This window comes from Camellia sinensis, chromosome 5 (genome assembly GCF_055761805.1).
Source record: "Camellia sinensis isolate YWXY chromosome 5, ASM5576180v1, whole genome shotgun sequence".
Classification (NCBI taxonomy): domain Eukaryota; kingdom Viridiplantae; phylum Streptophyta; class Magnoliopsida; order Ericales; family Theaceae; genus Camellia; species Camellia sinensis.
The window spans coordinates 3,224,587-3,296,675 of NC_138965.1; positions in this window are offsets into that span (position 1 = coordinate 3,224,587).

The window sequence follows — 72,089 nt, forward strand, 5'->3', positions numbered from 1 at the left end:
TGCGGAAAACACAGCGATGAGGTGTGCAAGATAGCGCGATAAAATGCATGCAAAATGCAAGTAATGTGCAGAAAACTGTGCAATGACGTGCGCAAGATAGCGCGATAAAATGCGTGCAAAATGCAAGTAATGTGCCGAAAAAAGTGCGATGAGGTGCGCAAGATAGCGCGACAAAATACAAGCAAAATGAAAGTAATGTGCAGAAACAGTGCGATGAGGTGCGCAAGATAGCGCGACAAAATGCAAGCAAAATGCAAGTAATGGTCACAGCGCAAAATTGCGCGATGCGCAAGATAGCGTGATAAAATGCATGCAAAATGCAAGTAATGTGCAGAAAATAGTGCGATGAGGTGCGCAAGATAGAGCGATAAAATGCATGAAAAATTCAAGTAATGTGCCGAAAACAGTGCGATGAGGTGCGCAAGATAGCGCGACAAAATGTTTGCAAAATGCAAGTAATGGTCACAGCACAAAATAGTGCGATGCGCAAGATAGCGCGATAAAATGCATGCAAAATGCAAGTAATGTGCAGAAAACAGTGCGATGAGGGGCGCAAGATAGCGCGGTAAAGTGCATGCAAAATGCAAGTAATGTGCAGAAAACTGTGCGATGAGGTGCGCATGATAGCGTGATAAAATTTTTGCAAAATGCAAGTAATGTGCAGAAAATAGTGCGATGAGGTGCGCAAGATAGCGCGATAAAATGCATGAAAAATGCAAGTAATGTGCCGAAAATAGTGCGATGAGGTGCGCAAGATAGCGCGACAAAATGCTTGCAAAATGCAAGTAATGGTCACAGCAGAAAATTGTGCGATGCGCAAGATAGCACGATAAAGTGCATGCAATATGCAAGTAATGTGCAGAAAACTGTGCGATGTGGTGCGCAAGGTAGTGCGATAAAATGCTTGAAAAATGCAAGTAATGAGCAGAAAAAAGTGCGATGAGGTGCGCAAGATAGCGCGATAAAATGCATGCAAAATGCAAGTAATGTGCAGAAAACAGTGCGATGAGGTGCGCAATGTAGCGCGATAAAATGCATGCAAAATGCAAGTAATGTGCAGAAAACAGTGAGATGAGGTGCGCAAGATAGCGCGACAAAATGCATGCAAAATGCAAGTAATGTGCAGAAAGCAGTGCGATGAGGTCCACATGATAGCGCCATAAAATGCATGGAAAATGCAAGTAATGTGTAGAAAACAGTGCCATGAGGTGCGCAAGATAGCGCGATAAAATACATGGAAAATGCATGTAATGTGCGGAAAACAGTGCGATGAGGTGCGCAAGATAGCGCGATAAAATGCATGCAAAATGCAAGTAATGGTCACCGCGCAAAATAGCTCGATGCGCAAGATAGCGCGATAAAATGCATGCAAAATGCAAGTAATGTGCAGAAAACAGTGCGATGAGGTGCGCAAGATAGCGCGATAAAATGCATGGAAAATGCAAGTAATGTGCAGAAAACAGTGCGACGAGGTGCGCAAGATAGCAAGATAAAATGCATGCAAAATGCAAGTAATGGTCACTGCGCAAAATAGCGCGATGCGAAAGATAGCGCGACAAAAGGCATGCAAAATGCAAGTAATGTGCAGAAAACAGTGCGATGAGGTGCGCAAGATAGCGCGATAAAATGCAAGCAAAATGCAAGTAATGTGCAGAAAACAGTGCGATGAGGTGCGCAAGATAGGGCGATAAAATGCATGCAAAATGTAAGTAATGTGCCGAAAAAAGTGCGATGAGGTGCGCAAGATAGCGCGACAAAATGCATGCCAAATGCAAGTAATGTGCAGAAAACAGTGCGATGAGGTGCGCATGATAGCTCGAGAAGATGCATGCAAAATGCAAGTCATGGTCACAGCGCAAAATGGCGCGATGAGCAAGATAGCGCGATAAAATGCATGCAAAATGCAAGTAATGTGCAGAAAAGAGTGCGATGAGGTGCGCAAGATAGCGCGATAAAATGCATGCAAAATGCAAGTAATGGTCACAGCGCAAAATAGCTCGATGTGCAAGATAGCGCGATAAAATGCATGCAAAATGCAAGTAATGTGCAGAAAACAGTGCGATGAGGTGCGCAAGATTGCGCGATAAAATGCGTGGAAAATGCAAGTAACGTGCAGAAAAAAGTGCGATGAGGTGCGCAAGATAGCAAGATAAAATGCATGCAAAATGCAAGTACTGGTCACTGCGCAAAATAGCGCGACGCGAAAGATAGCGCGACAAAAGGCATGCAAAATGCAAGTAATGTGCAGAAAACAGTGCGATGAGGTGCGCAAGATAGCGCGATAAAATGCATGCAAAATGCAAGTAATGTGCAGAAAACAGTGCGATGAGATGCGCAAGATAGCGCGATAAAATGCATGCAAAATGCAAGTAATGTGCAGAAAACAGTGCGATGAGGTGCGCAAGATAGCGCGATAAAATGCACGCAAAATGCAGGTAATGTGCGGAAAACACTGCGATGAGGTGCGCAAGATAGCGCGATAAAATGCATGCAAAATGCAAGTAATGTGCAGAAAACTGTGCGATGACGTGCGCAAGATAGCGCGATAAAATGCATGCAAAATGCAAGTAATGTGCCGAAAAAAGTGCGATGAGGTGCGCAAGATAGCGCGACAAAATACAAGCAAAATGCAAGTAATGTGCAGAAACAGTGCGATGAGGTGCGCAAGATAGCGCGACAAAATGCAAGCAAAATGCAAGTAATGGTCACAGCGCAAAATTGCGCGATGCGCAAGATAGCGTGATAAAATGCATGCAAAATGCGAGTAATGTTCAGAAAATAGTGCGATGAGGTGCGCAAGATAGGGCGATAAAATGCATGAAAATGCAAGTAATGTGCCGAAAACAGTGCGACGATGTGCGCAAGATAGCGCGACCAAATGCTTGCAAAATGCAAGCAATGGTCACAGCACAAAATAGTGCGATGAGCAAGATAGCGCGATAAAATGCATGCAAAATGCAAGTAATGTGCAGAAAACAGTGCGATGAGGTGCGCAAGATAGCGCGATAAAGTGCATGCAAAATGCAAGTAATGTGCAGAAAACTGTGCGATGAGGTGCGCAAGATAGTGCGATAAAATGCTTGCAAAATGCAAGCAATGAGCAGAAAAAAGTGCGATGAGGTGCGCAAGATAGCGCGATAAAATGCATGCAAAATGCAAGTAATGTGCAGAAAACAGTGCGATGAGGTGCGCAAAATAGCGCGATAAAATGCATGGAAAATGCAAGTAATGTGTAGAAAATAGTGTGATCAGGTGCGCAAGATAGCGCGATAAAATGCATGCAGAATGCAAGTAATGTGCAGAAAACAGTGCGAGGAGGTGCGCAAGATAGCGCGATAAAATGCATGCAAAATGCAAGTAATGTGCAGAAAATAGTGCGACGTGGGGCGCAAGATAGCGCGCTAAAATGCATGCAAAATGCAAGTAATGTGCAGAAAACAGTGCGAAGAGGTGCGCAAAATACCGCGATAAAATGCATGGAAAATGCAAGTAATGTGCAGAAAACAGTGCGTTGAGGTGCGCAAGATAGCGCGATAAAATGCATGCAAAATGCAAGTAATGGTGACAGGCAAAATATCGCGATCCGCAAGATAGCGCGATAAAATGTTTGCAAAATGCAGGTAATGTATGGAAAATAGTGCGATGAGGTGCGCAATATAGCGCGATAAAATGCATGCAAAATGCAAGTAATGTGCAGAAAAAAGTGCGATGAGGTGCGCAAGATAGCGCGACAAAATGCATGGAAAATGCAAGTAATGTACAGAAAACAGTGTGATGAGGTGCGCAAGATAGCGCGACAAAATGCATGCAAAATGTAAGTTATGGTCACAGCGCAAAATAGCGCGATGCGCAAGATAACGCGATAAAATGCATGAAAAACGCAAGTAATGTGCAGAAAATAGTGCGATGAGGTGCGCAAGATAGCGCGATAAAATGCATGCAAAATGCAAGTAATGGTCACAGCGCAAAATAGCTCGATGCGCAAGATAGCGCGATGAAATGCATGCAAAATGCAAGTAATGTGCAGAAAACAGTGCGATGAGGTGCGCAAGATAGCGCGATAAAATGCGTGGAAAATGCAAGTAATGTGCAGAAAACAGTGCGATGAGGTGCGAAAGATAGCGCGATAAAATGCATGCAAAATGCATGTAATGTGCAGAAAACTGTGCGATGAGGTGCGCAAGATAGCGCGATAAAATTCTTGCAAAATGCAAGTAATGTGCAGAAAATAGTGCGATGAGGTGCGCAAGATAGCGCGATAAAATGCATGAAAAATGCAAGTAATGTGCCGAAAACAGTGCGATGAGGTGCGCAAGATAGCGCGACAAAATGCTTGCAAAATGCAAGTAATGGTCACAGCAAAAAATTGTGCGATGCGCAAGATAGCGCGATAAAATGCATGCAAAATACAAGTAATGTGCAGAAAACAGTGCGATGAGGTGCGCAAAATAGCGCGATAAAGTGCATGCAAAATGCAAGTAATGTGCAGAAAACTGTGCGATGAGGTGCGCAAGGTAGTGCGATAAAATGCTTGAAAAATGCAAGTAATGAGCAGAAAAAAGTGCGATGAGGTGCGCAAGATAGCGCGATAAAATGCATGCAAAATGCAAGTAATGTGCAGAAAACAGTGCGATGAGGTGCGCAAAATAGCGCGATAAAGTGCATGCAAAATGCAAGTAATGTGCAGAAAACTGTGCGATGAGGTGCGCAAGGTAGTGCGATAAAATGCTTGAAAAATGCAAGTAATGAGCAGAAAAAAGTGCGATGAGGTGCGCAAGATAGCGCGATAAAATGCATGCAAAATGCAAGTAATGTGCAGAAAACAGTGCGATGAGGTGCGCAAGATAGCGCGATAAAATGTGTGGAAAATGCAAGTAATGTGCAGAAAACAGTGCGATGAGGTGCGCAAAATAGCGCGATAAAATGCATGGAAAATGCAAGTAATGTGCAGAAAACAGTGTGATCAGGTGCGCAAGATAGCGCGATAAAATGCATGCAGAATGCAAGTAATGTGCTGAAAACAGTGCGAGGAGGTGCGCAAGATAGCGCGATAAAATGCATGCAAAATGCAAGTAATGTGCAGAAAACAGTGCGAGCGCTAAAATGAATGCAAAATGCAAGTAATGTGCAGAAAAAAGTGCGAAGTGGTGCGCGAAATACCGCGACAAAATGCATGGAAAATGCAAATAATGTGCAGAAAACAGTGCGATGAGGTGCGCAAGATAGCGCGATAAAGTGCATGCAAAATGCAAGTAACGTGCAGAAAACTGTGCGATGAGGTGCGCAAGATAGCCCGATAAAATGCTTGCAAAATGCAAGTAATGTGCAGAAAATAGTGCGATGAGGTGCGCAAGATAGCGCGATAAAATGCGTGAAAAATGCAAGTAATGTGCAGAAAACAGTGCGATGAGGTGTGCAAGATAGCAAGATAAAATTCATGCAAAATGCAAGCAATGGTCACTGCGTAAAATAGCGCGATGCGAATGATAGCGCGATAAAATGCATGCAAAATGCAAGTAATGTGCAGAAAACAGTGCGATGAGGTGCGCAAGATAGCGTGATAAAATGCATGCAAAATGCAAGTAATGTGCAGAAAACAGTGCGATGAGGTGCGCAAGATAGCGCGATAAAATGCATGCAAAATGCAAGTAATGTGCAGAAAACAGTGCGATGAGGGGCGCAAGATAGCGGGATAAAATGCATGCAAAATGCAAGTAATGTGCAGAAAACAGTGCGATGAGGTGCGCAAGATAGCGCGATAAAATGCATGCAAAATGCAAGTAATGTGCTGAAAACAGTGCGATCAGGTGCACAAGATAGCGCGACAACTTGCATGCAAAATGCAAGTAATGGTCACAATGCAAAATAGCGCGATGCGCAAGATAGCACGATAAAATGCATGCAAAATGCAAGTAATGTACGGAAAACAGTGCGATGAGGTGCGCAAGATAGCGCGATAAAATGCATGCAAAATGCAAGAAATGTGCAGAAAACAGTGTGATGAGGTGCGCAAGATAGCGTGATAAAATGCATGGAAAATGCAAGTACTGTGCAGAAAACAGTGCGATGAGGTGCGCAAGATAGCAAGATAAAATGCATGCAAAATGCAAGTAATGGTCACTGCGCAAAATAGTGCGATGCGAAAGATAGCGCGATAAAAGGCATGCAAAATGCAAGAATGTGCAGAAAACAGTGTGATGAGGTGCGCAAGATAGCGCGATAAAATGCATGCAAAATGCAAGTAATGTGCACAAAACAGTGCGATGAGGTGCGCAAGATAGGGCGATAAAATGCATGCAAAATGCAAGTAATGTGCCGAAAAAAGTGCGATGAGGTGCGCAAGATAGCGCGACAAAATGCATGCCAAATGCAAGTAATGTGCAGAAAACAGTGCGATGAGGTGCGCATGATAGCGCGACAACATGCATGCAAAATGCAAGTCATGGTCACAGCGCAAAATGGCGCGATGCGCAAGATAGCGCGATAAAATGCATGCAAAATGCAAGTAATGTGCAGAAAACAGTGCGATGAGGTGCGCAAGATAGCGCGAAAAAATGCATGCAAAATGCAAGTAATGGTCACAGCGCAAAATAGCTCGATGCGCAAGATAGCGCGATAAAATGCATGCAAAATGCAAGTAATGTGCAGAAAACAGTGCGATGAGGTGCGCAAGATTGCGCGATAAAATGCGTGAAAAATGCAAGTAATGTGCAGAAAACAGTGCGATGAGGTGCGCAAAATAGCAAGATAAAATGCATGCAAAATGCAAGTAATGGTCACTGCGCAAAATAGCGCGACGGGAAAGATCGCGCGATAAAATGCATGCAAAATGCAACTACCGTGCAGAAAACAGTGCGATCAGGTGCGCAAGATAGCACGATACAATGCAGGAAAAGTGCAAGTAACGTGCAGAAAACAGTGCGATGACTTGCGCAAGATAGCGCGATAAAATGCATGCAAAATACAAGTAATGGTCACAGCGCAAAATAGCTCGATGCGAAAGATAGCGCGATAAAATGCATGCAAAATGCAAGTAATGTGCAGAAAACAGTTCGATGAGGTGCGCAAGATAGCGCGATAAAATGCATGCAAAATGCAAGTAATGTGCCGAAAAAAGTGCGATGAGGTGCGCAAGATAGCGCGACAAAATGCATGCCAAATGCAAGTAACGTGCAGAAAATAGTGCGATGAGGTGCGCAAGATAGCGCGACAACATGCATGCAAAATGCAAGTCATGGTCACAGCGCAAAATAGCGCGATGCGCAAGATAACGCGATAAAATGCATGCAAAATGTAAGTAATGTGCAGAAAACAGTGCGATGAGGTGCGCAAGATAGCGCGATAAAATGCATGCAAAATGCAAGTAATGGCCACAGCGCAAAATAGCTCGATGCGCAAGATAGCGCGATAAAATGCATGCAAAATGCAAGTAATGTGCAGAAAACAGTGCGATGAGGTGCGCAAGATAGCGCGATAAAATGTGTGGAAAATGCAAGTAATGTGCAGAAAACAGTGCGATGAGGTGCGCAAGATAGCAAGATAAAATTCATGCAAAATGCAAGTAATGGTCACTGCGCAAAATAGCGCGATGCGAAAGATAGCGCGATAAAATGCATGCAAAATGCAAGTAATGTGCAGAAAACAGTGCCATGAGATGCGCAAGATAGCGCGATAAAATGCATGCAAAATGCAAGTAATGTGCAGAAAACAGTGCGATGAGGTGCGCAAGATAGCGCGATAAAATGCAAACAAAATGCAGGTAATGTGCGGAAAACACTGCGATGAGGTGCGCAAGATAGCGCGATAAAATGCATGCAAAATGCAAGTAATGTGCAGAAAACTGTGCGATGACGTGCGCAAGATAGCGCGATAAAATGCTTGCAAAATGCAAGTAATGAGCAGAAAAAAGTGCGATGAGTTGTGCAAGAAAGCGCGATAAAATGCATGCAAAATGCAAGTAATGTGCAGAAAACAGTGCGATGAGGTGCGCAAAATAGCGCCATAAAATGCATGTAAATTGCAAGTAATGTGTAGAAAACAGTGTGATGACTTGCGCAAGATAGCGCGACAAAATGCATGCAAAATGCAAGTAATGGTCACAGCGCAAAATTGCGCGATGCGCAAGATAGCGCGATAAAATGCATGCAAAATGCAAGTAATGTGCAGAAAACAGTGCGATGAGGTGCGCAAGATAGCGCGATAAAATGCATGAAAAATGCAAGTAATGTGCAGAAAACAGTGCGATGAGGTGCGCAAGATAGCACGATAAAGTGCATGCAAAATGCAAGCAATGTGCAGAAATCTGTGCGATGAGGTGCGCAAGATAGCGCGATAAAATGTTTGCAAAATGCAAGTAATGTGCAGAAAATAGTGCGATGAGGTGCGCAAAATAGCGCGATAAAATGCATGAAAAATGCAAGTAATGTGCCGAAAACAGTGCGATGAGGTGCGGAAGATAGCGCGACAAAATGCTTGCAAAATGCAAGTAATGGTCACAGCAGAAAATTGTGCGATGCGCAAGATAGCGCGATAAAATGCATGCAAAATGCAAGTAATGTGCAAAAAACAGTGCGATGAGGTGCGCAAGATAGCGCGATAAAGTGCATGCAAAATGCAAGTAATGTGCAGAAAACTGTGCGATGTGGTGCGCAAGATAGTGCGATAAAATGCTTGCAAAATGCAAGTAATGAACAGAAAAAAGTGCGATGAGTTGTGCAAGAAAGCGCGATAAAATGCATGCAAAATGCAAGTAATGTGCAAAAAATAGTGCGATGAGGTGCGCAAAATAGCGCCATAAAATGCATGGAAATTGCAAGTAATGTGTAGAAAACAGTGTGATCAGGTGCGCAAGATAGCGCGACAAAATGCTTGCAAAATGCAAGTAATGGTCACAGCAGAAAATTGTGCGATGCGCAAGATAGCGCGATAAAATGCATGCAAAATGCAAGTAATGTGCAAAAAACAGTGCGATGAGGTGCGCAAGATAGCGCGATAAAGTGCATGCAAAATGCAAGTAATGTGCAGAAAACTGTGCGATGAGGTGCGCAAGATAGTGCGATAAAATGCTTGCAAAATGCAAGTAATGAGCAGAAAAAAGTGCGATGAGTTGTGCAAGAAAGCGCGATAAAATGCATGCAAAATGCAAGTAATGTGCAGAAAACAGTGCGATGAGGTGCGCAAAATAGCGCCATAAAATGCATGGAAATTGCCAGTAATGTGTAGAAAACAGTGTGATCAGGTGCGCAAGATAGCGCGATAAAATGCATGCAGAATGCAAGTAATGTGCAGAAAACAGTGCGAGGAGGTGCGCAAGATAGCGCGATAAAATGCATGCAAAATGCAAGCAATGTGCAGAAAACAGTGCGAAGAGGTGCGCAAAATACCGCGATAAAATGCATGGAAAATGCAAGTAATGTGCAGAAAACAGTGCGTTGAGGTGCGCAAGATAGCGCGATAAAATGCATGCAAAATGCAAGTAATAGTCACAGGGCAAAATATCGCGATGCGCAAGATAGCGCGATAAAATGTATGCAAAATGCAGGTAATGTGCGGAAAATAGTGCGATGAGGTGCGCAAGATAGCGCGATAAAATGCATGCAAAATGCAAGTAATGTGCAGAAAACTGTGCGATGACGTGCGCAAGATAGCGCGATAAAATGCATGTAAAATGCAAGTAATGTGCCGAAAAATGTGCGATGAGGTGCGCAAGACAGCGCGACAAAATACAAACAAAATGCAAGTAATGTGCAGAAACAGTGCGATGAGGTGCGCAAGATAGCGCGACAAAATGCATGCAAAATGCAAGTAATGGTCACAGCGCAAAATTGCGCGATGCGCAAGATAGCGCGATAAAATGCATGCAAAATGCAAGTAATGTGCAGAAAACAGTGCGATGAGGTGCGCAAGATAGCGCGATAAAATGCATGAAAAATGCAAGTAATGTGCAGAAAACAGTGCGATGAGGTGCGCAAGATAGCACGATAAAGTGCATGCAAAATGCAAGCAATGTGCAGAAATCTGTGCGATGAGGTGCGCAAGATAGCGCGATAAAATGTTTGCAAAATGCAAGTAATGTGCAGAAAATAGTGCGATGAGGTGCGCAAAATAGCGCGATAAAATGCATGAAAAATGCAAGTAATGTGCCGAAAACAGTGCGATGAGGTGCGGAAGATAGCGCGACAAAATGCTTGCAAAATGCAAGTAATGGTCACAGCAGAAAATTGTGCGATGCGCAAGATAGCGCGATAAAATGCATGCAAAATGCAAGTAATGTGCAAAAAACAGTGCGATGAGGTGCGCAAGATAGCGCGATAAAGTGCATGCAAAATGCAAGTAATGTGCAGAAAACTGTGCGATGTGGTGCGCAAGATAGTGCGATAAAATGCTTGCAAAATGCAAGTAATGAACAGAAAAAAGTGCGATGAGTTGTGCAAGAAAGCGCGATAAAATGCATGCAAAATGCAAGTAATGTGCAAAAAACAGTGCGATGAGGTGCGCAAAATAGCGCCATAAAATGCATGGAAATTGCAAGTAATGTGTAGAAAACAGTGTGATCAGGTGCGCAAGATAGCGCGACAAAATGCTTGCAAAATGCAAGTAATGGTCACAGCAGAAAATTGTGCGATGCGCAAGATAGCGCGATAAAATGCATGCAAAATGCAAGTAATGTGCAAAAAACAGTGCGATGAGGTGCGCAAGATAGCGCGATAAAGTGCATGCAAAATGCAAGTAATGTGCAGAAAACTGTGCGATGAGGTGCGCAAGATAGTGCGATAAAATGCTTGCAAAATGCAAGTAATGAGCAGAAAAATGTGCGATGAGTTGTGCAAGAAAGCGCGATAAAATGCATGCAAAATGCAAGTAATGTGCAGAAAACAGTGCGATGAGGTGCGCAAAATAGCGCCATAAAATGCATGGAAATTGCCAGTAATGTGTAGAAAACAGTGTGATCAGGTGCGCAAGATAGCGCGATAAAATGCATGCAGAATGCAAGTAATGTGCAGAAAACAGTGCGAGGAGGTGCGCAAGATAGCGCGATAAAATGCATGCAAAATGCAAGCAATGTGCAGAAAACAGTGCGAAGAGGTGCGCAAAATACCGCGATAAAATGCATGGAAAATGCAAGTAATGTGCAGAAAACAGTGCGTTGAGGTGCGCAAGATAGCGCGATAAAATGCATGCAAAATGCAAGTAATGGTCACAGGGCAAAATATCGCGATGCGCAAGATAGCGCGATAAAATGTATGCAAAATGCAGGTAATGTGCGGAAAATAGTGCGATGAGGTGCGCAAGATAGCGCGATAAAATGCATGCAAAATGCAAGTAATGTGCAGAAAACTGTGCGATGACGTGCGCAAGATAGCGCGATAAAATGCATGTAAAATGCAAGTAATGTGCCGAAAAATGTGCGATGAGGTGCGCAAGACAGCGCGACAAAATACAAACAAAATGCAAGTAATGTGCAGAAACAGTGCGATGAGGTGCGCAAGATAGCGCGACAAAATGCATGCAAAATGCAAGTAATGGTCACAGCGCAAAATTGCGCGATGCGCAAGATAGCGCGATAAAATGCATGCAAAATGCAAGTAATGTGCAGAAAACAGTGCGATGAGGTGCGCAAGATAGCGCGATAAAATGCATGAAAAATGCAAGTAATGTGCAGAAAACAGTGCGATGAGGTGCGCAAGATAGCACGATAAAGTGCATGCAAAATGCAAGCAATGTGCAGAAATCTGTGCGATGAGGTGCGCAAGATAGCGCGATAAAATGTTTGCAAAATGCAAGTAATGTGCAGAAAATAGTGCGATGAGGTGCGCAAAATAGCGCGATAAAATGCATGAAAAATGCAAGTAATGTGCCGAAAACAGTGCGATGAGGTGCGGAAGATAGCGCGACAAAATGCTTGCAAAATGCAAGTAATGGTCACAGCAGAAAATTGTGCGATGCGCAAGATAGCGCGATAAAATGCATGCAAAATGCAAGTAATGTGCAAAAAACAGTGCGATGAGGTGCGCAAGATAGCGCGATAAAGTGCATGCAAAATGCAAGTAATGTGCAGAAAACTGTGCGATGTGGTGCGCAAGATAGTGCGATAAAATGCTTGCAAAATGCAAGTAATGAACAGAAAAAAGTGCGATGAGTTGTGCAAGAAAGCGCGATAAAATGCATGCAAAATGCAAGTAATGTGCAAAAAACAGTGCGATGAGGTGCGCAAAATAACGCCATAAAATGCATGGAAATTGCAAGTAATGTGTAGAAAACAGTGTGATCAGGTGCGCAAGATAGCGCGACAAAATGCTTGCAAAATGCAAGTAATGGTCACAGCAGAAAATTGTGCGATGCGCAAGATAGCGCGATAAAATGCATGCAAAATGCAAGTAATGTGCAAAAAACAGTGCGATGAGGTGCGCAAGATAGCGCGATAAAGTGCATGCAAAATGCAAGTAATGTGCAGAAAACTGTGCGATGAGGTGCGCAAGATAGTGCGATAAAATGCTTGCAAAATGCAAGTAATGAGCAGAAAAATGTGCGATGAGTTGTGCAAGAAAGCGCGATAAAATGCATGCAAAATGCAAGTAATGTGCAGAAAACAGTGCGATGAGGTGCGCAAAATAGCGCCATAAAATGCATGGAAATTGCCAGTAATGTGTAGAAAACAGTGTGATCAGGTGCGCAAGATAGCGCGATAAAATGCATGCAGAATGCAAGTAATGTGCAGAAAACAGTGCGAGGAGGTGCGCAAGATAGCGCGATAAAATGCATGCAAAATGCAAGCAATGTGCAGAAAACAGTGCGAAGAGGTGCGCAAAATACCGCGATAAAATGCATGGAAAATGCAAGTAATGTGCAGAAAACAGTGCGTTGAGGTGCGCAAGATAGCGCGATAAAATGCATGCAAAATGCAAGTAATGGTCACAGGGCAAAATATCGCGATGCGCAAGATAGCGCGATAAAATGTATGCAAAATGCAGGTAATGTGCGGAAAATAGTGCGATGAGGTGCGCAAGATAGCGCGATAAAATGCATGCAAAATGCAAGTAATGTGCAGAAAACTGTGCGATGACGTGCGCAAGATAGCGCGATAAAATGCATGCAAAATGCAAGTAATGTGCCGAAAAATGTGCGATGAGGTGCGCAAGACAGCGCGACAAAATACAAACAAAATGCAAGTAATGTGCAGAAACAGTGCGATGAGGTGCGCAAGATAGCGCGACAAAATGCATGCAAAATGCAAGTAATGGTCACAGCGCAAAATTGCGCGATGCGCAAGATAGCGCGATAAAATGCATGCAAAATGCAAGTAATGTGCAGAAAACAGTGCGATGAGGTGCGCAAGATAGCGCGATAAAATGCATGAAAAATGCAAGTAATGTGCAGAAAACAGTGCGATGAGGTGCGCAAGATAGCACGATAAAGTGCATGCAAAATGCAAGCAATGTGCAGAAATCTGTGCGATGAGGTGCGCAAGATAGCGCGATAAAATGTTTGCAAAATGCAAGTAATGTGCAGAAAATAGTGCGATGAGGTGCGCAAAATAGCGCGATAAAATGCATGAAAAATGCAAGTAATGTGCCGAAAACAGTGCGATGAGGTGCGGAAGATAGCGCGACAAAATGCTTGCAAAATGCAAGTAATGGTCACAGCAGAAAATTGTGCGATGCGCAAGATAGCGCGATAAAATGCATGCAAAATGCAAGTAATGTGCAAAAAACAGTGCGATGAGGTGCGCAAGATAGCGCGATAAAGTGCATGCAAAATGCAAGTAATGTGCAGAAAACTGTGCGATGTGGTGCGCAAGATAGTGCGATAAAATGCTTGCAAAATGCAAGTAATGAACAGAAAAAAGTGCGATGAGTTGTGCAAGAAAGCGCGATAAAATGCATGCAAAATGCAAGTAATGTGCAAAAAACAGTGCGATGAGGTGCGCAAAATAGCGCCATAAAATGCATGGAAATTGCAAGTAATGTGTAGAAAACAGTGTGATCAGGTGCGCAAGATAGCGCGACAAAATGCTTGCAAAATGCAAGTAATGGTCACAGCAGAAAATTGTGCGATGCGCAAGATAGCGCGATAAAATGCATGCAAAATGCAAGTAATGTGCAAAAAACAGTGCGATGAGGTGCGCAAGATAGCGCGATAAAGTGCATGCAAAATGCAAGTAATGTGCAGAAAACTGTGCGATGAGGTGCGCAAGATAGTGCGATAAAATGCTTGCAAAATGCAAGTAATGAGCAGAAAAATGTGCGATGAGTTGTGCAAGAAAGCGCGATAAAATGCATGCAAAATGCAAGTAATGTGCAGAAAACAGTGCGATGAGGTGCGCAAAATAGCGCCATAAAATGCATGGAAATTGCCAGTAATGTGTAGAAAACAGTGTGATCAGGTGCGCAAGATAGCGCGATAAAATGCATGCAGAATGCAAGTAATGTGCAGAAAACAGTGCGAGGAGGTGCGCAAGATAGCGCGATAAAATGCATGCAAAATGCAAGCAATGTGCAGAAAACAGTGCGAAGAGGTGCGCAAAATACCGCGATAAAATGCATGGAAAATGCAAGTAATGTGCAGAAAACAGTGCGTTGAGGTGCGCAAGATAGCGCGATAAAATGCATGCAAAATGCAAGTAATGGTCACAGGGCAAAATATCGCGATGCGCAAGATAGCGCGATAAAATGTATGCAAAATGCAGGTAATGTGCGGAAAATAGTGCGATGAGGTGCGCAAGATAGCGCGATAAAATGCATGCAAAATGCAAGTAATGTGCAGAAAACTGTGCGATGACGTGCGCAAGATAGCGCGATAAAATGCATGCAAAATGCAAGTAATGTGCCGAAAAATGTGCGATGAGGTGCGCAAGACAGCGCGACAAAATACAAACAAAATGCAAGTAATGTGCAGAAACAGTGCGATGAGGTGCGCAAGATAGCGCGACAAAATGCATGCAAAATGCAAGTAATGGTCACAGCGCAAAATTGCGCGATGCGCAAGATAGCGCGATAAAATGCATGCAAAATGCAAGTAATGTGCAGAAAACAGTGCGATGAGGTGCGCAAGATAGCGCGATAAAATGCATGAAAAATGCAAGTAATGTGCAGAAAACAGTGCGATGAGGTGCGCAAGATAGCACGATAAAGTGCATGCAAAATGCAAGCAATGTGCAGAAATCTGTGCGATGAGGTGCGCAAGATAGCGCAATAAAATGTTTGCAAAATGCAAGTAATGTGCAGAAAATAGTGCGATGAGGTGCGCAAAATAGCGCGATAAAATGCATGAAAAATGCAAGTAATGTGCCGAAAACAGTGCGATGAGGTGCGGAAGATAGCGCGACAAAATGCTTGCAAAATGCAAGTAATGGTCACAGCAGAAAATTGTGCGATGCGCAAGATAGCGCGATAAAATGCATGCAAAATGCAAGTAATGTGCAAAAAACAGTGCGATGAGGTGCGCAAGATAGCGCGATAAAGTGCATGCAAAATGCAAGTAATGTGCAGAAAACTGTGCGATGTGGTGCGCAAGATAGTGCGATAAAATGCTTGCAAAATGCAAGTAATGAACAGAAAAAAGTGCGATGAGTTGTGCAAGAAAGCGCGATAAAATGCATGCAAAATGCAAGTAATGTGCAAAAAACAGTGCGATGAGGTGCGCAAAATAGCGCCATAAAATGCATGGAAATTGCAAGTAATGTGTAGAAAACAGTGTGATCAGGTGCGCAAGATAGCGCGACAAAATGCTTGCAAAATGCAAGTAATGGTCACAGCAGAAAATTGTGCGATGCGCAAGATAGCGCGATAAAATGCATGCAAAATGCAAGTAATGTGCAAAAAACAGTGCGATGAGGTGCGCAAGATAGCGCGATAAAGTGCATGCAAAATGCAAGTAATGTGCAGAAAACTGTGCGATGAGGTGCGCAAGATAGTGCGATAAAATGCTTGCAAAATGCAAGTAATGAGCAGAAAAAAGTGCGATGAGTTGTGCAAGAAAGCGCGATAAAATGCATGCAAAATGCAAGTAATGTGCAGAAAACAGTGCGATGAGGTGCGCAAAATAGCGCCATAAAATGCATGGAAATTGCCAGTAATGTGTAGAAAACAGTGTGATCAGGTGCGCAAGATAGCGCGATAAAATGCATGCAGAATGCAAGTAATGTGCAGAAAACAGTGCGAGGAGGTGCGCAAGATAGCGCGATAAAATGCATGCAAAATGCAAGCAATGTGCAGAAAACAGTGCGAAGAGGTGCGCAAAATACCGCGATAAAATGCATGGAAAATGCAAGTAATGTGCAGAAAACAGTGCGTTGAGGTGCGCAAGATAGCGCGATAAAATGCATGCAAAATGCAAGTAATGGTCACAGGGCAAAATATCGCGATGCGCAAGATAGCGCGATAAAATGTATGCAAAATGCAGGTAATGTGCGGAAAATAGTGCGATGAGGTGCGCAAGATAGCGCGATAAAATGCATGCAAAATGCAAGTAATGTGCAGAAAACTGTGCGATGACGTGCGCAAGATAGCGCGATAAAATGCATGCAAAATGCAAGTAATGTGCCGAAAAATGTGCGATGAGGTGCGCAAGATAGCGCGACAAAATACAAACAAAATGCAAGTAATGTGCAGAAACAGTGCGATGAGGTGCGCAAGATAGCGTGACAAAATGCATGCAAAATGCAAGTAATGGTCACAGCGCAAAATTGCGCGATGCGCAAGATAGCGCGATAAAATGCATGCAAAATGCAAGTAATGTGCAGAAAACAGTGCGATGAGGTGCGCAAGATAGCGCGATAAAATGCATGAAAAATGCAAGTAATGTGCAGAAAACAGTGCGATGAGGTGCGCAAGATAGCACGATAAAGTGCATGCAAAATGCAAGCAATGTGCAGAAATCTGTGCGATGAGGTGCGCAAGGTAGCGCGATAAAATGTTTGCAAAATGCAAGTAATGTGCAGAAAATAGTGCGATGAGGAGCGCAAAATAGCGCGATAAAATGCATGAAAAATGCAAGTAATGTGCCGAAAACAGTGCGATGAGGTGCGGAAGATAGCGCGACAAAATGCTTGCAAAATGCAAGTAATGGTCACAGCAGAAAATTGTGCGATGCGCAAGATAGCGCGATAAAATGCATGCAAAATGCAAGTAATGTGCAAAAAACAGTGCGATGAGGTGCGCAAGATAGCGCGATAAAGTGCATGCAAAATGCAAGTAATGTGCAGAAAACTGTGCGATGTGGTGCGCAAGATAGTGCGATAAAATGCTTGCAAAATGCAAGTAATGAACAGAAAAAAGTGCGATGAGTTGTGCAAGAAAGCGCGATAAAATGCATGCAAAATGCAAGTAATGTGCAAAAAACAGTGCGATGAGGTGCGCAAAATAGCGCCATAAAATGCATGGAAATTGCAAGTAATGTGTAGAAAACAGTGTGATCAGGTGCGCAAGATAGCGCGACAAAATGCTTGCAAAATGCAAGTAATGGTCACAGCAGAAAATTGTGCGATGCGCAAGATAGCGCGATAAAATGCATGCAAAATGCAAGTAATGTGCAAAAAACAGTGCGATGAGGTGCGCAAGATAGCGCGATAAAGTGCATGCAAAATGCAAGTAATGTGCAGAAAACTGTGCGATGAGGTGCGCAAGATAGTGCGATAAAATGGTTGCAAAATGCAAGTAATGAGCAGAAAAAAGTGCGATGAGTTGTGCAAGAAAGCGCGATAAAATGCATGCAAAATGCAAGTAATGTGCAGAAAACAGTGCGATGAGGTGCGCAAAATAGCGCCATGAAATGCATGGAAATTGCCAGTAATGTGTAGAAAACAGTGTGATCAGGTGCGCAAGATAGCGCGATAAAATGCATGCAGAATGCAAGTAATGTGCAGAAAACAGTGCGAGGAGGTGCGCAAGATAGCGGGATAAAATGCATGCAAAATGCAAGCAATGTGCAGAAAACAGTGCGAAGAGGTGCGCAAAATACCGCGATAAAATGCATGGAAAATGCAAGTAATGTGCAGAAAACAGTGCGTTGAGGTGCGCAAGATAGCGCGATAAAATGCATGCAAAATGCAAGTAATGGTCACAGGGCAAAATATCGCGATGCGCAAGATAGCGCGATAAAATGTATGCAAAATGCAGGTAATGTGCGGAAAATAGTGCGATGAGGTGCGCAAGATAGCGCGATAAAATGCATGCAAAATGCAAGTAATGTGCAGAAAACTGTGCGATGACGTGCGCAAGATAGCGCGATAAAATGCATGCAAAATGCAAGTAATGTGCCGAAAAATGTGCGATGAGGTGCGCAAGATAGCGCGACAAAATACAAACAAAATGCAAGTAATGTGCAGAAACAGTGCGATGAGGTGCGCAAGATAGCCCGACAAAATGCATGCAAAATGCAAGTAATGGTCACAGCGCAAAATTGCGCGATGCGCAAGATAGCGCGATAAAATGCATGCAAAATGCAAGTAATGTGCAGAAAACAGTGCGATGAGGTGCGCAAGATAGCGCGATAAAATGCATGAAAAATGCAAGTAATGTGCAGAAAACAGTGCGATGAGGTGCGCAAGATAGCACGATAAAGTGCATGCAAAATGCAAGCAATGTGCAGAAATCTGTGCGATGAGGTGCGCAAGGTAGCGCAATAAAATGTTTGCAAAATGCAAGTAATGTGCAGAAAATAGTGCGATGAGGTGCGCAAAATAGCGCGATAAAATGCATGAAAAATGCAAGTAATGTGCCGAAAACAGTGCGATGAGGTGCGGAAGATAGCGCGACAAAATGCTTGCAAAATGCAAGTAATGGTCACAGCAGAAAATTGTGCGATGCGCAAGATAGCGCGATAAAATGCATGCAAAATGCAAGTAATGTGCAAAAAACAGTGCGATGAGGTGCGCAAGATAGCGCGATAAAGTGCATGCAAAATGCAAGTAATGTGCAGAAAACTGTGCGATGTGGTGCGCAAGATAGTGCGATAAAATGCTTGCAAAATGCAAGTAATGAACAGAAAAAAGTGCGATGAGTTGTGCAAGAAAGCGCGATAAAATGCATGCAAAATGCAAGTAATGTGCAAAAAACAGTGCGATGAGGTGCGCAAAATAGCGCCATAAAATGCATGGAAATTGCAAGTAATGTGTAGAAAACAGTGTGATCAGGTGCGCAAGATAGCGCGATAAAATGCATGCAGAATGCAAGTAATGTGCAGAAAACAGTGTGAGGAGGTGCGCAAGATAGCGCGATAAAATGCATGCAAAATGCAAGCAATGTGCAGAAAACAGTGCGAAGAGGTGCGCAAAATACCGCTATAAAATGCATGGAAAATGCAAGTAATGTGCAGAAAACAGTGCGTTGAGGTGCGCAAGATAGCGCGATAAAATGCATGCAAAATGCAAGTAATGGTCACAGGGCAAAATATCGCGATGCGCAAGATAGCGCGATAAAATGTATGCAAAATGCATTTAATGTGCGGAAAATAGTGCGATGAGGTGCGCAAGATAGCGCGATAAAATGCATGCAAAATGCAAGTAATGTGCAGAAAACTGTGCGATGACGTGCGCAAGATAGCGCGATAAAATGCATGCAAAATGCAAGTAATGTGCTGAAAACAGTGCGATGAGGTGCACAAGATAGCGCGACAACATGCATGCAAAATAGCGCGATGCCCAAGATAGCACGATAAAATGCATGCAAAATGCAAGTAATGTGCGGAAAATAGTGCGATGAGGTGCGCAAGCTAGCGCGATAAAATGCATGCAAAATGCAAGAAATGTGCAGAAAACAGTGTGATGAGGTGCGCAAGATAGCGCGATAAAATGCATGGAAAATGCAAGTACTGTGCAGAAAACAGTGCGATGAGGTGCGCAAGATAGCAAGATAAAATGCATGCAAAATGCAAGTAATGGTCACTGCGCAAAATAGTGCGATGCGAAAGATAGCGCGAAAAAAGGCATGCAAAATGCAAGTAATGTGCAGAAAAACAGTGCGATGAGGTGCGCAAGATAGCGCGATAAAATGCATGCAAAATGCAAGTAATGTGCAGAAAACAGTGCGATGAGGTGCGCAGGATAGCAAGATAAAATGCATGCAAAATGCAAGTAATGTGCCGAAAAAAGTGCGATGAGGTGCGCAAGATAGCGCGACAAAATGCATGCCAAATGCAAGTAATGTGCAGAAAACAGTGCGATGAGGTGCGCATGATAGCGCGACAACATGCATGCAAAATGCAAGTCATGGCCACAGCGCAAAATGGCGCGATGCGCAAGGTAGCGCGATAAAATGCATACAAAATGCAAGTAATGTGCAGAAAACAGTGCGATGAGGTGCGCAAGATAGCGCGAAAAAATGCATGCAAAATGCAAGTAATGGTCACAGCGCAAAATAGCTCGATGCGCAAGATAGCGCGATAAAATGCATGCAAAATGCAAGTAATGTGCAGAAAACAGTGCGATGAGGTGCGCAAGATTGCGCGATAAAATGCGTGGAAAATGCAAGTAATGTGCAGAAAATAGTGCGATGAGGTGCGCAAGATAGCAAGATAAAATGCATGCAAAATGCAAGTAATGGTCACTGCGCAAAATAGCGCGACGCGAAAGATCGCGCGATAAAATGCATGCAAAATGCAAGTAACGGGCAGAAAACAGTGCGATCAGGTGCGCAAGATAGCGCGATAAAATGCATGAAAAGTGCAAGTAATGTGCAGAAAACAGTGCGATGACTTGCGCAAGATAGCGCGATAAAATGCATGCAAAATGCAAGTAATGGTCACAGCACAAAATAGCTCGATGCGAAAGATAGCGCGATAAAATGCATGCAAAATGCAAGTAATGTGCAGAAACAGTGCGATGAGGTGCGCAAGATAGCACGACAAAATGCATGCAAAATGCAAGTAATGGTCACAGCGCAAAATTGCGCGATGCGCAAGATAGCGCGATAAAATGCATGCAAAATGCAAGTAATGTGCAGAAAACAGTGCGATGAGGTGCGCAAGATAGCGCGATAAAATGCATGAAAAATGCAAGTAATGTGCAGAAAACAGTGCGATGAGGTGCGCAAGATAGCACGATAAAGTGCATGCAAAATGCAAGCAATGTGCAGAAATCTGTGCGATGAGGTGCGCAAGATAGCGCGATAAAATGTTTGCAAAATGCAAGTAATGTGCAGAAAATAGTGCGATGAGGTGCGCAAAATAGCGCGATAAAATGCATGAAAAATGCAAGTAATGTGCCGAAAACAGTGCGATGAGGTGCGGAAGATAGCGCGACAAAATGCTTGCAAAATGCAAGTAATGGTCACAGCAGAAAATTGTGCGATGCGCAAGATAGCGCGATAAAATGCATGCAAAATGCAAGTAATGTGCAAAAAACAGTGCGATGAGGTGCGCAAGATAGCGCGATAAAGTGCATGCAAAATGCAAGTAATGTGCAGAAAACTGTGCGATGTGGTGCGCAAGATAGTGCGATAAAATGCTTGCAAAATGCAAGTAATGAGCAGAAAAAAGTGCGATGAGTTGTGCAAGAAAGCGCGATAAAATGCATGCAAAATGCAAGTAATGTGCAAAAAACAGTGCGATGAGGTGCGCAAAATAGCGCCATAAAATGCATGGAAATTGCAAGTAATGTGTAGAAAACAGTGTGATCAGGTGCGCAAGATAGCGCGACAAAATGCTTGCAAAATGCAAGTAATGGTCACAGCAGAAAATTGTGCGATGCGCAAGATAGCGCGATAAAATGCATGCAAAATGCAAGTAATGTGCAAAAAACAGTGCGATGAGGTGCGCAAGATAGCGCGATAAAGTGCATGCAAAATGCAAGTAATGTGCAGAAAACTGTGCGATGAGGTGCGCAAGATAGTGCGATAAAATGCTTGCAAAATGCAAGTAATGAGCAGAAAAAAGTGCGATGAGTTGTGCAAGAAAGCGCGATAAAATGCATGCAAAATGCAAGTAATGTGCAGAAAACAGTGCGATGAGGTGCGCAAAATAGCGCCATAAAATGCATGGAAATTGCCAGTAATGTGTAGAAAACAGTGTGATCAGGTGCGCAAGATAGCGCGATAAAATGCATGCAGAATGCAAGTAATATGCAGAAAACAGTGCGAGGAGGTGCGCAAGATAGCGCGATAAAATGCATGCAAAATGCAAGCAATGTGCAGAAAACAGTGCGAAGAGGTGCGCAAAATACCGCGATAAAATGCATGGAAAATGCAAGTAATGTGCAGAAAACAGTGCGTTGAGGTGCGCAAGATAGCGCGATAAAATGCATGCAAAATGCAAGTAATGGTCACAGGGCAAAATATCGCGATGCGCAAGATAGCGCGATAAAATGTATGCAAAATGCAGGTAATGTGCGGAAAATAGTGCGATGAGGTGCGCAAGATAGCGCGATAAAATGCATGCAAAATGCAAGTAATGTGCAGAAAACTGTGCGATGACGTGCGCAAGATAGCGCGATAAAATGCATGCAAAATGCAAGTAATGTGCCGAAAAATGTGCGATGAGGTGCGCAAGATAGCGCGACAAAATACAAACAAAATGCAAGTAATGTGCAGAAACAGTGCGATGAGGTGCGCAAGATAGCGTGACAAAATGCATGCAAAATGCAAGTAATGGTCACAGCGCAAAATTGCGCGATGCGCAAGATAGCGCGATAAAATGCATGCAAAATGCAAGTAATGTGCAGAAAACAGTGCGATGAGGTGCGCAAGATAGCGCGATAAAATGCATGAAAAATGCAAGTAATGTGCAGAAAACAGTGCGATGAGGTGCGCAAGATAGCACGATAAAGTGCATGCAAAATGCAAGCAATGTGCAGAAATCTGTGCGATGAGGTGCGCAAGGTAGCGCGATAAAATGTTTGCAAAATGCAAGTAATGTGCAGAAAATAGTGCGATGAGGTGCGCAAAATAGCGCGATAAAATGCATGAAAAATGCAAGTAATGTGCCGAAAACAGTGCGATGAGGTGCGGAAGATAGCGCGACAAAATGCTTGCAAAATGCAAGTAATGGTCACAGCAGAAAATTGTGCGATGCGCAAGATAGCGCGATAAAATGCATGCAAAATGCAAGTAATGTGCAAAAAACAGTGCGATGAGGTGCGCAAGATAGCGCGATAAAGTGCATGCAAAATGCAAGTAATGTGCAGAAAACTGTGCGATGTGGTGCGCAAGATAGTGCGATAAAATGCTTGCAAAATGCAAGTAATGAACAGAAAAAAGTGCGATGAGTTGTGCAAGAAAGCGCGATAAAATGCATGCAAAATGCAAGTAATGTGCAAAAAACAGTGCGATGAGGTGCGCAAAATAGCGCCATAAAATGCATGGAAATTGCAAGTAATGTGTAGAAAACAGTGTGATCAGGTGCGCAAGATAGCGCGACAAAATGCTTGCAAAATGCAAGTAATGGTCACAGCAGAAAATTGTGCGATGCGCAAGATAGCGCGATAAAATGCATGCAAAATGCAAGTAATGTGCAAAAAACAGTGCGATGAGGTGCGCAAGATAGCGCGATAAAGTGCATGCAAAATGCAAGTAATGTGCAGAAAACTGTGCGATGAGGTGCGCAAGATAGTGCGATAAAATGGTTGCAAAATGCAAGTAATGAGCAGAAAAAAGTGCGATGAGTTGTGCAAGAAAGCGCGATAAAATGCATGCAAAATGCAAGTAATGTGCAGAAAACAGTGCGATGAGGTGCGCAAAATAGCGCCATGAAATGCATGGAAATTGCCAGTAATGTGTAGAAAACAGTGTGATCAGGTGCGCAAGATAGCGCGATAAAATGCATGCAGAATGCAAGTAATGTGCAGAAAACAGTGCGAGGAGGTGCGCAAGATAGCGGGATAAAATGCATGCAAAATGCAAGCAATGTGCAGAAAACAGTGCGAAGAGGTGCGCAAAATACCGCGATAAAATGCATGGAAAATGCAAGTAATGTGCAGAAAACAGTGCGTTGAGGTGCGCAAGATAGCGCGATAAAATGCATGCAAAATGCAAGTAATGGTCACAGGGCAAAATATCGCGATGCGCAAGATAGCGCGATAAAATGTATGCAAAATGCAGGTAATGTGCGGAAAATAGTGCGATGAGGTGCGCAAGATAGCGCGATAAAATGCATGCAAAATGCAAGTAATGTGCAGAAAACTGTGCGATGACGTGCGCAAGATAGCGCGATAAAATGCATGCAAAATGCAAGTAATGTGCCGAAAAATGTGCGATGAGGTGCGCAAGATAGCGCGACAAAATACAAACAAAATGCAAGTAATGTGCAGAAACAGTGCGATGAGGTGCGCAAGATAGCCCGACAAAATGCATGCAAAATGCAAGTAATGGTCACAGCGCAAAATTGCGCGATGCGCAAGATAGCGCGATAAAATGCATGCAAAATGCAAGTAATGTGCAGAAAACAGTGCGATGAGGTGCGCAAGATAGCGCGATAAAATGCATGAAAAATGCAAGTAATGTGCAGAAAACAGTGCGATGAGGTGCGCAAGATAGCACGATAAAGTGCATGCAAAATGCAAGCAATGTGCAGAAATCTGTGCGATGAGGTGCGCAAGGTAGCGCGATAAAATGTTTGCAAAATGCAAGTAATGTGCAGAAAATAGTGCGATGAGGTGCGCAAAATAGCGCGATAAAATGCATGAAAAATGCAAGTAATGTGCCGAAAACAGTGCGATGAGGTGCGGAAGATAGCGCGACAAAATGCTTGCAAAATGCAAGTAATGGTCACAGCAGAAAATTGTGCGATGCGCAAGATAGCGCGATAAAATGCATGCAAAATGCAAGTAATGTGCAAAAAACAGTGCGATGAGGTGCGCAAGATAGCGCGATAAAGTGCATGCAAAATGCAAGTAATGTGCAGAAAACTGTGCGATGTGGTGCGCAAGATAGTGCGATAAAATGCTTGCAAAATGCAAGTAATGAACAGAAAAAAGTGCGATGAGTTGTGCAAGAAAGCGCGATAAAATGCATGCAAAATGCAAGTAATGTGCAAAAAACAGTGCGATGAGGTGCGCAAAATAGCGCCATAAAATGCATGGAAATTGCAAGTAATGTGTAGAAAACAGTGTGATCAGGTGCGCAAGATAGCGCGATAAAATGCATGCAGAATGCAAGTAATGTGCAGAAAACAGTGTGAGGAGGTGCGCAAGATAGCGCGATAAAATGCATGCAAAATGCAAGCAATGTGCAGAAAACAGTGCGAAGAGGTGCGCAAAATACCGCTATAAAATGCATGGAAAATGCAAGTAATGTGCAGAAAACAGTGCGTTGAGGTGCGCAAGATAGCGCGATAAAATGCATGCAAAATGCAAGTAATGGTCACAGGGCAAAATATCGCGATGCGCAAGATAGCGCGATAAAATGTATGCAAAATGCATTTAATGTGCGGAAAATAGTGCGATGAGGTGCGCAAGATAGCGCGATAAAATGCATGCAAAATGCAAGTAATGTGCAGAAAACTGTGCGATGACGTGCGCAAGATAGCGCGATAAAATGCATGCAAAATGCAAGTAATGTGCTGAAAACAGTGCGATGAGGTGCACAAGATAGCGCGACAACATGCATGCAAAATAGCGCGATGCCCAAGATAGCACGATAAAATGCATGCAAAATGCAAGTAATGTGCGGAAAATAGTGCGATGAGGTGCGCAAGCTAGCGCGATAAAATGCATGCAAAATGCAAGAAATGTGCAGAAAACAGTGTGATGAGGTGCGCAAGATAGCGCGATAAAATGCATGGAAAATGCAAGTACTGTGCAGAAAACAGTGCGATGAGGTGCGCAAGATAGCAAGATAAAATGCATGCAAAATGCAAGTAATGGTCACTGCGCAAAATAGTGCGATGCGAAAGATAGCGCGAAAAAAGGCATGCAAAATGCAAGTAATGTGCAGAAAAACAGTGCGATGAGGTGCGCAAGATAGCGCGATAAAATGCATGCAAAATGCAAGTAATGTGCAGAAAACAGTGCGATGAGGTGCGCAGGATAGCAAGATAAAATGCATGCAAAATGCAAGTAATGTGCCGAAAAAAGTGCGATGAGGTGCGCAAGATAGCGCGACAAAATGCATGCCAAATGCAAGTAATGTGCAGAAAACAGTGCGATGAGGTGCGCATGATAGCGCGACAACATGCATGCAAAATGCAAGTCATGGCCACAGCGCAAAATGGCGCGATGCGCAAGGTAGCGCGATAAAATGCATACAAAATGCAAGTAATGTGCAGAAAACAGTGCGATGAGGTGCGCAAGATAGCGCGAAAAAATGCATGCAAAATGCAAGTAATGGTCACAGCGCAAAATAGCTCGATGCGCAAGATAGCGCGATAAAATGCATGCAAAATGCAAGTAATGTGCAGAAAACAGTGCGATGAGGTGCGCAAGATTGCGCGATAAAATGCGTGGAAAATGCAAGTAATGTGCAGAAAATAGTGCGATGAGGTGCGCAAGATAGCAAGATAAAATGCATGCAAAATGCAAGTAATGGTCACTGCGCAAAATAGCGCGACGCGAAAGATCGCGCGATAAAATGCATGCAAAATGCAAGTAACGGGCAGAAAACAGTGCGATCAGGTGCGCAAGATAGCGCGATAAAATGCATGAAAAGTGCAAGTAATGTGCAGAAAACAGTGCGATGACTTGCGCAAGATAGCGCGATAAAATGCATGCAAAATGCAAGTAATGGTCACAGCACAAAATAGCTCGATGCGAAAGATAGCGCGATAAAATGCATGCAAAATGCAAGTAATGTGCAGAAAATAGTACGATGAGGTGCGCAAGATAGCGCGATAAAATGCATGCAAAATGCAAGTAATGTGCCGAAAAAAGTGCGATGAGGTGCGCAAGATAGCGCGACAAAATGCATGCCAAATGCAAGTAACATGCAGAAAACAGTGCGATGAGGTGCGCAAGATAGCGCGACAACATGCATGCAAAATGCAAGTCATGGTCACAGCGCAAAATAGCGCGATGCGCAAGATAACGCGATAAAATGCACGCAAAACGCAGGTAATGCGCAGAAAACAGTGCGATGAGGTGCGCAAGATAGCGCGATAAAATGCATGCAAAATGCAAGTAATGGCCACAGCGCAAAATAGCTCGATGCGCAAGATAGCGCGATAAAATGCATGCAAATTGCAAGTAATGTGCCGAAAACAGTGCGATGAGGTACGCAAGATAGCGCGATAAAATGCGTGGAAAATGCAAGTAATGTGCAGAAAACAGTGCGATGAGGTGCGCAAGATAGCAAGATAAAATTCATGCAAAATGCAAGTAATGGTCAATGCGCAAAATAGCGCGATGCGAAAGATAGCGCGATAAAATGAATGCAAAATGCAAGTAATGTGCAGAAAACAGTGCGATGAGATACGCAAGATAGCGCGATAAAATGCATGCAAAATGCAAGTAATGTGCAGAAAACAGTGCGATGAGGTGCGCAAGATAGCGCGATAAAATGCATGAAAAATGCAGGTAATGTGCGGAAAACACTGCGATGAGGTGCGCAAGATAGCGCGATAAAATGCATGCAAAATGCAAGTAATGTGCCGAAAACTGTGCGATGACGTGCGCAAGATAGCGCGATAAAATGCATGCAAAATGCAAGTAATGTGCCGAGAAAAGTGCGATGAGGTGCGCAAGATAGCGCGGCAAAATACAAGCAAAATGCAAGTAATGTGCAGAAACAGTGCGATGAGGTGCGCAAGATAGCGGGACAAAATGCAAGCAAAATGCAAGTAATGGTCACAGCGCAAAATTGCGCGATGCGCAAGATACCGTGATAAAATGCATGCAACAGGCAAGTAATGTGCCGAAAACAGTGCGATGAGGTGCGCAAGATAGCGCGACAAAATGCTTGCAAAATGCAAGTAATGGTCACAGCACAAAATAGTGCGTTGCGCAAGATATCGCGATAAAATGCATGCAAAATGCAAGTAATGTGCAGAAAACATTGCGATGAGGTGCGCAAGATAGCACGATAAAGTGCATGCAAAATGCAAGCAATGTGCAGAAAACTGTACGATGAGGTGCGCAAGATAGCGCGATAAAATGTTTGCAAAATGCAAGTAATGTGCAGAAAATAGTGTGATGAGGTGCGCAAGATAGCGCGATAAAATGCATGAAAAGTACAAGTAATGTGCCCAAAAAAAGTGCGATGAGGTGCGCAAGATAGCGCGACAAAATGCTTGCAAAATGCAAGTAATGGTCACAGCAGAAAATTGTGCGATGCGCAAGATAGCACGATAAAATGCATGCAAAATGAAAGTAATGTGCAAAAAACATTGCGATGAGGTGCGCAAGATAGCGCGATAAAGTGCATGCAAAATGCAAGTAATGTGCAGAAAACTGTGCGATGAGGTGCGCAAGATAGTGCGATAAAATGCTTGCAAAATGCAAGTAATGAGCAGAAAAAAGTGCGATGAGGTGTGCAAGGAAGCGCGATAAAATGCATGCAAAATGCAAGTAATGTGCAGAAAACAGTGCGATGAGGTGCGCAAAATAGCGCGATAAAATGCATGGAAAATGCAAGTAATGTGTAGAAAACAGTGCGATCTGGTGCGCAAGATAGCGCGATAAAATGCATGCAGAATGCAAGTAATGTGCAGAAAACAGTGCGAGGAGGTGCGCAAGATAGCGCGATAAAATGCATGCAAAATGCAAGTAATGTGCAGAAAACAGTGCGTTGAGGTGCGCAAGATAGCGCGATAAAATGCATGCAAAATGCAAGTAATGGTCACAGGGCAAAATATCGCGATGCGCAAGATAGCGCGATAAAATGTACGCAAAATGCTGGTAATGTGCGGAAAATAGTGCGATGAGGTGCGCAAGATAGCGCGATAAAATGCATGCAAAATGCAAGTAATGTGCAGAAAACTGTGCGATGACGTGCGCAAGATAGCGCGATAAAATGCATGCAAAATGCAAGTAATGTGCCGAAAAAAGTGCGATGAGGTGCGCAAGATAGCGCGACAAAATGCATGCAAAATGCAAGTAATGGTCACAGCGCAAAATTGCGCGATGCGCAAGATAGCGCGATAAAATGCATGCAAAATGCAAGTAATGTGCAGAAAACAGTGCGATGAGGTGCGCAAGATAGCGCGATAAAATGCACGAAAAATGCAAGTAATGTGCCGAAAACAGTGCGATGAGGTGCGCAAGATAGCGCGATAAAATGCATGCAAAATGCAAGTAATGTGCCGAAAAAAGTGCGATGAGGTGCGCAAGATAGCGTGACAAAATACATGCAAAATGCAAGTAATGTGCAGAAAATAGTGCAATGAGGAGCGCAAGATAGCCCGACAAAATGCATGCAAGATGCAAGTAATGGTCACAACGCAAAATAGCACGATGCGCAAGATAGCGTGACAAAATGCATGCAAAATGCAAGTAATGTGCAGAAAACAGTGCGATGAGGTGCGCAAGATAGCGCGATAAAATGCATGCAAAATGCAAGTAATGTGCAGAAAACAGTGCGATGAGGTGCGCAAGATAGTGCGATAAAATGTTTGCAAAATGCAAGTATTGTGCAGAAAGTAGTGCGATGAGGTGCGCAAGATAGCGCGATAAAATGCATGAAAAATGCAAGTAATGTGACGAAAACAGTGCGATGAGGTGCGCAAGATAGCGCGACAAAATGCTTGCAAAATGCAAGTAATGGTCACAGCAGAAAATTGTGCGATGCGCAAGATAGCGCGATAAAATGCATGCAAAATGCAAGTAATGTGCAGAAAACAGTGCGATGAGGTGCGCAACATAGCGCGATAAAGTGCCTGCAAAATGCAAGCAATGTGCAGAAAACTGTGCGATGAGGTGCGCAAGATAGTGCGATAAAATGCTTGCAAAATGCAAGCAATGAGCAGAAAAAAGTGCGATGAGGTGCGCAAGATAGCGCGATAAAATGCATGCAAAATGCAAGTAATGTGCAGAAAACAGTGCGATGTGGTGCGCAAAATAGCGCGATAAAATGCATGGAAAATGCCACTAATGTGTAGAAAACAGTGTGATCAGGTGCGCAAGATAGCGCGATAAAATGCATGCAGAATGCAAGTAATGTGCCGAAAACAGTGCGAGGAGGTGCGCAAGATAGCGCGATAAAATGCATGCAAAATGCAAGTAATGTGCAGAAAATAGTGCGACGTGGGGCGCAAGATAGCGCGCTAAAATGCATGTAAAATGCAAGTAATGTGCAGAAAACAGTGCGAAGAGGTGCGCAAAATACCGCGATAAAATGCATGGAAAATGCAAGTAATGTGCAAAAAACAGTGCGTTGAGGTGCGCAAGATAGCGCGATAAAATGCATGCAAAATGCAAGTAATGGTCACAGGGCAAAATATCGCGATGCGCAAGATAGCGCGATAAAATGTATGCAAAATGCAGGTAATGTGCGGAAAATAGTGCGATGAGGTGCGCAAGATAGCGCGAGAAAATGCATCCAAAATGCAAGTAATGTGCAGAAAACTGTGCGATGACGTGCGCAAGATAGCGCGATAAAATGCATGCAAAATGCAAGTAATGTGCCGAAAAAAGTGCGATGAGGTGCGCAAGATAGCGCGACAAAATACAAGCAAAATGCAAGTAATGTGCAGAAACAGTGCGATGAGGTGCGCAAGATAGCGCGACAAAATGCATGCAAAATGCAAGTAATGGTCACAGCGCAAAATTGCGCGATGCCCAAGATAGCGCGATAAAATGCATGCAAAATGCAAGTAATGTGCAGAAAACAGTGCGATGAGGTGCGCAAGATAGCGCGATAAAATGCATGAAAAATGCAAGTAATGTGCCGAAAACAGTGCGATGAGGTGCGCAAGATAGCGCGACAAAATGCATGCAAAATGCATGTAATGTGCAGAAAACAGTGCGATGAGGTGCGCAAGATAGCGCGATAAAATGCATGCAAAATACAAGTAATGTGCCGAAAAAAGTGCGATGAGGTGCGCAAGATAGTGCGACAAAATACATGCAAAATGCAAGTAATGTGCAGAAAATAGTGCGATGAGGAGCGCAAGATAGCCCGACAAAATGCATGCAAGATGCAAGTAATGTGCAGAAAATAGTGCGATGAGGTGCGCAAGATAGCGCGATAAAATGCATGCAAAATACAAGTAATGTGCAGAAAACAGTGCGATGAGGTGCACAAGATAGCGCGATAAAATGTTTGCAAAATGCAAGTAATGTGCAGAAAATAGTGCGATGAGGTGCGCAAGATAGCGCGATAAAATGCATGAAAAATGCAAGTAGTGTGCCGAAAACAGTGCGATGAGGTGCGCAAGATAGCGCGACAAAATGCATGCAAAATGCAAGTAATGGTCACAGCAGAAAATTGTGCGATGCGCAAGATAGCGCGATAAAAGGCATGCAAAATGCAAGTAATGTGCAGAAAACAGTGCGATGAGGTGCGCAAAATAGCGCGATAAAATCCATGCAAAATGCAAGTAATGGTCACAGCGCAAAATTGCGCGATGCCCAAGATAGCGCGATAAAATGCATGCAAAATGCAAGTAATGTGCAGAAAACAGTGCGATGAGGTGCGCAAGATAGCGCGATAAAATGCATGAAAAATGCAAGTAATGTGCCGAAAACAGTGCGATGAGGTGCGCAAGATAGCGCGACAAAATGCATGCAAAATGCATGTAATGTGCAGAAAACAGTGCGATGAGGTGCGCAAGATAGCGCGATAAAATGCATGCACAATGCAAGTAATGTGCCGAAAAAAGTGCGATGAGGTGCGCAAGATAGCGCGACAAAATACATGCAAAATGCAAGTAATGTGCAGAAAATAGTGCGATGAGGAGCGCAAGATAGCCCGACAAAATGCATGCAAGATGCAAGTAATGTGCAGAAAACAGTGCGATGAGGTGCGCAAGATAGCGCGATAAAATGCATGCAAAATGCAAGTAATGTGCAGAAAACAGTGCGATGAGGTGCGCAAGATAGCGCGATAAAATGTTTGCAAAATGCAAGTAATGTGCAGAAAATAGTGCGATGAGGTGCGCAAGATAGCGCGATAAAATGCATGAAAAATGCAAGTAGTGTGCCGAAAACAGTGCGATGAGGTGCGCAAGATAGCGCGACAAAATGCATGCAAAATGCAAGTAATGGTCACAGCAGAAAATTGTGCGATGCGCAAGATAGCGCGATAAAAGGCATGCAAAATGCAAGTAATGTGCAGAAAACTGTGCGATGAGGTGCGCAAGATAGTGCGATAAAATGCTTGCAAAATGCAAGCAATGAGCAGAAAAAAGTGCGATGAGGTGCGCAAGATAGCGCGATAAAATGCATGCAAAATGCAAGTAATGTGCAGAAAACAGTGCGATGAGGTGCGCAAAATAGCGCGATAAAATGCATGGAAAATGCAAGTAATGTGTAGAAAACAGTGTGATCAGGTGCGCAAGATAGCGCGATAAAATGCATGCAGAATGAAGTAATGTGCAGAAAACAGTGCGAGGAGGTGCGCAAGTTAGCGCGATAAAATGCATGCAAAATGCAAGTAATGTGCAGAAAATAGTGCGACGTGGGGTGCAAGAGAGCGCGCTAAAATGCATGCAAAATGCAAGCAATGTGCAGAAAACAGTGCGAAGAGGTGCGCAAAATACCGCGATAAAATGCATGGAAAACGCTAGTAATGTGCAGAAAACAGTGCGTTGAGGTGCGCAATATAGCGCGATAAAATGCATGCAAAATGCAAGTAATGGTCACAGGGCAAAATATCGCGATGCGCAAGATAGCGCGATAAAATGTATGCAAAATGCAGGTAATGGGCGGAAAATAGTGCGATGAGGTGCGCAAGATAGCGCGGTAAAATGCATGCAAAATGCAAGTAATGTGCAGTAATGGTCACAGCGCAAAATTGCGCGATGCGCAAGATAGCGCGATAAAATGCATGCAAAATGCAAGTAATGTGCAGAAAACAGTGCGATGAGGTGCGCAAGATAGCGCGATAAAATGCATGAAAAATGCAAGTAATGTGCCGAAAACAGTGTGATGAGGTGTGCGCAAGATAGCGCGACAAAATGCATGCAAAATGCATGTAACGTGCAGAAAACAGTGCGATGAGGTGAGCAAGATAGCGCGATAAAATGCATGCAAAATGCAAATAATGTGCTGAAAAAAGTGCGATGAGGTGCGCAAGATAGCGCGACAAAATACATGCAAAATGCAAGTAATGTGCAGAAAATAGTGCGATGAGGAGCGCAAGATAGCCCGACAAAATGCATGCAAGATGCAAGTAATGGTCACAACGCAAAATAGCACGATGCGCAAGATAGCGTGACAAAATGCATGCAAAATGCAAGTAATGTGCAGAAAACAGTGCGATGAGGTGCGCAAGATAGCGCGATAAAATGCATGCAAAATGCAAGTAATGTGCGGAAAACCGTGCGATGAGGTGCGCAAGATAGCGCAATAAAATGCATGCAAAATGCAAGTAATGTGCAGAAAACAGTGCGATGAGGTGCGCAAGATAGCGCGATAAAAAGCATGGAAAATGCAAGTACTGTGCAGAAAACAGTGCGATGAGGTGCGCAAGATAGCAAGATAAAATGCATGCAAAATGCAAGTAATGGTCACTGCGCAAAATAGCGCGATGCGAAAGATAGCGCGATAAAAGGCATGCAAAATGCAAGTAATGTGCAGAAAACAGTGCGATGAGGTGCGCAAGATAGCGCGACAAAATGCATGCCAAATGCAAGTAATGTGCAGAAAACAGTGCGATGAGGTGCGCATGATAGCGCGACAACATGCTTGCAAAATGCAAGTCATGGTCACAGCGCAAAATGGCGCGATGCGCAAGATAGCGCGATAAAATGCATGCAAAATGCAAGTAACGTGCAGAAAACAGTGCGATGATGTGCGCAAGATAGCGCGATAAAATGTATGCAAAATGCAAGTAATGGTCCTAGCGCAAAATAGCTCGATGCGCAAGATAGTGCGATAAAATGCATGCAAAATGCAAGTAATGTGCAGAAAATAGTGCGATGAGGTGCGCAAGATAGCGCGATAACTGCATGCAAAATGCAAGTAATGGTCACAGCGCAAAATAGCTCGATGCGCAAGATAGCGCGGTAAAATGCATGCAAAATGCAAGTAATGTGCAGAAAACAGTGCGATGAGGTGCGCAAGATAGCGCGATAAAATGCATGGAAAATGCAAGTAATGTGCAGAAAATAGTGCGAGGAGGTGCGCAAGATAGCAAGATAAAATGCATGCAAAATGCAAGTAATGTGCAGAAAACAGTGCGATGAGGTGCGCAAGATAGCGCGACAAAATGCATGCCAAATGCAAGTAATGTGCAGAAAACAGTGCGATGAGGTGCGCAAGATAGCGCGACAACATGCATGCAAAATGTAAGTCATGGTCACAGCGCAAAATAGGGCGATGCGCAAGATAGCGCGATAAAATGCATGCAAAACGCAAGTAATGTGCAGAAAACAGTGCGATGAGGTGTGCAAGATAGCACGATAAAATGCATGCAAAATACAAGTAATGTTTAGAAAACCGTGCGATAAGGTGCACAAGATAGCGCGACAAAATGCATGCAAAATGCAAGTAATGTGCAAAAAACAATGCGATGAGGTGCGCAAGATAGCGCAATAAAATGCATGGAAAATGCAAGTAATGTGCAGAAAACAGTGCCATGAGGTGCGCAAGATAGCGCGATAAAATGCATGCAAAATGCAAGTAATGGTCACAGCGCAAAATAGCACGATGCGCAAGATAGCGCGATAAAATGCATGCAAAATGCAAGTAATGTGCAGAAAACAGTGCGATGAGGTGCGCAAGATAGCGCGACAAAATGCATGGAAAATGCAAGTAATGGTCACAGCGCAAAACAGCGCGATCCGCAAAATAGCGCGATAAAATGCATGCAAAATGCAAGTAATGTGCAGAAAACAATGCAATGAGGTGCCCTAGATAGCGCGACAACATGCATGCAAAATGCAAGTAATGGTCACAGCGCAAAATATCGCGATGCGCAAGATAGCGCGATAAAATGCATGCAAAATGTAAGTAATGTGCTGAAAACAGTGCGATGAGGTGCGCAAGGCAGCGCGATAAAATGCATGCAAAATGCAAGTAATGTGCAGAAAACAGTGCGATGAGGTGCGCAAGATAGCGCGACAAAATGCATGCAAAATGCAAGTAATGTGCAGAAAACAGTGCATTGAGGTGCACAAGATAGCGCGATAAAATGCATGGAAAATGCAAGTAATGTGTAGAAAACAGTGCCATGAGGTGCGCAAGATAGCGCGATAAAATGCACGGAAAATGCAAGTAATGTGCAGAAAACAGTGCCATGAGGTACGGAAGATAGTGCGATAAAATGCATGCAAGATGTAAGTAATGTGCAGAAGACAGTGCGATGAGGTGCGCAAGATAGCGCGATAAAATACATGGAAAATGCAAGTAATGGTCACGGCGGAAAATAGCGTGATGCGCAAAATAGCGCGATAAAATGCATCCAAAATGTAAGTAATGTGCAGAAAAAAGTGCGATGGGGTGCGCAAGATAGCGCGACAAAACGCATGCAAAATGCAAGTAATGTGCAGAAAACAGTGTGATGAGGTGCGCAAGATAGCGCGATAAAATGCATGCAAAATGCATGTAATGTGCAGAAAACTGTGCGATGAGGTGCGCAAGATAGCGCGATAAAATGCATGCAAAATGCAAGTAATGGTCATAGCGCAAAATAGCTCGATGCGCAAGATAGCGCGATAAAATGCATGCAAAATGCAAGTAATGTGCAGAAAACAGTGCGATGAGGTGCGCAAGATAGCGCGACAAAATGCATGCCAAATGCAAATAATGTGCAGAAAACAGTGCGATGAGGTGCGCAAGATAGCGCGACAACATGCATGCCAAATGCAAGTCATGGTCACAGCGCAAAATTGCGCGATGCGCAAGATAACGCGATTAAATGCATGCAAAACGCAAGTAATGTGCAGAAAACAGTGCGATTAGGTGCGCAAGATAGCGCGATAAAATGCATGCAAAATGCAAGTAATGGTCACAGCGCAAAATAGCTCGATGCGCAAGATAGCGCGATAAAATGCATGCAAAATGCAAGTAATGTGCAGAAAACAGTGCGATGAGGTGCGCAAGATAGCGCGATAAAATGTGTGGAAAATGCAAGTAATGTGTAGAAAACAGTGCGATGAGGTGCGCAAGATAGCAAGATAAAATTCATGCAAAATGCAAGTAATGGTCACTGCGCAAAATAGCGCGATGCGAAAGATAGCGCGATAAAATGCATGCAAAATGCAAGTAACCTGCAGAAAACAGTGCGATGATGTGCGCAAGATAGCGCGATAAAATGTATGCAAAATGCAAGTAATGGTCACTGCGCAAAATAGCGCGATGCGAAAGATAGCGCGATAAAATGCATGCAAAATGCAAGTAATGTGCAGAAAACAGTGCGATGAGGTGCGCAAGATAGCGCGATAACTGCATGCAAAATGCAAGTAATGGTCACAGCGCAAAATAGCTCGATGCGCAAGATAGCGCGGTAAAATGCATGCAAAATGCAAGTAATGTGCAGAAAACAGTGCGATGAGGTGCGCAAGATAGCGCGATAAAATGCATGGAAAATGCAAGTAATGTGCAGAAAACAGTGCCATGAGGTGCGCAAGATAGCGCGATAAAATGCATGCAAAATGCAAGTAATGGTCACAGCGCAAAATAGCGCGATGCGCAAGATAGCGCGATAAAATGCATGCAAAATGCAAGTAATGTGCAGAAAACAGTGCGATGAGGTGCCCTAGATAGCGCGACAACATGCATGCAAAATGCAAGTAATGGTCACAGCGCAAAATATCGCGATGCGCAAGATAGCGCGATAAAATGCATGCAAAATGCAAGTAATGTGCTGAAAACAGTGCGATGAGGTGCGCAAGGCAGCGCGATAAAATGCATGCAAAATGCGTGTAATGTGCAAAAAACTGTGCGATGAGGTGCGCAACATAGCGCGATAAAATGCATGCAAAATGCAAGTAATGGTCACAGCGCAAAATAGCTCGATGCGCAAGATAGCGCGATAAAATGCATGCAAAATGCAAGTAATGTGCAGAAAACAGTGCGATGAGGTGCGCAAGATAGCGCGACAAAATGCATGCAAAATGCAAGTAACGTGCAGAAAACAGTGCGATGATGTGCGCAAGATAGCACGATAAAATGTATGCAAAATGCAAGTAATGGTCACTGCGCAAAATAGCGCGATGCGAAAGATAGCGCGATAAAATGCATGCAAAATGCAAGTAATGTGCAGAAAACAGTGCGATGAGGTGCGCAAGATAGCGCGATAACTGCATGCAAAATACAAGTAATGGTCACAGCGCAAAATAGCTCGATGCGCAAGATAGCGCGATAAAATGCATGCAAAATGCAAGTAATGTGCAGAAAACAGTGCGATGAGGTGCGCAAGATAGCGCGATAAAATGTCTGGAAAATGCAAGTAATGTGTAGAAAACAGTGCGATGAGGTGCGCAGGATAGCAAGATAAAATTCATGCAAAATGCAAGTAATGGTCACTGCGCAAAATAGCGCGATGCGAAAGATAGCGCGATAAAATGCATGCAAAATGCAAGTAACGTGCAGAAAACAGTGCGATGATGTGCGCAAGATAGCGCGATAAAATGTATGCAAAATGCAAGTAATGGTCCTAGTGCAAAATAGCTCGATGCGCATGATAGCGCGATAAAATGCATGCAAAATGCAACTAATGTGCAGAAAACAGTGCGATGAGGTGCGCAAGATAGCGCGATAACTGCATGCAAAATGCAAGTAATGGTCACAGCGCAAAATAGCTCGATGCGCAAGATAGCGCGGTAAAATGCATGCAAAATGCAAGTAATGTGCAGAAAACAGTGCGATGAGGTGCGCAAGATAGCGCGATAAAATGCATGGAAAATGCAGGTAATGTGCAGAAAACAGTGCCATGAGGTGCACAAGATAGCGTGATAAAATGCATGCAAAATGCAAGTAATGGTCACAGCGCAAAATAGCGCGATGCGCAAGATAGCGCGATAAAATGCATGCAAAATGCAAGTAATGTGCAGAAAACAGTGCGATGAGGTGCGCAAGATAGCGCGACAAAATGCATGGAAAATGCAAGTAATGGTCACAGCGCAAAACAGCGCGATCCGCAAAATAGCGCGATAAAATGCATGCAAAAGTGCGATGAGGTGCCCTAGATAGCGCGACAACATGCATGCAAAATGCAAGTAATGGTCACAGCGCAAAATATCGCGATGCGCAAGATAGCGCGATAAAATGCATGCAAAATGCAAGTAATGTGCTGAAAACAGTGCGATGAGGTGCGCAAGGCAGCGCGATAAAATGCATGCAAAATGCAAGTAGTGTGCAGAAAACAGTGCGATGAGGTGCGCAAGATAGCGCGACAAAATGCATGCAAAATGCAAGTAATGTGCAGAAAACAGTGCGTTGAGGTGCACAAGATAGCGCGATAAAATGCATGGAAAATGCAAGTAATGTGTAGAAAACAGTGCCATGAGGTGCGCAACATAGCGCGATAAAATGCACGGAAAAATGCAAGTAATGTGCAGAAAACAGTGCCATGAGGTACGGAAGATAGTGCGATAAAATGCATGCAAGATGTAAGTAATGTGCAGAAGACAGTGCGATGAGGTGCGCAAGATAGCGCGATAAAATACATGGAAAATGCAAGTAATGGTCACAGCGGAAAATAGCGTGATGCGCAAAATAGCGCGATAAAATGCATGCAAAATGCAAGTAATGTGAAGAAAACAGTGCGATGAGGTGCGCAAGATAGCGCGACAAAATGCATGCAAAATGCAAGTAATGTGCAGCAAACAGTGCGATGAGGTGCGCAAGATAGCGCGATAAAATGCATGGAAAATGCAAATAATGTGCAGAAAACAATGCCATGAGGTGCGCAAGATAGCGCGATAAAATGCATGCAAAATGCATGTAATATGCAGAAAACTGTGCGATGAGGTGCGCAAGATAGGGCGATAAAATGCATGCAAAATGCAAGTAATGGTCACAGCGCAAAATAGCTCGATGCGCAAGATAGCGCGATAAAATGCATGCAAAATGCAAGTAATGTGCAGAAAACAGTGCGATGAGCTGCGCAAGATAGCGCGATAAAATGCATGCAAAATGCAAGTAATGTGCAGAAAACAGTGCGAAGAGGTGCGCAAGATAGCGCGACAAAATGCATGCCAAATGCAAATAATGTGCAGAAAACAGTGCGATGAGGTGCGCAAGATAGCGCGACAACATGCATGCAAAATGCAAGTCATGGTCACAGCGCAAAATTGCGCGATGCGCAAGATAACGCAATAAAATGCATGCAAAACGCAAGTAATGTGCAGAAAACAGTGCGATTAGGTGCGCAAGATAGCGCGATAAAATGCATGCCAAATGCAAGTAATGTGCAGAAAACAGTGCGATGAGGTGCGCAAGATAGCGCGATAAAATGTGTGGAAAATGCAAGTAATGTGTAGAAAACAGTGCGATGAGGCGCGCAAGATAGCAAGATAAAATTCATGCAAAATGCAAGTAATGGTCACTGCGCAAAATAGCGCGATGCGAAAGATAGCGCGATAAAATGCATGCAAAATGCAAGTAATGTGCAGAAAACAGTGCGATGAGATGCGCAAGATAGCGCGATAAAATGCATGCAAAATGCAAGTAATGTGCAGAAAACAGTGCGATGAGGTGCGCAAGATAGCGCGATAAAATGCATGCAAAATGCAGGTAATGTGCGGAAAACACTGCGATGAGGTGCGCAAGATAGCGCGATAAAATGCATGCAAAATGCAAGTAATGTGCAGAAAACTGTGCGATGACGTGCGCAAGATAGCGCGATAAAATGCATGCAAAATGCAAGTAATGTGCCGAAAAAAGTGCGATGAGGTGCGCAAGATAGCGCGACAAAATACAAGCAAAATGCAAGTAATGTGCAGAAAATAGTGCGATGAGGTGCGCAAGATAGCGCGATAAAATGCATGAAAAATGCAAGTAATGTGCCGAAAACAGTGCGATGAGGTGCGCAAGATAGCGCGATTATAGCGATCCCGGGTTTACCCTTGTTGTATAGTGATCCGGACATGTGTCCGTGGATGTTGGTAGTTGTTTATTATCTTGTTTGCATCCTTTCTTACTTTGTATTTGAGTTATAGGATGTGTTGAGCGGGTTTGTTACAGGTTGGTTGAGTTTAGAAACCAAAACTAGTTGCCTAGATTTTTGGCCTGTACGCTCGAGCGGAGGTGTTGGCGCTCGAGCGTAGATTACACCCATTCAGTATTTTCCTGTGCAGCGTTGTACGCTCGAGCGTGGTATTGGCCGCTCGAGCGGGGTTGTCTGAGTGCCGCTCGAGCGTAGGGTTGGGAGCTCGAGCGGAGGCCTGGTTCTGCAAAAGTGCTGGGCGAGTGCATTCTACGCTCGAGCGGGAGGTTGGCCGCTCGAGCGGAAGTCTGTGAGTGGCCGCTCGAGCGGGGTGTTTTACGCTCGAGCGGAGACCTGGGTTAAAGTCCCGAATTTGTGACTCTTTAAATCACTTTTTCACTTTCTCTTCTCTCTCTTACTTTTCCAAAATCACCATTGTTGAGCCTCTCACTCTAGGCTCTACCTTCTCTCTAGGTTTTCATCTAGTAGGAGTGATTTACTCACCTTTGGCCTTTACAAAAAAGTTGTTGATCGTCGAGGGCTTCATTTTAATCTGAAAATCTCGGGTTTTGGAGCACGTTGGGTTTTGTCGTCTTCTCCTTTGGGACTCCGAATTTGAGGTAGGGATAACCTACTCCTCTCTATGGGTTTTGTCTTTAAATTTTGGTATTTTGAGATGTTGGGCTTGGTTTGGTAATTTTGTGGAAGTTTGGGGCTTTTGTGCAATTTTACAAAAGTTGGGGTTTTATTCATAATTAACCTAGATGCATGTTTGGCATAGAAAAATGGAATGATTGTTGAATCATTGATGAAAATGGGACCTAAGGGTTGAAATGGTAATTATGGAAAATGGCCTAATTACATTGTTTAATTAATTGGGATAATTAATTGGTGAGAAATGAGGAAATGAAATGTTGATTGAATATCCATTTGTGCATTTATCTTCTGTTTTAGAAATAACTGCTTTGGGCTATCGGTGGAGGATAGTCGAGATTGTTGTAGACAATGCATGATGATTAGGTAAACGGAAACTAATCAATGGAATGTGTCATGGAACTTGACGGTTGATAGAATACATTAATTGTGTGTATTGTGTGATTGTATATAGAACCAATGTGTTTATATACGTTATGTGTAGAGGAGGAGATAGGGGATGTACTCCGCAGTTTAGGGGAAGATAGGGGATGTACCTCTAAACCGGATAGGTATTGGGAGGAGATAGGGGATGAACTCCGTAGACAGAGCTCATATGCTTGTCTAGAGAAGTGAAGATAGAGCTCATATGCTTATCTTTGTGAAGTGTGGATACAACTTGAATGCTTATCTGTGGATATTGTTGATATACATATCTGTTGTAGAGTGTGGATACAGCTTGTATGCTTATCTGTGGATATTGTTGATATACATATCTGTTGAGAATGTGGATATAGCTTTTATGCTTATCTGAATGTGAGATATAGTTTTTATACATATCTGTGGAAATGATGATAGAGCTAGCATGCTTATCTGTTGAAAAAGGGAAAATGAAAAGTAATTGGGACTTGTAAGTCGTTGACATAAATATGTAATTTATGTGATTGTATTAGTGTTGACCAACTATCAATTGCTAATGTTTTAGTCATTGTCCATGGTTGGTTTAGTGTATTTCTACTGGGCTGTGGCTCACCCTATATGGGAATATCATTTTCAGGTACAGGAAGCATGCCACCTCCAAGGATATAGCTTGGGAGGCTAGAGGCGGACATAGTGTAGTTGTTTTACTTTTGATGTATTACATGTAACTTCAAGCCAAGGGCTTAATGTGTGAACGAGTTAGTACTCTTTTGTTGAAACCAAGTGTTAACTTGGAAAGCTGTAAGCCCGTAGGGCATTTTGTTTTGATGTTAACATGTAATACTTATGTAATGAAACTCAATGAAATAAAGGAATGAGGTTAGTTTATATGTAAATGCTTGTCTTATCTGATGGGTTTAATGTTATTATTTTGAGGGCGTTACAGCGATAAAATGTGTGGAAAATGCAAGTAATGTACAGAAAACAGTGCGATGAGGTGCGCAAGATAGCAAGATAAAATTCATGCAAAATGCAAGTAATGGTCACTGCGCAAAATAGCGCGATGCGAAAGACAGCGCGATAAAATGCATGCAAAATGCAAGTAATGTGCAGAAAACAGTGCGATGAGATGCCCAAGATAGCGCGATAAAATGCATGCAAAATGCAAGTAATGTGCAGAAAACAGTGCGATGAGGTGCGCAAGATAGCGCGATAAAATGCATGCAAAATGCAGGTAATGTGCGGAAAACACTGCGATGAGGTGCGCAAGATAGCGCGATAAAATGCATGCAAAATGCAAGTAATGTGCAGAAAACTGTGCGATGACGTGCGCAAGATAGCGCGATAAAATGCATGCAAAATGCAAGTAATGTGCCAAAAAAAGTGCGATGAGGTGCCCAAGATAGCGCGACAAAATACAAGCAAAATGCAAGTAATGTGCAGAAAATAGGGCGATGAGGTGCGCAAGATAGCGCGATAAAATGCATGAAAAATGCAAGTAATGTGCCGAAAACAGTGCGATGAGGTGCGCAAGATAGCGCGACAAAATGCTTGCAAAATGCAAGTAATGGTCACAACAGAAAATTGTGCGATGCGCAAGATAGCGCGATAAAATGCATGCAAAATGCAAGTAATGTGCAAAAAACAGTGCGATGAGGTGCGCAAGATAGCGCGATAAAGTGCATGCAAAATGCAAGTAATGTGCAGAAAACTATGCGATGAGGTGCGCAAGATAGTGCGATAAAATGCTTGCAAAATGCAAGTAATGAGCAGAAAAAAGTGCGATGAGTTGTGCAAGAAAGCGCGATAAAATGCATGCAAAATGCAAGTAATGTGCAGAAAACAGTGCGATGAGGGGCGCAAAATAGCGCCATAAAATGCATGGAAATTGCAAGTAATGTGTAGAAAACAGTGTGATCAGGTGCGCAAGATAGCGCGATAAAATGCATGCAGAATGCAAGTAATGTGCAGAAAACAGTGCGAGGAGGTGCGCAAGATAGCGCGATAAAATGCATGCAAAATGCAAGCAATGTGCAGAAAACAGTGCGAAGAGGTGCGCAAAATACCGCGATAAAATGCATGGAAAATGCAAGTAATGTGCAGAAAACAGTGCGAGGAGGTGCGCAAGATAGCGCGATAAAATGCATGCAAAATGCAAGTAATGGTCACAGCGCAAAATAGCTCGATGCGAAAGATAGCGCGATAAAATGCATGCAAAATGCAAGTAATGTGCAGAAAACAGTGCGATGAGGTGCGCAAGATAGCGCGATAAAATGCATGCAAAATGCAAGTAATGTGCCGAAAAAAGTGCGATGAGGTGCGCAAGATAGCGCGACAAAATGCATGCCAAATGCAAGTAACATGCAGAAAACAGTGCGATGAGGTGCGCAAGATAGCGCGACAACATGCATGCAAAATGCAAGTCATGGTCACAGCGCAAAATAGCGCGATGCGCAAGATAACGCGATAAAATGCATGCAAACCGCAAGTAATGCGCAGAAAACAATGCAATGAGGTGCGCAAGATAGCGCGATAAAATGCATGCAAAATGCAAGTAATGGTCACTGCGCAAAATAGTTCGATGCGCAAGATATCGCGATAAAATGCATGCAAATTGCAAGTAATGTGCAGAAAACAGTACGATGAGGTGCGCAAGATAGCGCGATAAAATGCGTGGAAAATGCAAGTAATGTGCAGAAAACAGTGCGATGAGGTGCGCAAGATAGCAAGATAAAATTCATGCAAAATGCAAGTAATGGTCACTGCGCAAAATAGCGCGATGCGAAAGATAGCGCGATAAAATGCATGCAAAATGCAAGTAATGTGCAGAAAACAGTGCCATGAGATGCGCAAGATAGCGCGATAAAATGCATGCAAAATGCAAGTAATGTGCAGAAAACAGTGCGATGAGGTGCGCAAGATAGCGCGATAAAATGCATGCAAAATGCAGGTAATGTGCGGAAAACACTGCGATGAGGTGCGCAAGATAGCGCGATAAAATGCATGCAAAATGGAAGTAATGTGCAGAAAACTGTGCGATGACGTGCGCAAGATAGCGCGATAAAATGCATGCAAAATGCAAGTAATGTGCCGAGAAAAGTGCGATGAGGTGCGCAAGATAGCGCGACAAAATACAAGCAAAATGCAAGTAATGTGCAGAAAACAGTGCGATGAGGTGCGCAAGATAGCGCGATAAAATGCATGCAAAATGCAGGTAATGTGCGGAAAACACTGCGATGAGGTGCGCAAGATAGCGCGATAAAATGCATGCAAAATGCAAGTAATGTGCAGAAAACTGTGCGATGACGTGCGCAAGATAGCGCGATAAAATGCATGCAAAATGCAAGTAATGTGCCGAAAAAAGTGCGATGAGGTGCGCAAGATAGCGCGACAAAATACAAGCAAAATGCAAGTAATGTGCAGAAAATAGTGCGATGAGGTGCGCAAGATAGCGCGATAAAATGCATGAAAAATGCAAGTAATGTGCCGAAAACAGTGCGATGAGGTGCGCAAGATAGCGCGACAAAATGCTTGCAAAATGCAAGTAATGGTCACAGCAGAAAATTGTGCGATGCGCAAGATAGCGCGATAAAATGCATGCAAAATGCAAGTAATGTGCAAAAAACAGTGCGATGAGGTGCGCAAGATAGCGCGATAAAGTGCATGCAAAATGCAAGTAATGTGCAGAAAACTGTGCGATGAGGTGCGCAATATAGTGCGATAAAATGTTTGCAAAATGCAAGTAATGAGCAGAAAAAAGTGCGATGAGTTGTGCAAGATAGCGCGATAAAATGCATGTAAAATGCAAGTAATGTGCAGAAAACAGTGCGATGAGGGGCGCAAAATAGCGCCATAAAATGCATGGAAATTGCAAGTAATGTGTAGAAAACAGTGTGATCAGGTGCGCAAGATAGCGCGATAAAATGCATGCAGAATGCAAGTAATGTGCAGAAAACAGTGCGAGGAGGTGCGCAAGATAGCGCGATAAAATGCATGCAAAATGCAAGCAATGTGCAGAAAACAGTGCGAACAGGTGCGCAAAATACCGCGATAAAATGCATGAAAAATGCAAGTAATGTGCAGAAAACAGTGCGAGGAGGTGCGCAAGATAGCGCGATAAAATGCATGCAAAATGCAAGTAATGGTCACAGCGCAAAATAGCTCGATGCGAAAGATAGCGCGATAAAATGCATGCAAAATGCAAGTAATGTGCAGAAAACAGTGCGATGAGGTGCGCAAGATAGCGCGATAAAATGCATGCAAAATGCAAGTAATGTGCCGAAAAAAGTGCGATGAGGTGCGCAAGATAGCGCGACAAAATGCATGCCAAATGCAAGTAACATGCAGAAAACAGTGCGATGAGGTGCGCAAGATAGCGCGACAACATGCATGCAAAATGCAAGTCATGGTCACAGCGCAAAATAGCGCGATGCGCAAGATAACGCGATAAAATGCATGCAAACCGCAAGTAATGCGCAGAAAACAGTGCAATGAGGTGCGCAAGATAGCGCGATAAAATGCATGCAAAATGCAAGTAATGGTCACTGCGCAAAATAGTTCGATGCGCAGGATAGCGCGATAAAATGCATGCAAATTGCAAGTAACGTGCAGAAAACAGTACGCTGAGGTGCGCAAGATAGCGCGATAAAATGCGTGGAAAATGCAAGTAATGTGCAGAAAACAGTGCGATGAGGTGCGCAAGATAGCAAGATAAAATTCATGCAAAATGCAAGTAATGGTCACTGCGCAAAATAGCGCGATGCGAAAGATAGCGCGATAAAATGCATGCAAAATGCAAGTAATGTGCAGAAAACAGTGCGATGAGATGCGCAAGATAGCGCGATAAAATGCATGCAAAATGCAAGTAATGTGCAGAAAACAGTGCGATGAGGTGCGCAAGATAGCGCGATAAAATGCATGCAAAATGCAGGTAATGTGCGGAAAACACTGCGATGAGGTGCGCAAGATAGCGCGATAAAATGCATGCAAAATGCAAGTAATGTGCAGAAAACTGTGCGATGACGTGCGCAAGATAGCGCGATAAAATGCATGCAAAATGCAAGTAATGTGCCGAGAAAAGTGCGATGAGGTGCGCAAGATAGCGCGACAAAATACAAGCAAAATGCAAGTAATGTGCAGAAACAGTGCAATGAGGTGCGCAAGATAGCGCGACAAAATGCAAGCAAAATGCAAGTAATGGTCACAGCGCAAAATTGCGCGATGCGCAAGATAGCGTGATAAAATGCATGCAAAAGGCAAGTAATGTCTAGAAAATAGTGCGATGAGGTGCGCAAGATAGCGCGATAAAATGCATGAAAAATGCAAGTAATGTGCCGAAAACAGTGCGATGAGGTGCGCAAGATAGCGCGACAAAATGCTTGCAAAATGCAAGTAATGGTCACCGCACAAAATAGTGCGATGCGCAAGATATCGCGATAAAATGCATGCAAAATGCAAGTAATGTGCAGAAAACAGTGCGATGAGGTGCGCAAGATAGCACGATAAAGTGCATGCAAAATGCAAGCAATGTGCAGAAAACTGTGCGATGAGGTGCGCAAGATAGCGCGATAAAATGTTTGCAAAATGCAAGTAATGTGCAGAAAATAGTGCGATGAGGTGCGCAAGATAGCGCGATAAAATGCATGAAAAATGCAAGTAATGTGCCGAAAACAGTGCGATGAGGTGCGCAAGATAGCGCGACAAAATGCTTGCAAAATGCAAGTAATGGTCACAGCAGAAAATTGTGCGATGCGCAAGATAGCGCGATAAAATGCATGCAAAATGAAAGTAATGTGCAAAAAACAGTGCGATGAGGTGCGCAAAATAGCGCGATAAAGTGCATGCAAAATGCAAGTAATGTGCAGAAAACTGTGCGATGAGGTGCGCAAGATAGTGCGATAAAATGCTTGCAAAATACAAGTAATGAGCAGAAAAAAGTGCGATGAGGTGTGCAAGAAAGCGCGATAAAATGCATGCAAAATGCAAGTAATGTGCAGAAAACAGTGCGATGAGGTGCGCAAAATAGCGCGATAAAATGCATGGAAAATGCAAGTAATCTGTAGAAAACAGTGTGATCAGGTGCGCAAGATAGCGCGATAAAATGCATGCAGAATGCAAGTAATGTGCAGAAAACAGTGCGAGGAGGTGCGCAAGATAGCGCGATAAAATGCATGCAAAATGCAAGTAATGTGCAGAAAATAGTGCGAGGAGGTGCGAAAGATAGCGCGATAAAATGCATGCAAAATGCAAGTAATGCGCAGAAAACAGTGCGATGAGGTGCGCAACATAGCGCGATAAAATGCATGGAAAATGCAAGTAATGTGTAGAAAACAGTGTGATCAGGTGCGCAAGATAGCGCGATACAATGCATGCAGAATGCAAGTAATGTGCAGAAAACCGTGCGATGAGGTGCGCAAGATAGCGCGATAAAATGCATGCAAAATGCAAGTAATGTGCAGAAAACCGTGCGATGAGGTGCGCAAGATAGCGTGACAAAATGCATGCAAAATGCAAGTAATGTGCAGAAAACAGTGCGATGAGGTGCGCAAGATAGCGCGATAAAATGCATGCAAAATGCAAGTAATGTGAAGAAAACAGTGCGATGAGGTGCGCAAGATAGCGCGATAAAATGTTTGCAAAATGCAAGTAATGTGCAGAAAATAGTTCGATGAGGTGCACAAGATAGCGCGATAAAATGCATGAAAAATGCAAGTAATGTGCCGAAAACAGTGCGATGAGGTGCGCAAGATAGCGCGACAAAATGCTTGCAAAATGCAAGTAATGGTCACAGCAGAAAATTGTGCGATGCGCAAGATAGCGCGATAAAATGCATGCAAAATGCAAGTAATGTGCAGAAAACAGTGCGATGAGGTGCGCAACATAGCGCGATAAAGTGGATGCAAAATGCAAGTAAAGTGCAGAAAACTGTGCGATGAGGTGCGCAAGATAGTGCGATAAAATGCTTGCAAAATGCAAGCAATGAGCAGAAAAAAGTGCGATGAGGTGCGCAAGATAGCGCGATAAAATGCATGCAAAATGCAAGTAATGTGCAGAAAACAGTGCGATGAGGTGCGCAAAATAGCGCCATAAAATGCATGGAAATTGCAAGTAATGTGTAGAAAACAGTGTGATCAGGTGCGCAAGATAGCGCGATAAAATGCATGCAGAATGCAAGTAATGTGCAGAAAACAGTGCGAGGAGGTGCGCAAGATAGCGCGATAAAATGCATGCAAAATGCAAGCAATGTGCAGAAAACAGTGCGAAGAGGTGCGCAAAATACCGCGATAAAATGCATGGAAAATGCAAGTAATGTGCAGAAAACAGTGCGAGGAGGTGCGCAAGATAGCGCGATAAAATGCATGCAAAATGCAAGTAATGGTCACAGCGCAAAATAGCTCGATGCGAAAGATAGCGCGATAAAATGCATGCAAAATGCAAGTAATGTGCAGAAAACAGTGCGATGAGGTGCGCAAGATAGCGCGATAAAATGCATGCAAAATGCAAGTAATGTGCCGAAAAAAGTGCGATGAGGTGCGCAAGATAGCGCGACAAAATGCATGCCAAATGCAAGTAACATGCAGAAAACAGTGCGATGAGGTGCGCAAGATAGCGCGACAACATGCATGCAAAATGCAAGTCATGGTCACAGCGCAAAATAGCGCGATGCGCAAGATAACGCGATAAAATGCATGCAAACCGCAAGTAATGCGCAGAAAATAATGCAATGAGGTGCGCAAGATAGCGCGATAAAATGCATGCAAAATGCAAGTAATGGTCACTGCGCAAAATAGTTCGATGCGCAAGATAGCGCGATAAAATGCATGCAAATTGCAAGTAATGTGCAGAAAACAGTGCGATGAGGTGCGCAACATAGCGCGATAAAGTGGATGCAAAATGCAAGTAAAGTGCAGAAAACTGTGCGATGAGGTGCGCAAGATAGTGCGATAAAATGCTTGCAAAATGCAAGCAATGAGCAGAAAAAAGTGCGATGAGGTGTGCAAGAAAGCGCGATAAAATGCATGCAAAATGCAAGTAATGTGCAGAAAACAGTGCGATGAGGGGCGCAAAATAGCGCCATAAAATGCATGGAAATTGCAAGTAATGTGTAGAAAACAGTGTGATCAGGTGCGCAAGATAGCGCGATAAAATGCATGCAGAATGCAAGTAATGTGCAGAAAACAGTGCGAGGAGGTGCGCAAGATAGCGCGATAAAATGCATGCAAAATGCAAGCAATGTGCAGAAAACAGTGCGAAGAGGTGCGCAAAATACCGCGATAAAATGCATGGAAAATGCAAGTAATGTGCAGAAAACAGTGCGAGGAGGTGCGCAAGATAGCGCGATAAAATGCATGCAAAATGCAAGTAATGGTCACAGCGCAAAATAGCTCGATGCGAAAGATAGCGCGATAAAATGCATGCAAAATGCAAGTAATGTGCAGAAAACAGTGCGATGAGGTGCGCAAGATAGCGCGATAAAATGCATGCAAAATGCAAGTAATGTGCCGAAAAAAGTGCGATGAGGTGCGCAAGATAGCGCGACAAAATGCATGCCAAATGCAAGTAACATGCAGAAAACAGTGCGATGAGGTGCGCAAGATAGCGCGACAACATGCATGCAAAATGCAAGTCATGGTCACAGCGCAAAATAGCGCGATGCGCAAGATAACGCGATAAAATGCATGCAAACCGCAAGTAATGCGCAGAAAACAATGCAATGAGGTGCGCAAGATAGCGCGATAAAATGCATGCAAAATGCAAGTAATGGTCACTGCGCAAAATAGTTCGATGCGCAAGATAGCGCGATAAAATGCATGCAAATTGCAAGTAATGTGCAGAAAACAGTACGATGAGGTGCGCAAGATAGCGCGATAAAATGCGTGGAAAATGCAAGTAATGTGCAGAAAACAGTGCGATGAGGTGCGCAAGATAGCAAGATAAAATTCATGCAAAATGCAAGTAATGGTCACTGCGCAAAATAGCGCGATGCGAAAGATAGCGCGATAAAATGCATGCAAAATGCAAGTAATGTGCAGAAAACAGTGCCATGAGATGCGCAAGATAGCGCGATAAAATGCATGCAAAATGCAAGTAATGTGCAGAAAACAGTGCGATGAGGTGCGCAAGATAGCGCGATAAAATGCATGCAAAATGCAGGTAATGTGCGGAAAACACTGCGATGAGGTGCGCAAGATAGCGCGATAAAATGCATGCAAAATGGAAGTAATGTGCAGAAAACTGTGCGATGACGTGCGCAAGATAGCGCGATAAAATGCATGCAAAATGCAAGTAATGTGCCGAGAAAAGTGCGATGAGGTGCGCAAGATAGCGCGACAAAATACAAGCAAAATGCAAGTAATGTGCAGAAAACAGTGCGATGAGGTGCGCAAGATAGCGCGATAAAATGCATGCAAAATGCAGGTAATGTGCGGAAAACACTGCGATGAGGTGCGCAAGATAGCGCGATAAAATGCATGCAAAATGCAAGTAATGTGCAGAAAACTGTGCGATGACGTGCGCAAGATAGCGCGATAAAATGCATGCAAAATGCAAGTAATGTGCCGAAAAAAGTGCGATGAGGTGCGCAAGATAGCGCGACAAAATACAAGCAAAATGCAAGTAATGTGCAGAAAATAGTGCGATGAGGTGCGCAAGATAGCGCGATAAAATGCATGAAAAATGCAAGTAATGTGCCGAAAACAGTGCGATGAGGTGCGCAAGATAGCGCGACAAAATGCTTGCAAAATGCAAGTAATGGTCACAGCAGAAAATTGTGCGATGCGCAAGATAGCGCGATAAAATGCATGCAAAATGCAAGTAATGTGCAAAAAACAGTGCGATGAGGTGCGCAAGATAGCGCGATAAAGTGCATGCAAAATGCAAGTAATGTGCAGAAAACTGTGCGATGAGGTGCGCAAGATAGTGCGATAAAATGCTTGCAAAATGCAAGTAATGAGCAGAAAAAAGTGCGATGAGTTGTGCAAGATAGCGCGATAAAATGCATGTAAAATGCAAGTAATGTGCAGAAAACAGTGCGATGAGGGGCGCAAAATAGCGCCATAAAATGCATGGAAATTGCAAGTAATGTGTAGAAAACAGTGTGATCAGGTGCGCAAGATAGCGCGATAAAATGCATGCAGAATGCAAGTAATGTGCAGAAAACAGTGCGAGGAGGTGCGCAAGATAGCGCGATAAAATGCATGCAAAATGCAAGCAATGTGCAGAAAACAGTGCGAAGAGGTGCGCAAAATACCGCGATAAAATGCATGAAAAATGCAAGTAATGTGCAGAAAACAGTGCGAGGAGGTGCGCAAGATAGCGCGATAAAATGCATGCAAAATGCAAGTAATGGTCACAGCGCAAAATAGCTCGATGCGAAAGATAGCGCGATAAAATGCATGCAAAATGCAAGTAATGTGCAGAAAACAGTGCGATGAGGTGCGCAAGATAGCGCGATAAAATGCATGCAAAATGCAAGTAATGTGCCGAAAAAAGTGCGATGAGGTGCGCAAGATAGCGCGACAAAATGCATGCCAAATGCAAGTAACATGCAGAAAACAGTGCGATGAGGTGCGCAAGATAGCGCGACAACATGCATGCAAAATGCAAGTCATGGTCACAGCGCAAAATAGCGCGATGCGCAAGATAACGCGATAAAATGCATGCAAACCGCAAGTAATGCGCAGAAAACAGTGCAATGAGGTGCGCAAGATAGCGCGATAAAATACATGCAAAATGCAAGTAATGGTCACTGCGCAAAATAGTTCGATGCGCAGGATAGCGCGATAAAATGCATGCAAATTGCAAGTAACGTGCAGAAAACAGTACGCTGAGGTGCGCAAGATAGCGCGATAAAATGCGTGGAAAATGCAAGTAATGTGCAGAAAACAGTGCGATGAGGTGCGCAAGATAGCAAGATAAAATTCATGCAAAATGCAAGTAATGGTCACTGCGCAAAATAGCGCGATGCGAAAGATAGCGCGATAAAATGCATGCAAAGTGCAAGTAATGTGCAGAAAACAGTGCGATGAGATGCGCAAGATAGCGCGATAAAATGCATGCAAAATGCAAGTAATGTGCAGAAAACAGTGCGATGAGGTGCGCAAGATAGCGCGATAAACTGCATGCAAAATGCAGGTAATGTGCGGAAAACACTGCGATGAGGTGCGCAAGATAGCGCGATAAAATGCATGCAAAATGCAAGTAATGTGCAGAAAACTGTGCGATGACGTGCGCAAGATAGCGCGATAAAATGCATGCAAAATGCAAGTAATGTGCCGAGAAAAGTGCGATGAGGTGCGCAAGATAGCGCGACAAAATACAAGCAAAATGCAAGTAATGTGCAGAAACAGTGCAATGAGGTGCGCAAGATAGCGCGACAAAATGCAAGCAAAATGCAAGTAATGGTCACAGCGCAAAATTGCGCGATGCGCAAGATAGCGTGATAAAATGCATGCAAAAGGCAAGTAATGTCTAGAAAATAGTGCGATGAGGTGCGCAAGATAGCGCGATAAAATGCATGAAAAATGCAAGTAATGTGCCGAAAACAGTGCGATGAGGTGCGCAAGATAGCGCGACAAAATGTTTGCAAAATGCAAGTAATGGTCACCGCACAAAATAGTGCGATGCGCAAGATATCGCGATAAAATGCATGCAAAATGCAAGTAATGTGCAGAAAACAGTGCGATGAGGTGCGCAAGATAGCACGATAAAGTGCATGCAAAATGCAAGCAATGTGCAGAAAACTGTGCGATGAGGTGCGCAAGATAGCGCGATAAAATGTTTGCAAAATGCAAGTAATGTGCAGAAAATAGTGCGATGAGGTGCGCAAGATAGCGCGATAAAATGCATGAAAAATGCAAGTAATGTGCCGAAAACAGTGCGATGAGGTGCGCAAGATAGCGCGACAAAATGCTTGCAAAATGCAAGTAATGGTCACAGCAGAAAATTGTGCGATGCGCAAGATAGCGCGATAAAATGCATGCAAAATGAAAGTAATGTGCAAAAAACAGTGCGATGAGGTGCGCAAAATAGCGCGATAAAGTGCATGCAAAATGCAAGTAATGTGCAGAAAACTGTGCGATGAGGTGCGCAAGATAGTGCGATAAAATGCTTGCAAAATACAAGTAATGAGCAGAAAAAAGTGCGATGAGGTGTGCAAGAAAGCGCGATAAAATGCATGCAAAATGCAAGTAATGTGCAGAAAACAGTGCGATGAGGTGCGCAAAATAGCGCGATAAAATGCATGGAAAATGCAAGTAATCTGTAGAAAACAGTGTGATCAGGTGCGCAAGATAGCGCGATAAAATGCATGCAGAATGCAAGTAATGTGCAGAAAACAGTGCGAGGAGGTGCGCAAGATAGCGCGATAAAATGCATGCAAAATGCAAGTAATGTGCAGAAAATAGTGCGAGGAGGTGCGAAAGATAGCGCGATAAAATGCATGCAAAATGCAAGTAATGCGCAGAAAACAGTGCGATGAGGTGCGCAACATAGCGCGATAAAATGCATGGAAAATGCAAGTAATGTGTAGAAAACAGTGTGATCAGGTGCGCAAGATAGCGCGATACAATGCATGCAGAATGCAAGTAATGTGCAGAAAACCGTGCGATGAGGTGCGCAAGATAGCGCGATAAAATGCATGCAAAATGCAAGTAATGTGCAGAAAACCGTGCGATGAGGTGCGCAAGATAGCGTGACAAAATGCATGCAAAATGCAAGTAATGTGCAGAAAATAGTGCGATGAGGTGCGCAAGATAGCGCGATAAAATGCATGCAAAATGCAAGTAATGTGAAGAAAACAGTGCGATGAAGTGCGCAAGATAGCGCGATAAAATGTTTGCAAAATGCAAGTAATGTGCAGAAAATAGTTCGATGAGGTGCACAAGATAGCGCGATAAAATGCATGAAAAATGCAAGTAATGTGCCGAAAACAGTGCGATGAGGTGCGCAAGATAGCGCGACAAAATGCTTGCAAAATGCAAGTAATGGTCACAGCAGAAAATTGTGCGATGCGCAAGATAGCGCGATAAAATGCATGCAAAATGCAAGTAATGTGCAGAAAACAGTGCGATGAGGTGCGCAACATAGCGCGATAAAGTGGATGCAAAATGCAAGTAAAGTGCAGAAAACTGTGCGATGAGGTGCGCAAGATAGTGCGATAAAATGCTTGCAAAATGCAAGCAATGAGCAGAAAAAAGTGCGATGAGGTGCGCAAGATAGCGCGATAAAATGCATGCAAAATGCAAGTAATGTGCAGAAAACAGTGCGATGAGGTGCGCAAAATAGCGCCATAAAATGCATGGAAATTGCAAGTAATGTGTAGAAAACAGTGTGATCAGGTGCGCAAGATAGCGCGATAAAATGCATGCAGAATGCAAGTAATGTGCAGAAAACAGTGCGAGGAGGTGCGCAAGATAGCGCGATAAAATGCATGCAAAATGCAAGCAATGTGCAGAAAACAGTGCGAAGAGGTGCGCAAAATACCGCGATAAAATGCATGGAAAATGCAAGTAATGTGCAGAAAACAGTGCGAGGAGGTGCGCAAGATAGCGCGATAAAATGCATGCAAAATGCAAGTAATGGTCACAGCGCAAAATAGCTCGATGCGAAAGATAGCGCAATAAAATGCATGCAAAATGCAAGTAATGTGCAGAAAACAGTGCGATGAGGTGCGCAAGATAGCGCGATAAAATGCATGCAAAATGCAAGTAATGTGCCGAAAAAAGTGCGATGAGGTGCGCAAGATAGCGCGACAAAATGCATGCCAAATGCAAGTAACATGCAGAAAACAGTGCGATGAGGTGCGCAAGATAGCGCGACAACATGCATGCAAAATGCAAGTCATGGTCACAGCGCAAAATAGCGCGATGCGCAAGATAACGCGATAAAATGCATGCAAACCGCAAGTAATGCGCAGAAAATAATGCAATGAGGTGCGCAAGATAGCGCGATAAAATGCATGCAAAATGCAAGTAATGGTCACTGCGCAAAATAGTTCGATGCGCAAGATAGCGCGATAAAATGCATGCAAATTGCAAGTAATGTGCAGAAAACAGTGCGATGAGGTGCGCAACATAGCGCGATAAAGTGGATGCAAAATGCAAGTAAAGTGCAGAAAACTGTGCGATGAGGTGCGCAAGATAGTGCGATAAAATGCTTGCAAAATGCAAGCAATGAGCAGAAAAAAGTGCGATGAGGTGTGCAAGAAAGCGCGATAAAATGCATGCAAAATGCAAGTAATGTGCAGAAAACAGTGCGATGAGGGGCGCAAAATAGCGCCATAAAATGCATGGAAATTGCAAGTAATGTGTAGAAAACAGTGTGATCAGGTGCGCAAGATAGCGCGATAAAATGCATGCAGAATGCAAGTAATGTGCAGAAAACAGTGCGAGGAGGTGCGCAAGATAGCGCGATAAAATGCATGCAAAATGCAAGCAATGTGCAGAAAACAGTGCGAAGAGGTGCGCAAAATACCGCGATAAAATGCATGGAAAATGCAAGTAATGTGCAGAAAACAGTGCGAGGAGGTGCGCAAGATAGCGCGATAAAATGCATGCAAAATGCAAGTAATGGTCACAGCGCAAAATAGCTCGATGCGAAAGATAGCGCGATAAAATGCATGCAAAATGCAAGTAATGTGCAGAAAACAGTGCGATGAGGTGCGCAAGATAGCGCGATAAAATGCATGCAAAATGCAAGTAATGTGCCGAAAAAAGTGCGATGAGGTGCGCAAGATAGCGCGACAAAATGCATGCCAAATGCAAGTAACATGCAGAAAACAGTGCGATGAGGTGCGCAAGATAGCGCGACAACATGCATGCAAAATGCAAGTCATGGTCACAGCGCAAAATAGCGCGATGCGCAAGATAACGCGATAAAATGCATGCAAACCGCAAGTAATGCGCAGAAAACAATGCAATGAGGTGCGCAAGATAGCGCGATAAAATGCATGCAAAATGCAAGTAATGGTCACTGCGCAAAATAGTTCGATGCGCAAGATAGCGCGATAAAATGCATGCAAATTGCAAGTAATGTGCAGAAAACAGTACGATGAGGTGCGCAAGATAGCGCGATAAAATGCGTGGAAAATGCAAGTAATGTGCAGAAAACAGTGCGATGAGGTGCGCAAGATAGCAAGATAAAATTCATGCAAAATGCAAGTAATGGTCACTGCGCAAAATAGCGCGATGCGAAAGATAGCGCGATAAAATGCATGCAAAATGCAAGTAATGTGCAGAAAACAGTGCCATGAGATGCGCAAGATAGCGCGATAAAATGCATGCAAAATGCAAGTAATGTGCAGAAAACAGTGCGATGAGGTGCGCAAGATAGCGCGATAAAATGCATGCAAAATGCAGGTAATGTGCGGAAAACACTGCGATGAGGTGCGCAAGATAGCGCGATAAAATGCATGCAAAATGGAAGTAATGTGCAGAAAACTGTGCGATGACGTGCGCAAGATAGCGCGATAAAATGCATGCAAAATGCAAGTAATGTGCCGAGAAAAGTGCGATGAGGTGCGCAAGATAGCGCGACAAAATACAAGCAAAATGCAAGTAATGTGCAGAAAACAGTGCGATGAGGTGCGCAAGATAGCGCGATAAAATGCATGCAAAATGCAGGTAATGTGCGGAAAACACTGCGATGAGGTGCGCAAGATAGCGCGATAAAATGCATGCAAAATGCAAGTAATGTGCAGAAAACTGTGCGATGACGTGCGCAAGATAGCGCGATAAAATGCATGCAAAATGCAAGTAATGTGCCGAAAAAAGTGCGATGAGGTGCGCAAGATAGCGCGACAAAATACAAGCAAAATGCAAGTAATGTGCAGAAAATAGTGCGATGAGGTGCGCAAGATAGCGCGATAAAATGCATGAAAAATGCAAGTAATGTGCCGAAAACAGTGCGATGAGGTGCGCAAGATAGCGCGACAAAATGCTTGCAAAATGCAAGTAATGGTCACAGCAGAAAATTGTGCGATGCGCAAGATAGCGCGATAAAATGCATGCAAAATGCAAGTAATGTGCAAAAAACAGTGCGATGAGGTGCGCAAGATAGCGCGATAAAGTGCATGCAAAATGCAAGTAATGTGCAGAAAACTGTGCGATGAGGTGCGCAAGATAGTGCGATAAAATGCTTGCAAAATGCAAGTAATGAGCAGAAAAAAGTGCGATGAGTTGTGCAAGATAGCGCGATAAAATGCATGTAAAATGCAAGTAATGTGCAGAAAACAGTGCGATGAGGGGCGCAAAATAGCGCCATAAAATGCATGGAAATTGCAAGTAATGTGTAGAAAACAGTGTGATCAGGTGCGCAAGATAGCGCGATAAAATGCATGCAGAATGCAAGTAATGTGCAGAAAACAGTGCGAGGAGGTGCGCAAGATAGCGCGATAAAATGCATGCAAAATGCAAGCAATGTGCAGAAAACAGTGCGAAGAGGTGCGCAAAATACCGCGATAAAATGCATGAAAAATGCAAGTAATGTGCAGAAAACAGTGCGAGGAGGTGCGCAAGATAGCGCGATAAAATGCATGCAAAATGCAAGTAATGGTCACAGCGCAAAATAGCTCGATGCGAAAGATAGCGCGATAAAATGCATGCAAAATGCAAGTAATGTGCAGAAAACAGTGCGATGAGGTGCGCAAGATAGCGCGATAAAATGCATGCAAAATGCAAGTAATGTGCCGAAAAAAGTGCGATGAGGTGCGCAAGATAGCGCGACAAAATGCATGCCAAATGCAAGTAACATGCAGAAAACAGTGCGATGAGGTGCGCAAGATAGCGCGACAACATGCATGCAAAATGCAAGTCATGGTCACAGCGCAAAATAGCGCGATGCGCAAGATAACGCGATAAAATGCATGCAAACCGCAAGTAATGCGCAGAAAACAGTGCAATGAGGTGCGCAAGATAGCGCGATAAAATGCATGCAAAATGCAAGTAATGGTCACTGCGCAAAATAGTTCGATGCGCAGGATAGCGCGATAAAATGCATGCAAATTGCAAGTAACGTGCAGAAAACAGTACGCTGAGGTGCGCAAGATAGCGCGATAAAATGCGTGGAAAATGCAAGTAATGTGCAGAAAACAGTGCGATGAGGTGCGCAAGATAGCAAGATAAAATTCATGCAAAATGCAAGTAATGGTCACTGCGCAAAATAGCGCGATGCGAAAGATAGCGCGATAAAATGCATGCAAAATGCAAGTAATGTGCAGAAAACAGTGCGATGAGATGCGCAAGATAGCGCGATAAAATGCATGCAAAATGCAAGTAATGTGCAGAAAACAGTGCGATGAGGTGCGCAAGATAGCGCGATAAAATGCATGCAAAATGCAGGTAATGTGCGGAAAACACTGCGATGAGGTGCGCAAGATAGCGCGATAAAATGCATGCAAAATGCAAGTAATGTGCAGAAAACTGTGCGATGACGTGCGCAAGATAGCGCGATAAAATGCATGCAAAATGCAAGTAATGTGCCGAGAAAAGTGCGATGAGGTGCGCAAGATAGCGCGACAAAATACAAGCAAAATGCAAGTAATGTGCAGAAACAGTGCAATGAGGTGCGCAAGATAGCGCGACAAAATGCAAGCAAAATGCAAGTAATGGTCACAGCGCAAAATTGCGCGATGCGCAAGATAGCGTGATAAAATGCATGCAAAAGGCAAGTAATGTCTAGAAAATAGTGCGATGAGGTGCGCAAGATAGCGCGATAAAATGCATGAAAAATGCAAGTAATGTGCCGAAAACAGTGCGATGAGGTGCGCAAGATAGCGCGACAAAATGCTTGCAAAATGCAAGTAATGGTCACCGCACAAAATAGTGCGATGCGCAAGATATCGCGATAAAATGCATGCAAAATGCAAGTAATGTGCAGAAAACAGTGCGATGAGGTGCGCAAGATAGCACGATAAAGTGCATGCAAAATGCAAGCAATGTGCAGAAAACTGTGCGATGAGGTGCGCAAGATAGCGCGATAAAATGTTTGCAAAATGCAAGTAATGTGCAGAAAATAGTGCGATGAGGTGCGCAAGATAGCGCGATAAAATGCATGAAAAATGCAAGTAATGTGCCGAAAACAGTGCGATGAGGTGCGCAAGATAGCGCGACAAAATGCTTGCAAAATGCAAGTAATGGTCACAGCAGAAAATTGTGCGATGCGCAAGATAGCGCGATAAAATGCATGCAAAATGAAAGTAATGTGCAAAAAACAGTGCGATGAGGTGCGCAAAATAGCGCGATAAAGTGCATGCAAAATGCAAGTAATGTGCAGAAAACTGTGCGATGAGGTGCGCAAGATAGTGCGATAAAATGCTTGCAAAATACAAGTAATGAGCAGAAAAAAGTGCGATGAGGTGTGCAAGAAAGCGCGATAAAATGCATGCAAAATGCAAGTAATGTGCAGAAAACAGTGCGATGAGGTGCGCAAAATAGCGCGATAAAATGCATGGAAAATGCAAGTAATCTGTAGAAAACAGTGTGATCAGGTGCGCAAGATAGCGCGATAAAATGCATGCAGAATGCAAGTAATGTGCAGAAAACAGTGCGAGGAGGTGCGCAAGATAGCGCGATAAAATGCATGCAAAATGCAAGTAATGTGCAGAAAATAGTGCGAGGAGGTGCGAAAGATAGCGCGATAAAATGCATGCAAAATGCAAGTAATGCGCAGAAAACAGTGCGATGAGGTGCGCAACATAGCGCGATAAAATGCATGGAAAATGCAAGTAATGTGTAGAAAACAGTGTGATCAGGTGCGCAAGATAGCGCGATACAATGCATGCAGAATGCAAGTAATGTGCAGAAAACCGTGCGATGAGGTGCGCAAGATAGCGCGATAAAATGCATGCAAAATGCAAGTAATGTGCAGAAAACCGTGCGATGAGGTGCGCAAGATAGCGTGACAAAATGCATGCAAAATGCAAGTAATGTGCAGAAAACAGTGCGATGAGGTGCGCAAGATAGCGCGATAAAATGCATGCAAAATGCAAGTAATGTGAAGAAAACAGTGCGATGAGGTGCGCAAGATAGCGCGATAAAATGTTTGCAAAATGCAAGTAATGTGCAGAAAATAGTTCGATGAGGTGCACAAGATAGCGCGATAAAATGCATGAAAAATGCAAGTAATGTGCCGAAAACAGTGCGATGAGGTGCGCAAGATAGCGCGACAAAATGCTTGCAAAATGCAAGTAATGGTCACAGCAGAAAATTGTGCGATGCGCAAGATAGCGCGATAAAATGCATGCAAAATGCAAGTAATGTGCAGAAAACAGTGCGATGAGGTGCGCAACATAGCGCGATAAAGTGGATGCAAAATGCAAGTAAAGTGCAGAAAACTGTGCGATGAGGTGCGCAAGATAGTGCGATAAAATGCTTGCAAAATGCAAGCAATGAGCAGAAAAAAGTGCGATGAGGTGCGCAAGATAGCGCGATAAAATGCATGCAAAATGCAAGTAATGTGCAGAAAACAGTGCGATGAGGTGCGCAAAATAGCGCGATAAAATGCATGGAAAATGCAAGTAATGTGTAGAAAACAGTGTGATCAGGTGCGCAAGATAGCGCGATAAAATGCATGCTGAAAGCAAGTAATGTGCAGAAAACAGTGCGAGGAGGTGCGCAAGTTAGCGCGATAAAATGCATGCAAAATGCAAGTAATGTGCAGAAAATAGTGCGACGTGGGGCGCAAGATAGCGCGCTAAAATGCATGCAAAATGCAAGCAATGTGCAGAAAACAGTGCGAAGAGGTGCGCATAATACCGCGATAAAATGCATGGAAAATGCAAGTAATGTGCAGAAAACAGTGCGTTGAGGTGCGCAAGATAGCGCGATAAAATGCATGCAAAATGCAAGTAATGGTCACAGGGCAAAATATCGCGATGCGCAAGATAGCGCGATAAAATGTATGCAAAATGCAGGTAATGTGCGGAAAATAGTGCGATGAGGTGCGCAAGATAGCGCGATAAAATGCATGCAAAATGCAAGTAATGTGCAGAAAACAATGCCATGAGGTGCGCAAGATAGCGCGATAAAATGCATGCAAAATGCATGTAATGTGCAGAAAACAGTGCGATGAGGTGCGCAAGATAGCGCGACAAAATGCATGCCAAATGCAAATAATGTGCAGAAAACAGTGCGACGAGGTGCGCAAGATAGCGCGACAACATGCATGCAAAATGCAAGTCATGGTCACAGCGTAAAATAGCGCGATGCGCAAGATAACGCGATAAAATGAATGCAAAACGCAAGTAATGTGAAGAAAACAGTGCGATGAGGTGCGCAAGATAGCGCGATAAAATGCATGCAAAATGCAAGTAATGGTCATAGCGCAAAATAGCTCGATGCGCAAGATAGCGCGATAAAATACCTGCAAAATGAAAGTAATGTGCAGAAAACAGTGCGATGTGGTGCGCAAGATAGCGCGATAAAATGTGTGGAAAATGCAAGTAATGTGCAGAAAACAGTGCGATGAGGGGCGCAAGATAGCAAGATAAAATTCATGCAAAATGCAAGTAATGGTCACTGCGCAAAATAGCGGGATACGAAAGATAGCGCGATAAAATGCATGCAAAATGCAAGTAATGTGCAGAAAACAGTGCGATGAGATGCGCAAGATAGCGCGATAAAATGCATGCAAAATGCAAGGAATGTGCAGAAAACAGTGCGATGAGGTGCGCAAGATAGCGCGATAAAATGCATGCAAAATGCAAGTAATGTGCGGAAAACACTGCGATGAGGTGCGCAAGATAGCGCGATAAAATGCATGCAAAATGCAAGTAATGTGCAGAAAACAGTGCGATGAGGTGCGCAAGATAGCGCGATAAAATGCATGCAAAATGCAAGTAATGTGCAGAAAACAGTGCGATGAGGTGCGCAAGATAGCACGATAAAGTGCATGCAAAATGCAAGCAATGTGCAGAAAACTGTGCGATGAAGTGCGCAAGATAGCGCGATAAAATGTTTGCAAAATGCAAGTAATGTGCAGAAAATAGTGCGATGAGGTGCGCAAGATAGCGCGATAAAATGCAAGAAAAATGCAAGTAATGTGCCGAAAACAGTGCGATAAGGTGCGCAAGATAGCGCGACAAAATGCTTGCAAAATGCAAGTAATGGTCACAGCAGAAAATTGTGCGATGCGCAAGATAGCGCGATAAAAAGCATGCAAAATGCAAGTAATGTGCCGAAAACAGTGCGATGAGGTGCGCAAGATAGCGCGACAAAATGCTTGCAAAATGCAAGTAATGGTCACCGCACAAAATAGTGCGATGCGCAAGATATCGCGATAAAATGCATGCAAAATGCAAGTAATGTGCAGAAAACAGTGCGATGAGGTGCGCAAGATAGCACGATAAAGTGCATGCAAAATGCAAGCAATGTGCAGAAAACTGTGCGATGAGGTGCGCAAGATAGCGCGATAAAATGTTTGCAAAATGCAAGTAATGTGCAGAAAATAGTGCGATGAGGTGCGCAAGATAGCGCGATAAAATGCATGAAAAATGCAAGTAATGTGCCGAAAACAGTGCGATGAGGTGCGCAAGATAGCGCGACAAAATGCTTGCAAAATGCAAGTAATGGTCACAGCAGAAAATTGTGCGATGCGCAAGATAGCGCGATAAAATGCATGCAAAATGAAAGTAATGTGCAAAAAACAGTGCGATGAGGTGCGCAAAATAGCGCGATAAAGTGCATGCAAAATGCAAGTAATGTGCAGAAAACTGTGCGATGAGGTGCGCAAGATAGTGCGATAAAATGCTTGCAAAATACAAGTAATGAGCAGAAAAAAGTGCGATGAGGTGTGCAAGAAAGCGCGATAAAATGCATGCAAAATGCAAGTAATGTGCAGAAAACAGTGCGATGAGGTGCGCAAAATAGCGCGATAAAATGCATGGAAAATGCAAGTAATCTGTAGAAAACAGTGTGATCAGGTGCGCAAGATAGCGCGATAAAATGCATGCAGAATGCAAGTAATGTGCAGAAAACAGTGCGAGGAGGTGCGCAAGATAGCGCGATAAAATGCATGCAAAATGCAAGTAATGTGCAGAAAATAGTGCGAGGAGGTGCGAAAGATAGCGCGATAAAATGCATGCAAAATGCAAGTAATGCGCAGAAAACAGTGCGATGAGGTGCGCAACATAGCGCGATAAAATGCATGGAAAATGCAAGTAATGTGTAGAAAATAGTGTGATCAGGTGCGCAAGATAGCGCGATACAATGCATGCAGAATGCAAGTAATGTGCAGAAAACCGTGCGATGAGGTGCGCAAGATAGCGCGATAAAATGCATGCAAAATGCAAGTAATGTGCAGAAAACCGTGCGATGAGGTGCGCAAGATAGCGTGACAAAATGCATGCAAAATGCAAGTAATGTGCAGAAAACAGTGCGATGAGGTGCGCAAGATAGCGCGATAAAATGCATGCAAAATGCAAGTAATGTGAAGAAAACAGTGCGATGAGGTGCGCAAGATAGCGCGATAAAATGTTTGCAAAATGCAAGTAATGTGCAGAAAATAGTTCGATGAGGTGCACAAGATAGCGCGATAAAATGCATGAAAAATGCAAGTAATGTGCCGAAAACAGTGCGATGAGGTGCGCAAGATAGCGCGACAAAATGCTTGCAAAATGCAAGTAATGGTCACAGCAGAAAATTGTGCGATGCGCAAGATAGCGCGATAAAATGCATGCAAAATGCAAGTAATGTGCAGAAAACAGTGCGATGAGGTGCGCAACATAGCGCGATAAAGTGGATGCAAAATGCAAGTAAAGTGCAGAAAACTGTGCGATGAGGTGCGCAAGATAGTGCGATAAAATGCTTGCAAAATGCAAGCAATGAGCAGAAAAAAGTGCGATGAGGTGCGCAAGATAGCGCGATAAAATGCATGCAAAATGCAAGTAATGTGCAGAAAACAGTGCGATGAGGTGCGCAAAATAGCGCGATAAAATGCATGGAAAATGCAAGTAATGTGTAGAAAACAGTGTGATCAGGTGCGCAAGATAGCGCGATAAAATGCATGCTGAAAGCAAGTAATGTGCAGAAAACAGTGCGAGGAGGTGCGCAAGTTAGCGCGATAAAATGCATGCAAAATGCAAGTAATGTGCAGAAAATAGTGCGACGTGGGGCGCAAGATAGCGCGCTAAAATGCATGCAAAATGCAAGCAATGTGCAGAAAACAGTGCGAAGAGGTGCGCATAATACCGCGATAAAATGCATGGAAAATGCAAGTAATGTGCAGAAAACAGTGCGTTGAGGTGCGCAAGATAGCGCGATAAAATGCATGCAAAATGCAAGTAATGGTCACAGGGCAAAATATCGCGATGCGCAAGATAGCGCGATAAAATGTATGCAAAATGCAGGTAATGTGCGGAAAATAGTGCGATGAGGTGCGCAAGATAGCGCGATAAAATGCATGCAAAATGCAAGTAATGTGCAGAAAACAATGCCATGAGGTGCGCAAGATAGCGCGATAAAATGCATGCAAAATGCATGTAATGTGCAGAAAACAGTGCGATGAGGTGCGCAAGATAGCGCGACAAAATGCATGCCAAATGCAAATAATGTGCAGAAAACAGTGCGACGAGGTGCGCAAGATAGCGCGACAACATGCATGCAAAATGCAAGTCATGGTCACAGCGTAAAATAGCGCGATGCGCAAGATAACGCGATAAAATGAATGCAAAACGCAAGTAATGTGAAGAAAACAGTGCGATGAGGTGCGCAAGATAGCGCGATAAAATGCATGCAAAATGCAAGTAATGGTCATAGCGCAAAATAGCTCGATGCGCAAGATAGCGCGATAAAATACCTGCAAAATGAAAGTAATGTGCAGAAAACAGTGCGATGTGGTGCGCAAGATAGCGCGATAAAATGTGTGGAAAATGCAAGTAATGTGCAGAAAACAGTGCGATGAGGGGCGCAAGATAGCAAGATAAAATTCATGCAAAATGCAAGTAATGGTCACTGCGCAAAATAGCGGGATACGAAAGATAGCGCGATAAAATGCATGCAAAATGCAAGTAATGTGCAGAAAACAGTGCGATGAGATGCGCAAGATAGCGCGATAAAATGCATGCAAAATGCAAGGAATGTGCAGAAAACAGTGCGATGAGGTGCGCAAGATAGCGCGATAAAATGCATGCAAAATGCAAGTAATGTGCGGAAAACACTGCGATGAGGTGCGCAAGATAGCGCGAAAAAATGCATGCAAAATGCAAGTAATGTGCAGAAAACAGTGCGATGAGGTGCGCAAGATAGCGCGATAAAATGCATGCAAAATGCAAGTAATGTGCAGAAAACAGTGCGATGAGGTGCGCAAGATAGCACGATAAAGTGCATGCAAAATGCAAGCAATGTGCAGAAAACTGTGCGATGAAGTGCGCAAGATAGCGCGATAAAATGTTTGCAAAATGCAAGTAATGTGCAGAAAATAGTGCGATGAGGTGCGCAAGATAGCGCGATAAAATGCAAGAAAAATGCAAGTAATGTGCCGAAAACAGTGCGATAAGGTGCGCAAGATAGCGCGACAAAATGCTTGCAAAATGCAAGTAATGGTCACAGCAGAAAATTGTGCGATGCGCAAGATAGCGCGATAAAATGCATGCAAAATGCAAGTAATGTGCAAAAAACAGTGCGATGAGGTGCGCAAGATAGCGCGATAAAGTGCATTCAAAATGCAAGTAATGTGCAGAAAACTGTACGATGAGGTGCGCAAGAAAGTGCGATAAAATGCTTGCAAAATGCAAGCAATGAGCAGAAAAAAGTGCGATGAGTTGTGCAAGAAAGCGCGATAAAATGCATGCAAAATGAAAGTAATGTGCAAAAAACAGTATGATGAGGTGCGCAAAATAGCGCCATAAAATGCATGGAAATTGCAAGTAATGTGTAGAAAACAGTGTGATCAGGTGCGCAAGATAGCGCGATAAAATGCATGCAGAATGCAAGTAATGTGCAGAAAACAGTGCGAGGAGGTGCGCAAGACAGCGCGATAAAATGCATGGAAAATGCAAGTAATGTGCAGAAAACAGTGCGTTGAGGTGCGCAAGATAGCGCGATAAAATGCATGCAAAATGCAAGTAATGTGCTGAAAACAGTGCGATGAGGTGCACAAGATAGCGCGACAACATGCATGCAAAATGCAAGTAATGGTCACAATGCAAAATAGCGCGATGCGCAAGATAGCACGATAAAATGCATGCAAAATGCAAGTAATGTGCGGAAAATAGTGCGATGAGGTGCGCAAGCTAGCGCGATAAAATGCATGCAAAATGCAAGAAATGTGCAGAAAACAGTGTGATGAGGTGCGCAACATAGCGCGATAAAATGCATGGAAAATGCAAGTACTGTGCAGAAAACAGTGCGATGAGGTGCGCAAGATAGCAAGATAAAATGCATGCAAAATGCAAGTAATGGTCACTGCGCAAAATAGTGCGATGCGAAAGATAGCGCGATAAAAGGCATGCAAAATGCAAATAATGTGCAGAAAACAGTGCGATGAGGTGCGCAAGATAGCACGATAAAATGCATGCAAAATGCAAGTAATGTGCAGAAAACAGTGCGATGAGGTGCGCAAGATAGCGCGATAAAATGCATGCAAAATGCAAGTAATGTGCAAAAAGCAGTGCGATGAGGTGCGCAAGATAGCGCGATAAAGTGCATGCAAAATGCAAGTAATGTGCAGAAAACTGTGCGATGAGGTGCGCAAGAAAGTGCGATAAAATGCTTGCAAAATGCAAGTAATGAGTAGAAAAAAGTGCGATGAGTTGTGCAAGAAAGCGCGATAAAATGCATGCAAAATGCAAGTAATGTGCAAAAAACAGTGCGATGAGGTGCGCAAAATAGCGCCATAAAATGCATGGAAATTGCAAGTAATGTGTAGAAAACAGTGTGATCAGGTGCGCAAGATAGCGCGATAAAATGCATGCAGAATGCAAGTAATGTGCAGAAAACAGTGCGAGGAGGTGCGCAAGATAGCGCGATAAAATGCATGCAAAATGCAAGCAATGTGCAGAAAATAGTGCGAAGAGGTGCGCAAAATACCGCGATAAAATGCATGGAAAATGCAAGTAATGTGCAGAAAACAGTGCTTTGAGGTGCGCAAGATAGCGCAATAAAATGCATGCAAAATGCAAGTAATGTGCAGAAAACTGTGCGATGACGTGCGCAAGATAGCGCGATAAAATGCATGCAAAATGCAAGTAATGTGCCGAAAAAAGTGCGATGAGGTGCGCAAGATAGCGCGACAAAATACAAGCAAAATGCAAGTAATGTGCAGAAACAGTGAGATGAGGTGCGCAAGATAGCGCGACAAAATGCATGCAAAATGCAAGTAATGGACACAGCGCAAAATTGCGCGATGCGCAAGATAGCGCGATAAAATGCATGGAAAATGCAAGTAATGTGCAGAAAACAGTGCGATGAGGTGCGCAATATAGCGCGATAAAATGCATGAAAAATGCAAGTAATGTGCAGAAAACAGTGCGATGAGGTGCGCAAGATAGCGCGATAAAATGCATGCAAAATGCAAGTAATGTGCTGAAAACAGTGCGATGAGGTGCACAAGATAGCGCGACAACATGCATACAAAATGCAAGTAATGGTCACAATGCAAAATAGCGCGATGCGCAAGATAGCACGATAAAATGCATGCAAAATGCAAGTAATGTGCGGAAAATAGTGCGATGAGGTGCGCCAGCTAGCGCGATAAAATGCATGCAAAATGCAAGAAATGTGCAGAAAACAGTGTGATGAGGTGCGCAAGATAGCGCGATAAGATGCATGGAAAATGCAAGTACTATGCAGAAAACAGTGCGATGAGGTGCGCAAGATAGCAAGATAAAATGCATGCAAAATGCAAGTAATGGTCACTGCGCAAAATAGTGCGATGCGAAAGATAGCGCGATAAAAGGCATGCAAAATGCAAGTAATGTGCAGAAAACAGTGCGATGAGGTGCGCAAGATAGCGCGATAAAATGCATGCAAAATGCAAGTAATGTGCAGAAAACAGTACGATGAGGTGCGCAAGATAGCGCGATAAAATGCATGCAAAATGCAAGTAATTTGCCGAAAAAAGTGCGATGAGGTGCGCAAGATAGCGCGACAAAATGCATGCCAAATGCAAATAATGTGCAGAAAACAGTGCGAAGAGGTGCGCATGATAGCGCGACAACATGCATGCAAAATGCAAGTCATGGCCACAGCGCAAAATGGCGCGATGCGCAAGGTAGCGCAATAAAATGCATGCAAAATGCAAGTAATGTGCAGAAAATAGTGCGATGAGGTGCGCAAGATAGCGCGAAAAAATGCATGCAAAATGCAAGTAATGGTCACAGCGCAAAATAGCTCGATGCGCAAGATAGCGCGGTAAGATGCATGCAAAATGCAAGTAATGTGCAGAAAACAGTGCGATGAGGTGCGCAAGATTGCGCGATAAAATGCGTGGAAAATGCAAGTAATGTGCAGAAAATAGTGCGATGAGGTGCGCAAGATAGCAAGATAAAATGCACGCAAAATGCAAGTAATGGTCACTGCGCAAAAGAGCGCGACGCGAAAGATCGCGCGATAAAATGCATGCAAAATGCAAGTAACGGGCAGAAAACAGTGCGATCAGGTGCGCAAGATAGCGCGATAAAATGCATGAAAAGTGCAAGTAATGTGCAGAAAACAGTGCGATGACTTGCGCAAGATAGGGCGATAAAATGCATGCAAAATACAAGTAATGGTCACAGCGCAAAATAGCTCGATGCGAAAGATAGCGCGATAAAATGCATGCAAAATGCAAGTAATGTGCAGAAAACAGTGCGATGAGGTTCGCAAGATAGCCCGATAAAATGCATGCAAAATGCAAGTAATGTGCCGAAAAAAGTGCGATGAGGTGCGCAAGATGGCGCGACAAAATGCATGCCAAATGCAAGTAACATGCAGAAAACAGTGCGACGAGGTGCGCAAGATAGCGCGACAAAATGCATGCAAAATGCAAGTCATGGTCACAGCGCAAAATAGCGCGATGCGCAAGATAACGCGATAAAATGCATGCAAAACGCAAGTAATGCGCAGAAAACAGTGCGATGAGGTGCGCAAGATAGCGCTATAAAATGCATGCAAAATGCAAGTAATGGTCAAAGCGCAAAATAGCTCGATACGCAAGATAGCGCGATAAAATGCATGCAAATTGCAAGTAATGTGCCGAAAAAAGTGCGATGAGGTGCGCAAGATAGCGCGACAAAATACAAGCAAAATGCAAGTAATGTACAGAAACAGTGCGATGAGGTGCGCAAGATAGCGCGACAAAATGCATGCAAAATGCAAGTAATGGTCACAGCGCAAAATTGCGCGATGCGCAAGATAGCGCGATAAAATGCATGCAAAATGTAAGTAATGTGTAGAAAACAGTGCGATGAGGTGCGCAAGATAGCGCGAGAAAATGCATGAAAAATGCAAGTGATGTGCCGAAAACAGTGCGATGAGGTGCGCAAGATAGCGCGACAAAATGCTTGCAAAATGCAAGTAATGTGCAGAAAAAAGTGCGATGAGGTGTGCAAGATAGCGCCATAAAATGCATGCAAAATGCAAGTAATGTGCAGAAAACAGTGCGATGAGGTGCGCAAAATAGCGCGATAAAATGCATGGAAAATGCAAGTAAAGTGTAGAAAACAGTGTGATCAGGTGCGCAAGATAGCGCGTTAAAATGCATGCAGAATGCAAGTAATGTGCCGAAAACAGTGCGAGGAGGTGCGCAAGATAGCGCGATAAAATGCATGCAAAATGCGAGTAATGTGCAGAAAATAGTGCGACGTGGGGCGCAAGATAGTGCGCCAAAATGCATGTAAAATGCAAGTAATGTGCAGAAAACAGTGCGAAGAGGTGCGCAAAAAACCGCGATAAAACGTATGGAAAATGCAAGTAATGTGCAGAAAACAGTGCGTTGAGGTGCGCAAGATAGCGCGATAAAATGCATGCAAAATGCAAGTAATGGTCACAGGGCAAAATATCGCGATGCGCAAGATAGCGCGATAAAATGTATGCAAAATGCAGGTAATGTGCGGAAAATAGTGCGATGAGGTGCGCAAGATAGCGCGATAAAATGCATCCAAAATGCAAGTAATGTGTAGAAAACTGTGCGATGACGTGCGCAAGATAGCGCGATAAAATGCAGGCAAAATGCAAGTAATGTGCCGAAAAAAGTGCGATGAGGTGCGCAAGATAGCGCGACACAATACAAGAAAAATGCAAGTAATGTGCAGAAACAGTGAGATGAGGTGCGCAAGATAGCGCGACAAAATGCATGCAAAATGCAAGTAATGGTCACAGCGCAAAATTGCGCGATGCGCAAGATAGCGCGATAAAATGCATGCAAAATGCAAGTAATGTGCAGAAAACAGTGCGATGAGGTGCGCAAGATAGCGCGATAAAATGCATGAAAAATGCAAGTAATGTGCCGAAAACAGTGCGATGAGGTGCGCAAGATAGCGCGACAAAATGCATGCAAAATGCAAGTAATGTGCAGAAAACAGTGCGATGAGGTGCGCAAGATTGCGCGATAAAATGCATGCAAAATGCAAGTAATGTGCCGAAAAAAGTGCGATGAGGTGCGCAAGATAGCGCGACAAAATACATGCAAAATGCAAGTAATGTGCAGAAAATAGTGCGATGAGGAGCGCAAGATAGCCCGACAAAATGCATGCATGATGCAAGTAATGGTCACAACGTAAAATAGCACGATGCGCAAGATAGCGTGACAAAATGCATGCAAAATGCAAGTAATGTGCAGAAAACAGTGCGATGAGGTGCGCAAGATAGCGCGATAAAATGCATGCAAAATGCAAGTAATGTGCAGAAAACAGTGCGATGAGGTGCGCAAGATAGCGCGATAAAATGTTTGCAAAATGCAAGTAATGTGCAGAAAATAGTTCGATGAGGTGCGCAAGATAGCGCGATAAAATGCATGCAAAATGCAAGTAATGTGCAGAAAACTTTGCGATGACGTGCGCAAGATAGCGCGATAAAATGCATGCAAAATGCAAGTAATGTGCCGAAAAAAGTGCGATGAGGTGCGCAAGATAGCGCGATAAAATGCATGCAAAATGCAAGTAATGTGCCGAAAAAAGTGCGATGAGGTACGCAAGATAGCGCGACAAAATACATGCAAAATGCAAGTAATGTGCAGAAAATAGTGCGATGAGGAGCGCAAGATAGCCCGACAAAATGCATGCAAGATGCAAGTAATGGTCACAACGTAAAATAGCACGATGCGCAAGATAGCGTGACAAAATGCATGCAAAATGCAGGTAATGTGCAGAAAAACAGTGCGATGAGGTGCGCAAGATAGCGCGATAAAATGCATGCAAAATGCAAGTAATGTGTAGAAAACAGTGCGATGAGGTGCGCAAGATAGCGCGAGAAAATGCATGAAAAATGCAAGTAATGTGCCGAAAACAGTGCGATGAGGTGCGCAAGATAGCGCGACAAAATGCTTGCAAAATGCAAGTAATGTGCAGAAAACAGTGCGATGAGGTGCGCAAGATTGCGCGATAAAATGCATGCAAAATGCAAGTAATGTGCCGAAAAAAGTGCGATGAGGTGCGCAAGATAGCGAGACAAAATACATGCAAAATGCAAGTAATGTGCAGAAAATAGTGCGATGAGGAGCGCAAGATAGCCCGACAAAATGCATGCAAGATGCAAGTAATGGTCACAACGCAAAATACCACGATGCGCAAGATAGCGTGACAAAATGCATGCAAAATGCAAGTAATGTGCAGAAAACAGTGCGATGAGGTGCGCAAGATAGCGCGATAAAATGCATGCAAAATGCAAGTAATGTGCAGAAAACAGTGCGATGAGGTGCGCAAGATAGCGCGATAAAATGTTTGCAAAATGCAAGTAATGTGCAGAAAGTAGTGCGATGAGGTGCGCAAGATAGCGCGATAAAATGCATGAAAAATGC